The 71,358-nt window shown below is 39.3% G+C and overlaps 5 protein-coding genes and 1 pseudogene across 12 annotated transcripts; 5 read left to right on the forward strand and 1 right to left on the reverse strand.

Moving 5' to 3' along the window:
- Positions 1-17,700: 17,700 nt before the first annotated feature.
- Positions 17,701-19,657, forward strand: LOC121974515 (pentatricopeptide repeat-containing protein At5g66520-like). The gene has a single exon (XM_042525616.1). It carries the CDS (start codon positions 17,727-17,729, stop codon positions 19,314-19,316), a length of 1,590 nt encoding a protein of 529 aa, XP_042381550.1. The 5' UTR covers positions 17,701-17,726; the 3' UTR covers positions 19,317-19,657.
- Positions 19,658-20,695: 1,038 nt separating this feature from the next.
- LOC121974516 lies at positions 20,696-26,413 on the forward strand. 6 transcript variants are annotated; one of them, XM_042525620.1, is made up of 13 exons: positions 20,696-21,636; positions 21,720-21,769; positions 21,966-22,236; positions 22,305-22,379; positions 22,483-22,553; positions 22,621-22,753; positions 23,134-23,230; positions 23,353-23,419; positions 24,390-24,488; positions 24,646-24,735; positions 25,335-25,489; positions 25,803-25,904; positions 26,124-26,413. In XM_042525620.1, the coding sequence occupies exons 3-13, from the start codon at positions 21,981-21,983 to the stop codon at positions 26,251-26,253; spliced, it is 1,275 nt and encodes a 424-aa protein (XP_042381554.1). In that variant the 5' UTR covers positions 20,696-21,636; positions 21,720-21,769; positions 21,966-21,980; the 3' UTR covers positions 26,254-26,413. The 6 variants fall into 6 exon arrangements, with proteins under 6 accessions (XP_042381554.1, XP_042381553.1, XP_042381555.1 ...); XM_042525619.1 differs by having other exon boundaries at positions 20,696-21,769; XM_042525621.1 differs by lacking the exon at positions 21,720-21,769 and having other exon boundaries at positions 20,696-21,082.
- Positions 26,414-27,940: 1,527 nt separating this feature from the next.
- LOC121977266 lies at positions 27,941-37,578 on the forward strand (annotated as a pseudogene).
- Positions 37,579-47,206: 9,628 nt separating this feature from the next.
- LOC121974518 lies at positions 47,207-48,789 on the forward strand. The gene is made up of 3 exons (XM_042525627.1): positions 47,207-47,353; positions 47,483-47,544; positions 48,429-48,789. The coding sequence occupies exons 1-3, from the start codon at positions 47,296-47,298 to the stop codon at positions 48,546-48,548; spliced, it is 240 nt and encodes a 79-aa protein (XP_042381561.1). The 5' UTR covers positions 47,207-47,295; the 3' UTR covers positions 48,549-48,789.
- A 121-nt stretch (positions 48,790-48,910) lies between these two features.
- LOC121974517 (tRNA-specific adenosine deaminase TAD1-like) lies at positions 48,911-53,581 on the reverse strand. 3 transcript variants are annotated; one of them, XM_042525626.1, is made up of 10 exons: positions 53,361-53,581; positions 53,160-53,280; positions 52,893-53,068; positions 52,742-52,795; positions 52,254-52,367; positions 50,237-50,397; positions 50,083-50,156; positions 49,843-49,962; positions 49,598-49,685; positions 48,911-49,242 (listed from the first exon to the last, which is right to left on the reverse strand). In XM_042525626.1, exons 1-10 carry the CDS (start codon positions 53,536-53,538, stop codon positions 49,114-49,116), a joined length of 1,215 nt encoding a protein of 404 aa, XP_042381560.1. In that variant the 5' UTR covers positions 53,539-53,581; the 3' UTR covers positions 48,911-49,113. The 3 variants fall into 3 exon arrangements, with proteins under 3 accessions (XP_042381560.1, XP_042381559.1, XP_042381558.1); XM_042525625.1 differs by having other exon boundaries at positions 49,598-49,682; positions 52,254-52,433; XM_042525624.1 differs by having other exon boundaries at positions 52,254-52,433.
- A 1,427-nt stretch (positions 53,582-55,008) lies between these two features.
- LOC121977330 (ethylene-response factor C3-like) lies at positions 55,009-55,949 on the forward strand. The gene has a single exon (XM_042529913.1). The coding sequence runs from the start codon at positions 55,086-55,088 to the stop codon at positions 55,746-55,748; it is 663 nt and encodes a 220-aa protein (XP_042385847.1). The 5' UTR covers positions 55,009-55,085; the 3' UTR covers positions 55,749-55,949.
- The last annotated feature ends 15,409 nt before the right edge of the window (positions 55,950-71,358 follow it).

Raw genomic sequence — 71,358 nt, forward strand, 5'->3', positions numbered from 1 at the left:
CTCGGCGATAGTAACCTTCAATCAGCTACCGGGGTATAGCCCCTCCCCCTCTTCTCTCTCCTATTTGAAGTTTTTAACCTGTTCACGTTTGCTAGCAAAACTGGGTGGAGCAGATCGCCATTAGCGATCGGTTGGCCGAGCTGGAGGAGAAGCAGCGGGGGAGGATCGACGGCCGCTCTGGAGAAGGCCAAAAAACTACTAGATGCCGAACGAAAAAGTCCGATCTGGCGAGCAAGGTCGTTCGGCTTGAAACAATGATTAAACAACGAGACAAGGAGATCCAGACGGCGACCACTCGGAAGCAACAGGCCATCAACGATATGGACCACATGAAGGTGGAGATCCGGGGGCTGGAGCAACGCATCAAGGACCTGGATGTTCTGCTGGCCACCGAAAAAGAGAGTCGCTCGGCTGATCTCCAAAGATTCGATGGAGACTTGAAGGATCTCCAAGCTGCTAGCGACGCTGCCTATGCCGCGCTCAAGGAATATCAAGAGGGGGAGTCGGCCCGCTCGGACGAAGTGAGGAAGGCGTTCCTCCGCTCGGAAGACTTCGGAGAGAAGTTTACCGACAAGATATCCCTTACGTTCGAGGAGGCAATCAAGGCGGCGGTGGGCTATCTGAAGACCAAAGGTCACCTGTCTACCGAGCTGACCATCCCCCCCGAGGATCTAGCGAGCGTGATGGACACCATCCCCGACGTTCTTTTTTATTTTGATGTGTGAGGAGCGTTTCTGTAAACTTTCTTGAATTCCCGCCGTTCGGCCCCGCTTATCTATGTAATGACTTTTTTGGCTTGCATATTAGATAATCTTCTGTTCCTTTCTATTTTAGCAAGAAATTTTTCCCTTGTCCCAACTTTAAGTGTTTTTGTTTTTTTTTTTTTAAAACTCTTCCGCTCGGCACCACGCTATGCCAGATAAGCGAATTGTCTTTAATGTCTTTCATCATGCGCCTGAGCAGCCGCTCGGCGAACGGATGGCGCTCGTTCACTTGTTCGCATTTTTAATTCCGATTAACCATCTTTTGCTTCGCGCCTCGCCTCAAAGGGGTTTTTGCTGGATTTTCGCAAGGCCTCCCGCTCGGACGTTTATAGACGCCGGCTCGTCTCTCGATATTTATCGTCGGAGCTCGACGGCGCGGATATTTATAGCCGGTCGGCGCGGCTCACGATTTTTAACGACGGGGCTCGTCGGTTCGTCCGCTCGGATTATTTATAGACGTCGGCTCGTCTCTCGATATTTATCGTCGAAGCTCGACGGCGCGGATATTTATAGCCGGTCAGCTCTCGATTTTTAACGCAGGGCTCGTCGGTTCGTCCCTCGGATTATTTATAGACGGCTCGTCTCGATATTTATCGTCGGAGCTCGGCGCGGATATTTATAGCCGGTGGCGCGGCTCTCGATTTTTAACGACGGGGCTCGTCGGACGTTTATAAAAGCCGGCTCGTCTCTCGATATTTATCGTCGGAGCTCGGCAGCGGATATTTATAGCCGGTCGGTGCGGCTCTCGATTTTAACGCAGGGCTCGTCGGTTCGTCGCTCGGATTATTTATAGACGCCAGCTCGTCTCTCGATATTTATCGTCGGAGCTCGATGGCGCGAATATTTACAGCCGGTCGGCGCGGCTCTCGATTTTAAACGGGGCTCGTCGGTTCGTCCGTTCGGTTTATAGAAGCCGGCTCGTCTCTCGATATTTATCGTCGGAGCTCGACGGCGCGGATATTTATAGCCGGTCGGCGCGGCTCTCGATTTTTAACGACGGGGCTCGTCGGTTCGTCCGCTCGGATTATTTATAGGCGCCGGCTCGTCTCTCGATATTTATCGTCGGAGCTCGACGGCGCGGATATTTATAGCCGGTCGGCGCGGCTCTCGATTTTTAACGACGGGGCTCGTCGGTTCGTCCGCTCGGATTATTTATAGACGCCGGCTCGTCTCTCGATATTTATCGTCGGAGCTCGACGGCGCGGATATTTATAGCCGGTCGGCGCGGCTCTCGATTTTTAACGACGGGGCTCGTCGGTTCCAAGTGAGACTACACACCCGGCCGAACGGCTCGGGCCTTCGTCGTCGAGCGCTTGGCTCGGAAAACCATATACCCGGCCGACCGGCTCGAGCCTTCACATCGAGCGCTTGGCTCGTATATAATCCTCTCCGAGGTAGTCTCGGCTAAAATGTACCTGGCCGAGCGGCTCAGGCCTTCGCTCCCTGAGGTAGTACTCAGCTATAATGTACCTGGCCGAGCGGCTCAGGCCTTCGCTCCCAGGCAATAACCTCCCTCTATCATCCTGAACAGCGCAGGGTTTTGGTTTCCCATCCTGCCATAATAGTATGCAGCCCGGCCGAACAGCTCGGGGTCTTCGATTTCGAACGCTGCTTATATTCTATACGCAGCCCGGCCGAGCGGCCTGGGGTCTTCGGGTTCGAGCTCCTGGCTCGGATATAAACCGTATGCCCCGGCCGAACGGTGAACCGTTCAGCGGAGAATACTCAATGTGTTTTTATCTTTTTGCTTCCTGCATCGCAAGCATATAGGCGACCAAAAAGTACATAAATTTATATTTAGCGCACCTCTCACCCAACGAGGAGAACGTACTCCTGGCCGAACGGCTCAGGGTCTGCTTCGTCGAGCATTTTGGCTCAGATAATTTACCTCCGTCCGAACGGTACGGGGCCTTCGATTCTTGTTGACAATGCCTTATATTTGTTCTCTTGATTCTTCATTTCTTTCACCCCGCCTGGTAAGGCTGGAGGTGGTTCGGGCTCCACGGTCTATCTAGCTGCCGACCGTCTTCGTCTTCCAAATAATACGCGCCCGAGCGGAGCTTTTCGATGATTTTGAAGGGACCTGCCCACGGAGCTTCAAGCTTGCCGACGTCGCCGACCGGCTTGACTTTCTTCCAGACAAGATCGCCGACCTGGAATGATCTGGGAATGACGCGCCGGTTGTAGTTTTGCTTCATCCGCTGACGGTATGCCATCAGCCGAACGGACGCCTTTGCCCTCTCCTCTTCTACCAAATCCAGCTCCATGTTCCTCCTTTCGGCGTTGTCATCATCGTAGCTCTGGATCCGGGCGGACTCGACGCCGACTTCAACCGGAATGACGGCCTCACCGCCGTATACCAAATGGAACGGTGTGACTCCTGTCCCTTCTTTTGGAGTCGTTCGGATGGCCCACAAGACGCTCGGCATTTCATCCGGCCAACTCCCCCCCAAATGGTCGAGCCGAGCGCGCAGAATACGAAGAATTTCCCGGTTGGCGACTTCAGCTTGACCGTTGCTCTGAGGATAGGCCACGGACGTGAAATGTTGCTCAATGCCGTAGCTTTTGCACCAATCCTCTAACATCTTCCCTGTGAACTGCCGCCCGTTGTCGGACACTAGTCGACCGACAAATGATGTGTTGCCGATGAATTTTTAACCATTTGTTCAGTGATCTTTGCCAGTGGCTCCACCTCCACCCACTTGGAGAAATAGTCTACCGCCACTAGTAAGAATTTCCTCTGCCCGGCAATGGACCCACAATATCCATTCCCCATTGATCGAACGGACATGAGACGATTGATGCCTTCATCTCCTCTGCCGGTCGATGGGAGAAGTTGTGATACTTCATGGAAGGCAGGTGGATACTGTCCGAGCGGCATCTGTTTGTAAAGTTGGCCAAAAGTATCCGCCAAGAGGATCTTCTTGGCCACGCCCGGATGACCCCGCATGATCCTTGATGTACTTCACGGAGGATGTAGGCTGAGTCCTCCGACACATTTTCAAAGATGGGCGAAAGCTTTCTTGTAGAGCTGATCTCCGATGAGTGTAAACCGACCGGCTCTTGAGCCGGGCTGCATATTCATCGGAGGGTGTGGTGCCCGAACGGAGAAATTCTATAATAGGTGTCCTCCGATCGCTTGGAAGCGTGAGGCCTTGCATCCGATCGACATGCGCCACCAGTGACACTTTTTTTGGTTCTTTGAATGGCAATGGTGTTATTGAACTCATGAGTTTGGCTAACTTCGTCTCTGGTTCTCGTTCGGGGATCTTACGTATAAGAACCTCTCGGAAAGTAGCTTTGAGTTTTCAAAGGCCTCAACGTAGAGTTTAAGCGAACACTATTGATTTCAAAGGTGCGAGAAAGTTGTTGAGCGGCTGTGAATCCGAATAGAGAGTCACCCGACCGGCTGAAGCCTGCAATCCGGCTATGAGGGCCTCATACTCGCTTCGTTGTTGGTAGCTTTGTAATCCAGTAGGACGGATAGGTGCATCTTCTCTTCTTGAGGTGAGAGCAGCAATATTCCAATCCCACCGAGTGGAGGACCCATCCACATATATTCTCCACATAGCTTGCGGCTCTTTGCACTTCGATCACAAAATCAGCCAAGGATTGGGCTTTGATCGCCGGCGGGGCTGATATTGGATGTCAAATTCACTTAATTATGTCGTCCACTTGATAAGCCGTCCGGACGCTTCGGATTTAACAGACTCTTCCGAGTGGACTGTTCGTCCGGACAATGATGGTGTGAGCCAAGAAATACGCCGAGCGGCTAGAACTAAAGCAAAGGCCAACTTCTCGAGCCCGGTGTAACGAGATTCAGCATTTTTAAAATGTGGCTTAGAAAATACATTGCTGCTCTTCGCCGCTTGCCCTCACAAGTGCTGAAGTTGACGACAGATACATATAAAGTGACTCACCCCGATCGGCTTGGCAAGACAAGCAGAGAATTTAGATATGTTTTCAACTCTTCAAATGCTCGGTCACACTCTTCGTCCCACTGGAACTTAGTAGCCTTGGCAGGATCTTGAAGAATGGCAGGCTCCGATCGGCGATTTTGGAGATGAATCTGGACAAGCGGTTATCCGACCGGTCAACCGTTGCACTTCCCTTGTGTTTCGGGAGGAAGCATGTCTTGCGAGCTCTCACCTTCTGGGGTTGGCTTCGATTCCCGCTCGGTCACTATATATCCCAAGAAACACCCTCCTTTTGCTCGAACAGGCACTTGGGATTTAGCTTGACCCCATATTTCCGGTCGGAAGGTTTCTTCCATGTCCTTGAAGAGATCTGCCGCTCGGACGGATTTAATAAGAATGTCGTCTACATAAACTTCCAGATTCCGCCCGATCTGCTCCCGGAATACTTTGTTCATCAAGCGTTGATAGGTGGCCCCGGCATTCTTCAATCCGAACGGCATCACGTTGTAGCAATAAGTGCCGTCGGCCGTTACGAAGCTTACTTTTTCTTGATCTTCCCGGGCGAGTGGCACTTGATGATATCCTTGGTAGGCGTCAAGCATGCAAATTAATTCGCAGCCGGCCGTAGAGTCCACCAGCTGATCTATCCGGGGCAGGGGATAAAAATCCTTGGGGCATGCTTTGTTTAAGTCCCGAAAGTCGATGCAGACTCTCCACTTGCCGCCCGGCTTGGAGACCAATACCACGTTGGCCAGCCAGCTTGGGAACTGCACCTCGCGTATGTGGCCGGCCTCCATAAGCTTTTCTACTTCCGCCCGGATTATGGCATTCTGCTCGGCACTGAAATCTCTTTTTCTTTGCTTCACTGGCCGAGCGTCCGGTCGGACATGCAACTCATGCTGCGCTAGGCTCGGCGAAATTCCGGGCAACTCATGTGTCGACCAGACGAAGACATCATGATTTCGTTGGAGGCATTGGATCAGCTTCTCCTTCTGTTCTTCCTCCAGATCAGAGGCGATAAAAGTCGTGCCCTCCGATCGGGTCGGATGGATTTGAACTTCCTCCTTTTCATCATAAATTAAAGCAGGAGGTTTCTCAGTTATGGCGTGTACCTCGATTCGGGGCGCCTTCTGAGCGGAACAAGCTTCTGCTCGGATCATCTCTATATAGCACCGCCGAGCTGCTAGCTGATCTCCACGCACTTCTCCTACTTTGTCCTCCACGGGGAACTTTATCTTCTGGTGGAAGGTTGAGACAACCGCTCGGAATTCGCCGAGCGTCGGTCGTCCCAAAATGACGTTGTAGGACGATGGAGAGTCGACCACCACGAAGTTTATTGTCCTGGTCCTCCTGAGCGGCTCCTCTCCCAGCGAGGTGGCCAGCCGGATCTGTCCGACCGGCTGAACTTCGTTGCCCGTAAACCCGTAGAGCGGGGTCGTCATGGGCAGCAGCTCGGCTCGATCAATTTGCAGCTGATCGAACGCCTTCTTGAATATGATGTTGACCGAGCTCCCTGTGTCAACAAATATGCGGTGAATGGTGTAATTTGCTATTACCGCTTTAATGAGCAGCGCGTCGTCGTGGGGCACTTCTACTCCTTCTAAGTTTCCGGGCCCGAAAGTGATTTCCGGTCCACTTGCCCGCTCTTGGCTACAGCCGACCGCGTGGATCTGCAGCTGCCGGACGCCCGCCTTTCTGGCTCGGTTGGAGTCTCCTCCGGTCGGCCCACCAGCAATAACGTTGATCTCGCCCCGGGAAGTATTGCTCCTGTTTTCTTCCTCCTGAATGGACGGTCGGGACCGTTCTCTAGACGCCCGGCGATTCTCCTGTCTTGGGGATCGGTGCCGATCGGGCGTCTGGTGATGTCGCCTCTCGGTGCGGGTCCGGTCAGCTTCATGGGTCCTTTGTCTCCTGTCGATGGGAGGAGACCGTCGTTCGGCTTTCCTGGGAACGGGATTAGCCACGAAGGGAAGACTTCGACAATCCCTCGTGTTGTGCGTATCCGTCTGGTGGAAGGAGCAGAACATAGGGGTCCACCTCTTCTTCGGCTTGGGCCGAGCGGCAGCCACTTCTTGTACGTGCGATCTGGCGTGGGGGGATCGGATTGCTTCGGCCCTCGGTCCTTTGGGCGGCTGCTGAGCGGCATGTTGTTTCCGTTCGGCATGAATAGGTGCCCGCTCGGTTGGAGCTTCCTTTTTCCGGGCGGCTTGCGCTTCTTCCACGTTTATGTATTCGTTGGCCCGATGTAGCATGTGATCATAATCTCGGGGCGGCTTTCGGATGAGCGACCGGAAGAAGTCCCCATCCACAAGGCCTTGCGTGAAGGCGTTCATCATCGTCTCCGATGTGGCCGTTGGGATGTCCATCGCCACTTGGTTGAATCGTTGGATGTAAGCTCGAAGCAATTCTTTTGGCTCTTGCTTGATGGCGAACAAGCTGACACTTGTCTTCTGATAACGCCGACTGCTAGCGAAGTGGTGGAGGAAGGCCGTTCGGAAGTCCTTGAAGCTCGTGATGGATCCGTCCGGCAGCCTCCGGAACCACCGTTGAGCCGATCCCGAGAGAGTGGTAAGAAAGACTCGGCACTTCACTCCATCGGTGTATTGATGGAGCGTGGTCAAATACACTCATCAAAAATTATCTTATCCGGTTCTATTTCTACACCCCATAAAATTCCTATATTAGCCTTTCTAAAAATCCTAAAAACTCGACAAAACCTTAGCATCATCTTTCCGCCTGAGATTTTCATCGTCTCGCCTTGGCCATTTTCGCCATCTCTCCCTCTCATCTCTCCACTTGGGGAACTCAATGCCAACTGAATCGGACGGTGGTAGGTGCTCGCAGATGTTGCTTGTTGCTCCGGCCGTTCGGCCGCTGCTTTCTGTTTTTGTTCCACAAGTTTGGCGGCCCTTATCTCGACCAGAGCGTCGAGTTCTTCCCTCGAAAGCATCACCGTGTGTTGTCGTCCAGCCTCGTCCATTGTTTCCGATCGGATGCAGGAGCGTTCCCACAGACGGCGCCAATTTGATCCTGTCCGAATCGTTGAACCAAAGGACGCTGGGCACGCGGCACACTCCTAGTCGAGGGAGTGAATCTCCGGCTGGTCGAACGAAGCTCCGGCGATCCTGCACAAAAGTCTAGCCGGGAAGGGGTTCCCGGCGACGACCCTCCGACGCTCAAGTCAGGTAAGTGGTGGAGAAAGTGGCTGCCAAGCTTGTATCATGCGTACCTTTGGCGAAGTAATAGCCTCTTTATATAGGACTGAGAAGGAACTAATGCACGCCCACCGAGAGGCATACGTGTCAGCAACCCATACCCCGGTATGCACTTGTCAGAGAGCTTACCTGACACCATACTGCTACAGTCCGAGCATGTTCTTCGATGGGACGGCAGGACCCCCCGTTGTCAGACTAGAAGTATGGCATAGCCATATGACTTGACGGCTGTCAGAAGACGTCCCCGTCTTTTACCTACCGCCTGACTGGGGCGCCCGGCCTGCCGGGCGGGCGAAGAACGTCGTCCGGATGGCCTTGATTCTTTGCGCCGTCCGGGCGGCACATCCTTCCGCTCGGTCACTATGCACTGCTTCATTTGAGCGTCGGAACCCTGGTCCTTACCAGGGTGCCTTTTACTATCAGATTTCCCTTTCTTCCGAGTCCGGTCGGCTCGTCCTTTTCCGACGAGCCACTGGACCCTTTGACCTCCCCCCAGCGTTGACTCCTTCTTATGGGGTTCCGAATTTTTACCGCCGGATCAACTAGCAATTCGAAATATAGATTACAAGTTAAGTATAATATTGCTAATAAGGAAAAATTACCGACAATAAAAAGACTTAGAAAGGAAAAGCTTGTTGGAGATCGCAGCGCAGCAGGAGCACAAGGAAGCAGATTCTTCGTTCTGAGAGTTGTGTCCTTGAAGCTTGCTCACCCCCTCCTTTTATAGCCCTTTGGAGGGGTCTCCAGAGCTTATCAGATCTCAAAAATTCGGATTAGATGAGGAGAGTTCGAATCTGGCTGATCCGAGTCGTCTCCAATTACTTGTTTGACACAGTCATCTTCCGAAGGTCATAACTTTTGACTCCGAACTCGGAATCAAGCTTTGTCAATTGCTACGCGTGCAAAATTTGAAGCTCTACATTTGTATCTACAAAATAGAGTTAGAAAAATATATGTATAGACATTTTATATAGATTTATGAGTTAGGTCCTGTCTTCCCGAGACCAGAACCTAGTCAGGGTCTCAATTTATAGATCCAAAATTGACCTAAACTGGACCAACGCCTACTGTCCCTTAACTAGGATGCGTCCTCACAGTCACTCTCCTCCAGTGACTTACCTTTACTTACCTTCCAGACGTTCGGTCAGCCCTTCGACCTGTCTAGACTTTGTGCCAGCTATCCGGTCAGCCCGTCGACCTAGCTGGACTTCGTGCCAAGCATCCGGTCAGCCCGTCGACCCGCTTGGACTTCATGCCAGCTATCTGGTCAGCCCGTCGACCTAGTTGGACTTCTCACCAAACGTCCGATCAGCCCGTTGACTCGCTTGGACTTTGTGCCAGACATCCGATCAGCCCGTCGACCTGTCTGGACTTAGCCTGCATACTCGATCAAAGCATTAGATAACGACAAACCTAACTTAACCTATTTGTCATTCATCAAAACCTGGGTTAAATCGTTAGTGCTAACCGCACCAACAATCTCCCCCTTTTTGATGGAATGACAACCTGGTTAAGTTAGTGAAAACATATGCAAGAAAAAACAAGTAACAACATGTATTTATATGGTTTTTAAGTTAGTTTGTATTTTTAGTTTGGCAACTTAACCATCTAACCCTCCCCCTTTGGCATTCATCAAAAGTAAGCATGGAGTAAGCATAAACACAGACCTCAGACAAAATAAGAAATAATGTCAAGTTAATCTGGGGGAGTTTAAAACATAGATTATTTTGCTTTTATTTCTTAAATCTTTGAAAAAAAAATCTATGACTTGAAAGATAGATAATTTATAACTTTGTAATTTTGAAAGATAGCTAATTTTTTAAGTATAGTTTTTAAGGTCAAAGTTAAAAATTCAAGTTTTCAAAATCAAAATTCCAAAACTAAGTTTGAAAAATCTATTTTTCAAAACTGATTGAAATTTATTTTTCAACACTAAATTTGTAAAAGATTTAATTTTCAAAATTAAGGAAAATGATTTTGAGAAGCTTAGTTTGTAAACTTAAGTTTTGAAAAATCTAATTTCCACAATTTTCAATAACAAAGCAATTTCTAAAACTAATTTTTGTAAAATTTAACTTTCAAATCAAATTGTCAAAATTAAGTAAAATCAAATTTTAAGAACTAGATTTTTAAATTCAATTTTCAAAACTAAGTTAAATCTAATTTTCAAAATCAATTTTCAATAAAAAGTAAAACCCAATTCTTAAAAACAACTTAGTTTTATAAGAGTTAGTTTTCAAAAATAGGTTTAAGAAATTTTTAAGAAAAGATTTTTCAAACACAAATTTTAAAATATTTTAAATAAAGGAAAAAATTTAATTAATTCCCCCCCCCCCCCCCCCCCCCCCCGAACCTGACATAAAATTTTGAAAATATTTGGTAAAAATATTCAAAGTAGAATTTTTTTTAAAAAAAATTGAGGTAGAATTTTCTAGAGAGATTTTAAAGAGAAGATTAAAAAATAACACTTAAGGAGATAATTAAAAAAATAAACCTCCCCCTGAATTTGATACTCCTTTAATTTATTAATCCTCCTTATTTATTACTTCCCCTTAATATAATGCTAAGGTTTGAGTATGTTAAATTTTAAGCCCTAACACATTTGTCTACCTAAGTGTTCTAGGGGATTTGGTAACACTTATATTATTTACATATTTATCTCTGTATCCTTGATATAATTGTTTATTTGAGTTTGATTAATCAATAATTAATATTAGATTCAGGTGCTTAAGCTTTAGTTTAAGGTTTAATAAGATAAATTTAATTAAATCAAAAACAGTTGGCCATTATCAATAATTTATTGATTAATTTTTACTTGATTTAATACTTAATAAAATAATTTAAATTTCATATTAATTGATTGAGTTGGTCAATGAAAGTGTTAATTATAATTATTTTTTTATTTATTTCCTTTTAAGTGGGATTAATTTAGTTTGAAGTTAGCATGAAGTTAAAATTAATAGACACAGTTAAGTAAGGTTTAATTCAAGTCAATTTTAGTTCTTAAATGAAGTTAAACTTAAACAGTTAAGTTCTACTTATTAATTAAATAATTAAGTTTAAAGTTAAAGTTAACGGAATTTAAGTTTTTAAGTTAGGTGTCTAAGTTTTAAATGAATTTAAAAGAATTATTATTATTATATTTTTTAAGGGATTTCTAACCGGATTTCTAAAATAGTGTTTAAAAGGATTTTAAAATGATTTTTATAATTATTTAATGGCAATTAACATACGTTCAATTCAGTTTTGATTTTTTTTTAAAGAAAATAATTTCTTTTAAGTTAATTTTTTTTAACTAATTTTTTATTAAAATAATTTTTAAAATAATTTTAATTTTAATTTTAACTTAATTTTAATTTTACTTTAATTTTAAATTAATTGTAATTTTAATTTTAATTTAATTTTCTCTAATTTTAATTTAATTTTAAGTCCTTAGTCATCTCACCCGATCTAAATTATCAATCAGGGAATCCTATTATTTTGTGAGATGAATTAGATTCTATTTTAGGGTTTAGTTTAACTTTGTGTTAGATTCAGGTTTAGCTTTGGATCTAACAAATAAACATTCTTTGGGTAAACTTCTGGGCTATGGTGAGTCACTTGGACATCATTAGAGTAACCATGCCTTCGAGGTTTTCCAAATAGTCCTATCCACTGGACTTAGTACAAAACCTTGGTCTAACTGGTTAGGATCCATAAAGGGTAGCTTCGGTCAGTTTTACTTAGCCAAATGCACCAGGTCGAAACTATATCTTCCTAGACATGCATATATAGACTAAGCTTCCCTAACGTACTATCATCCATGACTTCACCAGTACCGTTGGTCAAGCTAAACTATTATCCCTTTTGAATTAGTCCTAATTACCCTGCCAGGTACATTAGTTATTGGTTACCCTGTCGGGTAAGTTAGTTTTGGAGGTGCCAGCTATTCTGGAGCCTCCCCCTAAATTATTAATTTTCCTTTTAAGATTTTTTTGTTTTAGTTTTAATTTGTAATTTAGATTTAAGTTTTTAATTTTGAATTAATTAAATTGGTCAAATTATCCTTCTTTAAAAGAGTGTATTTAATATTTAAATTTTCATTCAATTTTAATTTTATTAAGTTAATTGAATTGTCTTTATTTAATGGATTATCATTAACGATTGAATTTTTATTAATTTTTAAATTTGACACCCAATAAAACCACAAACTAAATTTCATTGTGGGAGAGGAAGCTAGTGGAGAGGGATGGAGAGAAGGGGTTACTTTATATGAAAAATATTTATCGTCAATCTACTCTATAAGTTTATAAGTGGGGAGAAGGGTTATCAGTTAAAAGTGTTGGATCGTGAAACGTCGATAGAGGGGGGTGAATATCGATTTGAAAAATAACGAGTATAAACGCAGCGGAATAAGAAAATTGAACACAGTGGATTTACTTCGTTCGGAGCCTGTGACGACTCCTACTCGAAGGCCCGTACTCCGTGAGTACTTTCGTTGGGCAATTCACTAGAAATTCGAAATATAGATTACAAGTTAAGTACAATATTGATAATAAGGAAAAATTACCGACAATAAAAAGACTTATAACAGAAAGGAAAAGTTTGTCGGAGATCGCAACGCAGCAGGAGCACAAGGAAGCAGATTCTTCGTTCTGAGAGTTGTGTCCTTGAAGCTTGCTCACCCCCTCCTTTTATAGCCCTTTGGAGGGGTCTCCAGAGCTTATCAAATCCCCAAAATTTGGATCAGATGAGGAGAGTTCGAATCTGGCTGATCCGAGTCGTCTCCAACTACTTGTTTGACACAGTCATCTTCCGAAGGTATAACTTTTGACTCCGAACTCGGAATCAAGCTTTGTCAGTTGCTACGCGTGTAGAATTTGAAGCTCTACATTTGTATCTACAAAATAGAGTTAGAAAAATATATGCATAGACATTTTATATAGATTTATGAGTTAGGTCATGTCTTCCTGAGACCAGAACCTAGTCAAGGTCTCAATTTAGGGATCCAAAATGGACCTAAACTGGACCGACGCCTACTGTCCCTTAACTGGGATGCGTCCTCACAGTCACTTTCCTCCAGTGACTTTCCTTTACTTACCTGCCAGACGTTCGGTCAGCCCTTCGACCCGTCTGGACTTTGTGCCAGCTATCCGGTCAGCCCGTCGACCTAGCTGGACTTTGTGCCAAGCGTCCGGTCAGTCCGTCGACCCGCTTGGACTTCGTGCCATCTATCTGGTCAGCCCGTCGACCTAGCTGGACTTCTCGCCAAGCGTCCGGTCAGCCCGTTGACCCGCTTGGACTTCGTGCCAGACATCCGGTCAGCCCGTCGACCTGTCTGGATTTAGCCTGCATACTCGATCAAAGCATTAGATAACGACAAACCTAACTTAACCTATTTGTCATTCATCAAAACCTGGGTTAAATCGTTAGTGCTAACCGCACCAACAAAAAGTACAAGTAAAGAAGTGTCATAGCCTAAATAAACTAGAAATACTTTAATATAATGGCAATATTTCCACAAGAATCATATGTGCTTCATTCAAGTTATTTTTATTACTTGGACAATCTGTAAATGGACAAAAGGTTGGTCACTTGGCAAGATACCTTAAAAGACTACATGTTTTAAAGTTATATAAGACTATGCCAGATAAAAACTGTATCAAGTAGAAAATGGCACTAAAACTTTGTTCCTGGTGATCGCTACAGTGAGGTCTGCAAGCGAAAGAGAATGTTAGTCTCATAAATGAACAATCAGTTTTCATTGAATTATTTACAACAATGCAACCATGATGACAAATCATTTTACTTTCAACTATTTTGAATTGTCTATACAGATTATACGAGGGGTGAGAATTTGATTAATTCGATTTATAAATTAATTGAATTAATCGAAAATTAATTTAATATTGACTAACCGAATGTCAATGTTTTATTAAAACTGAATTAACCGAATTAAATTAAAAGTCGATTATTTTGATTAACTGAATTTGTTTAAAAAATAATAAAAAGAATTTATATAAAATTAATACCGAATTAATCGAATACTTACCCTAATTTCTGACATCTTTAATTAGCTCGAATTAACTAACTATAAAATCTACAACAATCTTTTAACATGTTTACATCTTCTTAACATACTAAGATGTTATAAAAATTTCCAAGATGCATGCAATAATCACACACATTAATGCAAATGTGCCTCCATTTCAACCACCTACTATTTCTAAAAATATCTTAATCAATATCTTCTTCCAATTTAATAATAGCTCTAAGATATCTAAACTCCTAGTAACAAGTACTTCAAATTCATCCAACTTAAATTTTCTGTCATTTTTCTCTTATCATTAAACTACATTGGGTATATTCAAGTTTTGTTCTCCTTCAATTTAAGCGGTCAATGTGGACCTCAAGCCCTAATAGAAAAAGGGGTCTATTGGGCCTTAACAACTATCCGAAAAAATACACGAACTTCATGAATATGTATCATAACTGTACCTTAATTATGTTTTAATTAACCAATTCCAAAGACTTCATATTATCATATCTAGGGATTTTTATAAATAATTCCCAACATTGCCCCATCATTATCTAGTTCCCTCGTACCTTTTTATGCATGTATGTACAAGCAGAATAGATATAAAATATACCTTGCTTTTATCGATCTCACTAGCTTTCGATGACCAACTTATGCAGTATTCCTTCATGGCTCTCCATTTCACAGTGTTGTTTAACTTGTGTAATAGTTATATTTTCTTTGCTGCCTAGGGAAATGCCTTCATCAAAAGCCAAAATGAGCTCAAAAGCCATCTTACATATATCCTCTTCACATAAATGGGTCATCCGAGATGATATGGGGCGAAAGTTGTTGCAATGAAGCCGTCGGGTCGAAACTCAGTAACAACAGAGGAATAAATCCTCTATCCTTGTATCCCACCCGGTCCATTCTATGTTAACTCGGGTGCTACGATTTACCTTTCTCACAATGATCATGGATTCATGGGTCCGGTCGGTGGGGGTCCGGGGGCGAGGATTTCGCCATTTTACTGCAACTGAATATTCAGGCACCTGTGCAAATTTATGGAAACAAATTTTAAAGTAATTTTGGCGTTCAATAACTAAGAAGTTTCATTTAAGAAAACGAATAGTATGCAACACCAAAATACTGAACAAGTATGAAGACAAACAAGTCTTTGGTTGTAGAAAGGATACCAGTGGTGCGTCTTGTGCGTCACCCGTCCTTGCGATTGAGCGAAGAAGAAAAGTCAAAGTGCTGGCGACCTCCATTTATTTCTTTAATGGATTTGGGAATGGTCAAAATATTTTAACAGATTTTTTTTTATACCTTGAATCTTCTACTTCTACTTCTTCTTTTAAAAAAAAAGAAAGAATAAGAATCTTCAGTGTGTTCAAAAGGGAACTTTCTTAGTTTGTGATGGGAAAAGGAATTCTCATCGAGAGTTTTAAAGAGTTTTCATTTGCTTGAATGTGTCTCCTTCATCGTTAGATTACTAGAGATTTTCATCTCTCCTTATTGCCCCAAAATGAGAAAATGGTTTCTCAATTCGGTACTTTTTTTATTTCCTAAAATTTGAAAAGAGAACCCATAAGGGACTGACAAGATTCATACTCATTTATGATTGACTTAAAGTTTCAAAGGTAAGTAGTTAGCCTAACATCTTTACAAAAAAAAATTAGAGAGGTTGGAATTGGAAATTAAGAGAAATGAAATCTCTTATATTTCAATTTTATTGGGTTCTGAATTAGGGAAGCTAATTCTATCTCCCTTGAGTCTATATCATTCTTATAGATACTTGGCTGGGATGGTTTGAGAAAAAAAGGTTCAAACTTCATAATGTATCAATCAAGTTTTTATGTTGTGTATGTCAAGAAGTGACATGATTGCCATTACAAAGTTAATGCACTTGAAACGTTAAGAACTACAAAATTTTAATATCTAAGGATGACAATGGGATGAGATGGGGTGAGTTTGTCATTCTCATTCTCGTCCTGTTCTCATTTTTTTTGGATTTGGAGATTCTCCGAATCCGAACCCACGGGGATCAAATCCCCATCCCCGTCCCATTCCCAAATTTAATTTATATTATTATTATTATTTAATAATTATTATTAATGATAATATTAATATTAATATCAATATTAATAATAATATTATTATTAATATTTTTAAAAATTTTAATATTAATATTAACACTATTATTAATATTTTTTTATAAAATATATTATTATTTATTAATATTAATAATAATAATATTCGGAACATGTTCGGAGATGGGGATAATATTCCTATACCAGCCCCATCCTCAAAAAATCGAAGATCTCCATTCCCATTTCAAATTTTTTTCACGAGACCCCAAATCCACACGGAAAATTATCATCCCTATCAGTCGGGTACAATTCTTCACAATTATTCCTAGTCAACCAGTCTTTCTCTTATTTATGATTATCTTTTTATTGGCTTCTTGGTGAATCCTTCTAATACATTATCCAGCAGAAGTAGAACATACCATATGGATAAAGTGTCCGACACAGTTGTGGATATAGAAAGTCTTGGACAACCACCTGATTTATGTTGCTCTCAAAGTCCAATGATTCCGGTGAGTGGAATTCTCGATGTCATTGTTTTGATTTTGCACGAATAACATAGTATACAAATTACTTTCATTTATAGCCAAGGTAAAGATTTGAGTTAAATATGTGCCCACAGCAGGCTCTTTCTCGCAATAGTTCAATGCGCCCGGATAGAGATAATGGTAAGGAGCTAGAAGCAGATGAATCATTAAAAAGGTTTCTTGTGAAAGGCATGAAGTATATTTTTTGCTATTAACTATTAATTCATTTATTAATGTGAGAAAAAAAAATCTTGTAGAATGATAAAATTGTTTTGAAATGCTGACATGACCTTCTGTCAAGTTTATATTCTTATATTTCTGCTGTTTTAGATAGTTAATTCTCTTATAATTTGATTTCATTTCTCCTATGATGTTTCTATTTGCCTTTGTTTCTTTTTCTTTGGGGTACCTTCTTCTCTAGTGGAGCAATTGAGGCAAGAAAAATGATATGCACATGAAAGAATCTCAGGAAAATGTTTAAGATAGACATAGAAAATGATGAGGTCTATAAAAAAATAAAATGATGGATGATAAATTTATGTGTCTATTTCTGAATATTTTCTTAAGATTTTTTTCTGTACATATTATTGCTCTCGAGGTAAATGGTGCAATTTTTACCTAATAGTCATGTTTTCCCAGATTATGTGGAATGAAAGAACAAAAGATTAAATAGCTTAAACTTCATCCATCCTCTGAAGATTCTTCTATTCTTTGCAACCTTGTAAATGCTCTGAAAATTTCTCATGATACAATCTTCAATATGAAAGTCACTAGAGTAGTAAATTCTCATGAATTCAAGTGAAAGCAGGAATTAGATTTTTTTTTTCTTTTTTCACAGGCATGGTGAGTTAACATGCTTGTGTTGATGTGAAAAAAGAACGTTAAATTATGCAATTTAAATTAATATTTAATTTATTTAAAAGATAAATTAGGCGGTATAAAATGAGGAAGTGAAAATAAAATATAATTTTATTAATAATAATAAAGTAAAATAAAATTTATTTAAATATAAATAATAATATAATAGAGGAGGGAGTTGAATGAGGTAAACAATAGAAATGATAAGCTAAAATGTATTAAATATTTCTATTTTATTAGCATTCAAGATTTTTTTTTAAAAAAAATGTTTAATTTGCCCATTATAATCTACCCGGTATTAACGTCATTTTTTATTTATAAAAAGTTGGGAAAAAAAAAAATCAAAATGGACGGAACGGAATGGCCGCCGTAGGATTCGTCTCGCGAAAACTGGAGCTCCTCCACCACCCCGATCTCTCCCGATGCCTCGCCGCCTTCCCCGCCCCTTCCGAGCTCAGGCGCGTCCATGCGCTCGTAGTCACCTCCGGTCTCTCCTCCGATGCCTTCACCGTCGCTCGGCTCCTCGCCAGCTGCGCTGTTCCTTCCTCCGGCGACCTCCACCATGCCCGTGCCCTCTTTGCCAGTATCGAACGCCCCACTCCCTTCATGTACAACACCATGTTCCGTGCGCTTTCCCGCAGTCCTCGCCCGGTTGACTCCATCCACCTCTACTCCCGCATGCTTCGCTCTGGCATCTGGCCGGACCGGCTCACCTTCCCCTTCCTGATCCGTTCGTGCTCGGTGCTTGGGTCCAGGGGCCTTGGTCAGGGAGTCCACTGCCACGCGGTGAAGCACGGGCTCGACTCCGACGTGTTCGTCGTCAACAATGCTATCACCATGTACTCGGATTGGGGCGACATGGTCTCCGCCCGGAAGCTGTTCGACGAGCATGTTGACGTAGCGGATGTTGTATCGTGGACCGCACTGGTTACTGGGTACTCGAATTGCCGGCAGTTGGATTGTGCGCGGTGGTTGTTCGATCAAATGCCTGAAAGAAATCCCATTTCATGGAATGCTATGGTTGCAGGGTATGCAAAGGAAGGGAATACCATGGAAGCACTGCAGCTTTTTGACAAAATGCCTGACAGAAATCTGGCTTCATGGAGCTCGATTATTTCAGGTTTTGCGCAATCAGGACGTTGCAAGGAGGCGTTGACAGTGTTCAGAGAAATGGTCGTAAGGAATGTCACCCCAAATGAATCAGCATTGGTCAGCGCAGTGTCTGCTTGTGCACAGTTAAGGGATTTGAATCAAGGGGAGTGGCTACATAAGTACATCATGGAGCATATGGTCGAGATGAGCATCATCCTAGGCACAGCTTTGGTGGACATGTATGGCAAATGCGGGAGCGTAACAAAGGCCATTGCTGTCTTCAATGTGATGCCTGAGAAGAACGTGTATACATGGAACTCATTGATCGCCGGCATGGCCATGAATGGCTCTGAAATGCCAGCACTGGCTCTCTTCTGGAAGATGCAGTTGACTGGTTTGGAGCCAAATGCAATAACCTTCATTGGACTGCTGAGTGCCTGTAGCCACGCGGGGTTGATCTCTGAAGGCCAGCAATTCTTCGATACGATGACTCGAGTTTACAGGATTAGACCCCTTGAAGAGCACTATGGTTGCATGGTTGATTTGCTCGGTAGGGCAGGGCTATTCAAAGAAGCTCTTGAGTTTGTGGAGACTATGCCGGTGGAACCCCATCCAGGACTGTGGGGAGCCCTTGCTGGTGCCTGTAGGATTCATGGAAATGTGGAATTGGGCGAGAAAGTAGGGAAGCAGTTGATTGATTTGGAGCCGCATCACGGTGGGAGATATGTCTTGTTGGCAAACTTATATGGTGCTGCAAGGAGATGGGACGACATGTCCATGGTGAGGAAATTGCTGAAACAGCGGAAGGCTGCAAAATTCCCCGGGAAAAGCCAAGTTGAGCCAGTTCAAGCCAACTGATCACTGGTCTCTTCCTTGAAGACAAATCAGAGATTCATATGTAAACTGAGAAAATATCTCTCAAAATTTTGGTGTCAATGTAGTTTTTATTGGGTTTTCGCTGTAGATAGTATTATATTATTCAGCAGCTACTGCAAGCCCCTTAGAGCCTTACTTTGAATAATTGGAAGTGAATTTACTTCCCACCAGCATGAAAGCTAAAAAATTGTAAATGGTGACCATCTTTTCTTTGGTTCGTCATTTTTGCATTTGAAGAATCAGATAATTGTGATAATCATTTCAGAAATTCAAGTGCAAGTTTCTCAGTGATTGAAATAAGATGAACTTGTTTGATTTGGAGGCCAGAGCTATCCAAGAAAGTGATTACCTTGCCCTTTACTTATAGATTCTAACTGATATACAACTCATTTTGATCTATACTATTTGTTCTTTGATTAGCTGCATAAGGGAGAAAAAGATTCACTCTATAATAAGAATTTTGTTTCACAAGTTGTATTTTTCAAAGACAATGATTATATAAACTGTATATGAAGACATTTTTTTTTTTAATGTAAAATACTATTATCATACTAATTAATAATCAGAGAGTTAAGCATATTCCATGAAAACAGACTAACAATCATTAAACAAGAGATCTCTGCATGCTAATCAGTCTAGGAGTAATTAGATAAGTAGTATCAAAGATGAAAAGTTTAGTCCCACTGTATTCCGAAGGTCTCTAGATTTATTCCGTTGACGAATTAAGAGAGAACATCGTTTATCTTCAGAATTAGTTGGATGAAATTTAAACACAAGAATTACTAAAAATAAAATAAAATATAAAAAATATTCAAAATATCAATTAACCAAACTCCATAAACATCTTAACACAAGTTAAAGCTAAACTCCAACAGATTGATCCAACTCATTTAACTATTAATTATTGTTTCAGGTGATGAAAATGATTCATTTATTTCTAACGTCTTTGTCAATCCGTCCTTAGACCAACACAGAGGAGGTAAATCATGGATGACTACTAATCATTAGTACATTTAGTTAAGATATAGATAAAAACTTATTCAGACATGTTGAATTTTGATCTTAAAATTTCATATGATAAAACCTCATATTTTATTTATTGTATCATGTCACAGCACTAAAGGGGACAACTATTAACTATTCTTTAGAAGAATAGGTGGATCGACTCAATGGCCAGATCAAGAACAATATTATTGAATATGAAAAATAATAATAAAATTTTTTCGCCCACATCATCCAAATGACTTATGGAAATAAAAAAAAAATCATGGCTACACTTTTACTCACGATGGTTCCACGAACTCCGTGAACTATTTATTCATTTGCGTTCCGTAATCTTTAGTCGTGTCTTGGTTCGTGAGTTAGGTTTGACTGTGATCGGTCTCCCTTCTCGGCTTGTATACAGCGAATCTTTTCCTCCGGATCCAAACCAAGGCCGCCCGTCGGTGCCGCGCGTAGAATTCCTCTCATCGACCGCCCTATCCTGCCTTTTTCGGTTCCTCTTAACCGTTCGGTTCCCTTGTCCATATTCCTGCCAAAATTTCTCCTGAATTCTAGGTTTCTTCCCTTTCGGTGAGGCTGAAAGGAGTGAGAAGAGAGTGTGCTGTTCTCGAGGGGGATCTCCTATTCCCACAAATCCATGGTCGCACACTAGTTGATCTCGCAGCGCTGATTCGCACCTCGATCTTATTCCCCTCTTCCACTGAGGCGCAGTAGAGCGACGAGATTTGAAACCCCGTGACTGCAAAGTAACATTTTTTAGTCATTTGCTTCCTCTTCTCGTGGTGTTTCAGTTGTTGCTTCGGAAAAGTATTTGTTATAGCTCGAATTGCCTCCAAGTTGGAGTTTTCCCTTCTTTATTGGATAATTTCCACGAGGTTTTTGAGTGCACTGTTCATTTGCGTGCTTGAATTTATAGTTTGGAAAGCCTTTACTCGAGCTATTACTCTTTCGATGAAGTCATCTGTATGAATTTCTTTTCTCCCCGGCAAAAGCTCTTCTTTGCTTTGACGTTTGTTTCGTGGCTTTATTCAAGCGGAAACGTGAGGCTCTCATAGCGGGACAAGCTAAAAGGAATCTCCTTTCATTGCTGGTTTAGCTTGCCTGTACTCTTCTCTTTCTTCTATGTCTTTGCGGGCTGGCGTGCGATTTGTCACGTAGAGATCAAGAAACGGGCCAACTAATTTCTGGTTGGCAACGAATGGTCGAAAGAAGAACCGACCGACCTATTTGATTGCTCGGTTGTAGATGGACTTGTGAGATTGGACCGAGTATGAAGTGTCAGAGTAATGATTCAATACCCGTGAGCTACTGTCCCTTTTTAGTTGGCATTTATTAATATTTTCCGAGCTTCGTTGACTGCTAGCTTTCGGTGCCACGTTTCAGCGCTTCCTTGTGGAATCTTCCATCTTCATGCATGAGAATTTATTCATCTGGTATGTTCCGGGAAGTCGCTGACAAATTATTTCATTGATTTGTCGGGTAGTCCCCGAGGATCGAGGGAAAAGTTTCCTGCTCCGTCAGTTTCCTTGTTGTCCTAAGAGTGACTTGGTTATCTTCCAAAAAAATAGGATCGATTCAGTCTTTAGGGACTTCTCGGAGCTGATAGTTGGTCCATTTTGTATTTGTTAGAACTAAGACTCGAATATGGGATGCCTGCTTTCTAAAGAAAAGGATTCGGATATCGGAAACAGAAAACGGCCAGGGAATGTGGGGGAGGTGGCAGTTTTTGTACCCGGGTTGCGAGTCCCAAAAAGCGTGGACTTGTTTCAGTCACTTGGTGATAGCCTGCCGAGGAGTTTGATCGAACGCCTGTCAGCCTTGAGGACCAGAATTGTAGTTATGGCTGCTCAAGAGGCCCCTACTGTGGCGAAGCCCAGGAGGAAAACGGCAACTCAGCATGGTTTGCCTAGACTTTATCCTGTTTGTGTAAATTGAGTAGACAAAGTACCAATCCTTTTGTGCATGCAGGAGGTTCTAGTTTGGCTGATCTTCGGCAGGCTCTTGAAGACTACTTACCAGTCCTTCTTGGTTTGGTAAAAGATGGTAATATGCTTCACTTCTGTCCTGTTATCTTCTCTGTTTTCAGTGTTTACATCATATTTGTTCAATTTGTTTCCAACTTTTGACAGTAGTGTGGAATTTACAGGAAGTCAGCTAGTAGACAGCGTTCACTTTGTATGGACTAACCAGGAGGATGATGCTGAGGTGGTTCTATATGTCAGTTACACCTTTATTAGTACCATAGGGTTAGAAGAAGCAGGAATGATGGCTGATTCTATTGCAGGAAAAGAAAATTGCAAATGCTTGGTACGAGGTGCTCTCAATTCTGCACTTGATGGCCATGCTGTGCTTTTCTGAAGCCAACTCCTTGCTTCTTCCTAAAACATCTAGTGATACCAATTTAAAAATTTCTGAAGGTATATGTCTAGATTTGATTTATGGAACTGATAGAGAATATCTTCTATGCAGTCAAAATTATCCTTGATCAAGATGGTTCTTTAGATATTTTCTGTTAGATGTTAATTTCCTTTATTGCAAACTTAGTGGTGTCATAACAATGAACATGATTCAAAAAGTGGAAGTTTCAATGCATTTATGGTGTAGCTTTCAATTGTTTTTTTAACTATCAATACTACTTGTATAATCAAACTCTTATTTCACTCTGAGTTTTTCTCTCCAAAAGAATTTCTCCCAGATTAACTCTATTTACCTTTTTCATGTCAAATTTACTATTTCAGTCTGTAAATCTAAATTTTATAACCGAATTGCCATTCTTCTTTTTGCTGCTCCTTTACAGAGAGTAGGAGGACTGCAATTGATCTATTCTTAAAAGCAGCTGGTTATTTGGATTGTGCTATTCAACATGTTCTTCCTCAACTTCCTCCTGATCTAAGGTCAGCATTCCATATATTTTTTGTCCATAAAGCTTAGATATTGACTTGCATTACTTGCCATGTTAACTTCAGACAATATTGAAATTTACATGTTGTGACCTTTTCATTTTCACTATTGGTAGGATGGATCTTCCTGTCGATCTCGCTGAAGGAGTGCTCCACTCTCTTCTTATGCAAGCATTGGGTCAGGTATTGAAAGTTCACTCCACTATTGAATATTTTTTTCCCCATTATGTACCTTTGCTTTTAAGCTTGACCATGCTTCTTTCCTCTGAAATCCTTTTCTTGATCTCCCTTTGTGTAACATTATCTCAGTACTGACTGCTTTGTTGCAATACTACATTTTTCTATTAGTCCTCTTCCATGCAATCCAGCAATGCAATCAAGTACAATAGAATTTTACAGAGAAAGATGTATTGACAGGTTAAGTTTAAACTTCAAAGGTGCATAGAATCAAACTATTTCTGTTATATAAATTGGGGTTTGAGCAGACTTATTACTTATAGAACATAGAACACAGGAAAGGTAGCATTTAGATTATAGAATGAAATGCCTGGATTCTATTTGATTATCATATCATGAAAAGTAACATTGATGTAGAAAAAGAATCTAATTTGAGAATATTTAAATTTTAAATCTCGACATGTGGGGTTTGGTAATAATATGAGACATTTGGTAATTTGTCTATTTGGTTTTTCATCTTTCAATTTCAACATCAATTAACGAGGATAATATTATTTCCCAATTTGCTTATTTGTTTCCCTATTTTTATTAGGATTGTGTTCATAAAAGTCCCACTTTAAACTTTCGATTGCAAAATTTTTCATTTTCAAACTTCTGTGTGTGGCTTAGTTTCATTCTTGTGGAACTAAAATTAGAGCCAAACCTAGTTCGATCAGATACTTCACAATTAAAAGCAGCTGGTTTAATGTTTGTAAGAATTTTGTATCAGATATTATACAAATTCACGTAACACTAAGGGAACTTATATAAGCATTGTAAGATCATGTTCTTCTCAATATTAATTTCAAAAGTACCTTTTTTACCTGTCTAAGATGGATTAGCATAGGATTTCACTTCAGCATCACTACTGTACTATTGAATTGGATATTTAGTTTTTCACTCACTAATTAGGTCTCCATTCCCATTGTCGGTATAGAGCGTGGATATTCAACTAGGAATGGCGATGGATAGTCCCAAGGCTACACTGGCTGTCAAGAGGAGGCTAGCATGTGAGATGCTTAAGTGCTGGCATCAGGTATTGTAACATTCTAATCGTCTTACGCTTGTTAGGCAAATTGGACTTCTGCCTATTACTTTGCTTTACGAACTCTCTATTTCTTTATTATATTTTAAATAAAAAGTTGAAACTCATGTACATAGTTGGAGTTAATAATTTTTTGGTCTCCCTTCAGGCAGAGGACAGCATCACAAAGTATCCCTTAGCTGAAGGTTGGAGAGGAAAACATCAACTATTTATCAAGTGGAAGTATGTTGAAGCAAAGGTCAGTCTTTTGGTTCTCATAATTACTTTCTAGGTATGGAAATTTACAGGCTCGAGTTCTAAATTTGCTATCATGTATTGACACTATGAAATAAAATTCTTAATATACATACAAAACTAAGATTGTCAGTGTCTAATCAGAGAAAAAAATACTAGAGAATTGTTAGGGCTTATGTGGCTGGACTAGAATGACTTGCCAATGCTAAGTGGGTAAAATTCCTTCAAGAATATACCTTTGTCTAAAACAGACAATAAGCCCGCTAATGCATTAAGTCATGCAATAGCTACGTTACACCAAATGAACATGACAGTAGCTGACTTCGAGATGATTTTTGAGATATTAGCAATGAGGACTATTATGATTTGGTTGACTTTGTTATCGAAGATCGTTACCTAATTAGGGGTACTCATTTATGCATTCTTAGGACATCGCTTAAAGACTTGCTTATTAGGCAAGGAAATTAGTGAGGCTTTAAATTTGTGATATTCATCTCTAGCAGAAGTCAACAATTCACAGAAACCATTGACTTCAAGACACAGAAATCATTTGTCAAGCATATTTCTTTTCTCTGGCTTAATATCATGTTCTTGCAACAACAGGCTGCTGCTTATTATTATCATGGTGTTATTCTTGATGAGGGTAACACTGAGAAATCCCATAGGATGGCAGTCGCTGCTCTCCAAACTGCTGAAGAGTTTCTTAAACAAAGCAAAAAGGCATCTGATGCATTCAATGCAATGCCTCCTACATCGAGGTGATTCTCCTAATATTTATTTACAACTATTTAGGTTCCTTTTCTATGATAAAGCAAGCTTTTCTATCTTTCCTTCTGAAAAGTATCTCTGTTTTACTATTCAAACAACAGCTGCATGACCTACTAAGAGAAAACAACTTGATCTGAATGGTGAAATTTGCATGAATCTAAAGATTTACTTCTGCAAGTAGCTTTTACATCTAGTCTGTCTTAAGCAACCAAGGCCAATGTTTGGCATCGGAGCACATTTTCCTCCTGGAACACCCAAAGTGAATGACTTCTTACATGCAGTACTTTGTTTCTTTTATTGTAGGAATCCTCCTTCCTGGGGTTCTATGAAATATCTATACGAGAAAATCCCGAAAGATGCGGCGAACAAGGTTCGCATAAATCAGGACCTCTACAGTCAAGACAGGTGCCTACATCTACATGTGTCAATCAAATCTAGTGCAATTCATTCATTCTATTATGATTTGTCTTTAATTGATTTAGATCTCAGAAAATGTCTATCGCTTTGTATCCTACACAAGATATCTTCTTGTGCATCTCAAACTGACTTTAAAAATCCAAAGACAAACTGCATTCTCTTGATAGAGGTTGTGTTCCACACGAATTGACATATCCTCCATTTCAGGATCCTTGAGAGAGCGCCGACGTTACCAGATTTTGCGGTGGCTCTTAAACCAGACAATTATCGACTTCCAGAGGTGGACCATGCTTGGAATCAAGAAAGCATCAACAATTTGAACAAGCTGGCTGGATGATCTCATAATGATATTCCTTGCATATATTGTAATCTTTGACAGTTAAAAAATTATAGTTTTTTTGGTGGTTTTTTGAAATAATATACTTGAAAGTACAGTAAAATCGATTCCCTGGTGATATACTTCTGATAGAAACTAAAAAATGTTGCAGATTTTTGTTTTTTTTGGTTTAAAAATAGTTTTCAATTTAATTTCAGTAGAGGGAGGAAAACTTAGGTAATGCAATGCAATGAGTTACTTGGTTAGTATTAAATTAAGATTGAACAAAATGAATCTTTTTGAACTAACTGAATCAATCAAATTTTTTTAATAACAATTAAATCAACTAAATTAATAGAATATTGATTAATTTTATTAAAATTTGAATTAACGGAATTTTTCTAATTAAAATCAAAAAATTGATGTTGCTTTTAGAAATCAACACCATTGTCATTGACGTTAAAAAATTTTTATCAATTTTTTTTATTTCTATTTATTAAATTTAATCTAATAAGAAATCAAACTTCAACATATATAATCGATTTTTTTTTAGGAAAAACTTAAAATTCTGAATTTTTTTTAATTCAGTTAGTTATGTCGATTATTCAATTTATCCTAATGTCAATATTGAAAATATAATTTTATATAGATTAAAATGGTAAAATGTTATTAATTTTTGAAATCAAATGCAAAATACGTATTAGTTGTATGGACGTAGTCTTCTTTTAATTTTTAATATTCATATGTATTATGAAAATGAAATACTTCGATTTTTTATAAGAGATTATTAATCATGTTAATTATCATCATTTATCACAATTTAAAATAATTATATTTTTAGTTAAACTAATTTTAGTTAAAACCTCAAATACAATTAACAAACTTTTATTTATCACATTAAAAATAATAATTATTATCATCTATTTTAGTCTAAAAAATAAATTTAATTTTTCTTTGGATAGGGAGGTTAGACACTATTATGAGGCATTACCACTCTTCTTACACAGGATGAATTTTCTCTCCAAGTAAACAAAGATTTCGTTCGAGTTCAGCTGGACCATCCAGTCCAATTCAAAACCCTTACTGGCCTTGATCGTGCTCGTAGCTCATTGGCATTAATCCTCAACTTGCCTTGAAAACCTCCCTTCATCGAACATGACGGAACGAGCCAAATGGAACAACAGATAATTTGTTTCTTCTTTCCACACGCTCTCATCCACTCCTAGACTCCTAGACTTAGGATGAGTAAAAGTTTAATTAAATCGAATTAACTGACCGAACCGACCGAAGTTAAAAGTTGATTTCAGTTAATTCAATTTTTTTTTTAAATATCGGTTTAATCGGTTTGATTTTGATTTTGAAAACTAAAATTCAGTTAAATCGATTAAACCGAAATTTTAAGTTGAATCAAAACTAAACTGAAATTAAATCAAACCAAATCGAACCAAGACTTATTGTTCTGGCAGAGGATCAATACCCGGCTCTGAATGATTTTTTAAATCTAGGAAAAAGTTATCTATTTCTTCCATTTCCATAAATTTTTTATTTCTTTAGGAGGAAATGGAATTCATTTTTTTCTGAAAAATTGTCCCAGTTGCTATATATAACTTTTTAATTATTTTATTTTCAGAGAATAAAATATGAAAAAATTAAATACTTACTATTTAACTTTATACCATCTCTACTTGTATTTTTGGTTGGCAACAATATGACACTTGACATTGATGTTCACATAAATCCTTTGCATCCAGTCCATGTATTTTTAACTGTTACTAAGCTACTTTTATAATCTTGCATTTATACTCTTTACAGGTACTCTCACCTCCAAATGTGACAGGTGCTCTTCATATAGGTCATGGTCTTACTGCTGCAATACAAGTGAGTACATCTTAATCCTTCCTTTTGTGGTCTCATCTTTCTCCTATCTTGTTTATCTTTCTCTGTCCCTTTAGTTCTTTACAATGTTTGACATTTTTATGGCTTCTTGCACCATCTAAGGATACAATTATCCGTTGGAGGAGAATGTCAAGCTATAATGTTCTGTGGGTGCCAGGAATGGACCATGCTAGTATAGCAACCCAGGTGGTATTTCTTTCCATACAGTTCATTAAAATGTTTCTAAGCTTGTTTATTTTTTCATCTTCTCTAAGCTGATTATTTACTTCCTAGCTATGCAACTTCAAGAATGACCATTGAGGAATTTGTTCCACGGAATTGAAAAGAGAATGATTTTGTTACTTAAATCTTAAATAGCTTGCAAGGTGCAGAGTTTGTCAATCAATCATTTTGAGTTTGTGCAAAACAACCACTTATGTTCAGTGTTGAGCTATATTTATTCAATATAGCTATTTCTATTTGTTCAACTGGTTTTTGAATGTTAGACTTAGTAATTAATCATTTACTATCTCCTTAGTACCATATGCAAGGAGTTTCTATGTTTTTTCACAGATCTGGCAACTTGGTGAGGAATGATTGCTAATCTAGGATTGAAAAAGTATTCACATGTATATCACACTAAATTTAGCCGGCTCCACCAAGTGGGATAAAACTTAGTTGTTGTTATATGTATATCACTAAATTATGAAGGATACTGATGCTACTTTTTATCAGGTGGTTGTAGAGAAGAAGCTGATGCGTGAAAGGAATTTGACCAGGCATGATATTGGACGTGAAAGATTTGTGTCTGAGGTGAGCTCTTAGTTAACAATATTTTATTTTAGTCTCAACCTTTTGCACCTTGAAAAAAGAAAAAACTGATTTCTCTTCAGCATGCGACACTTTGTGGTGTTGATGGGAATTCTCATTGCTCCATATTGATATTCACATAGCGGTAAGTCAATTAATGTTCTATGTTTTCTGTTTGTGTTTGGTAGGTTTGGGAATGGAAAAATAACTATGGAGGCACCATACTAAACCAAGAATGTCGGTTAGGAGCTTCACTTGACTAGTCTCGTGAGGTCAGTTTTAGGAGACACTAAAAGGGGGAGCTTACTCTATTGCTTTAGAAAATTAGGCTTCTTATCTCTTGCACATCTTTCTTAGAACAGTGTTTTACCATGGATGATGCAAGATCGATGGCGATCACTGAAGCATTTGTCAGACTTTATAAACAACGTTTAATTTATAGGTTAGCTGCCTTGATTAATCTTATTCTTTTAATTGCAAAATTTGCGGATATTCTAGAAATCCTTCATCTCTGATGATGAAATAATGAAATTTTCTAGCAATATTATCATTCAATCTTATCAATCCTAAGTGTTTTTGGTAACATTGTCACATTGTACCTGGTTCTATTTTCAGGAATCATCGACTTGTCAATTGGGATTGCGCATTGCGGACAGCAATATCTGACATTGAGGTATTGGTGAATCAAATATTAAAAATAATTTTAAATGTTGTATTATGTTTGAACCCACAGATTGTTTTAATTCTATTTATCTACTACTTTTAGGTTGATTTGATCATGAGGAAATCAAAGAAGAAACTTTCAGAAAGGTCCCTGGGCATGAGTGTGAAGTTTAGTTTGGTGTTTTGACTTTCTTTGCTTATCCACTTGAGGGAAGCTTGGGTGAGATTGTAGTAGCCACAACGAGGGTGGAGACAATGCTTGGTGGCACTGCAATTGCTGTTCATTCCAAGGATAAACGCTATTCTCATCTACATGGAAAAAGTGCAGTCGTCCATCCATTCATTGGGAGGAAGCTACCAGTAATATGTGATGATATCCTAGTTGATCCTGAATTTGGAACGGGGGCTGTCAAAGTAATCTTATTGCACTACTATAATAGTTCTGTGAAGATCACTATGTCTGCCTTTCATTGTGTTAAATACTCTTCTTCTTGATATTATATTGCAGATCACACCAGCTCATGATCCCAATGACTTTGAAGTTGGAAAGCGCCATAATCTTGCCTTTATCAACATTTTTACTGATGAAGGGAAGATTAATAGTAATGGTGGTGTTTAGGGGTAGGCATAATTTAGTTAAAACCGGAAAACCCGATCGAACCGAAAAATATCGATTTTTTTTAGTTCGATTTTTTCAGTATTTCGGCTGGTTTCGGTTTAATTTGTTTGTAATTTGGTTATTCGATTCGGTTTATGATTTTGGTTCCCAAAAACCGAGTAAACCGAACCAGCCGGTTTTGGGCCTTTTTTATCAATGGGTCACTGGCCAGTGGTATAGTAGACTACTTAATTAAGATAGGGTATTAGGGTTTTATGAAACTCAACTCAGTTTGTTTGCCGAGTTGTCGTCCGTCGCCCTTCGCTTTCTTCCTTATTCCTTACCAGTAGACGTCGCTCGTCGCTTTCTTCCTTAGCAGTAGGCGTCGTCCGTTGCTTTCTTCCTTACCACTTACCAGTAGGCAGCTTGATTTCTTTCGTTAGATGAGAGTTCTCCGCTTCTTCATTCTCTGCTTGACTGATTCATTGCCACATCTGTCTAGGTATTTCAAATTTCAATAAGTTGCACTTTGTTTCTTTCGTTGTTGACTTTTGTTTTGTTTTATTCTATTGTTTTATTTTTTTTCTTTTGATTTATACCAAAAAAAACTCTTAATTTTTAATAGATGGTAGAAAAAGGAGGGCAGATCCTCTGGACCGCAAAAAGCGGTCCAGGGGATGGTCCCTTGATTTGGATTGGTTCAGGGGATGGTCCCCATTCATAAAATAGATGGGGACCATTCATCCCCACCAATCCAGATCAAGGGACCATCCCCTGGACCGCTTTTTGCGGTCCAGAGGATCTGGGCTCTAGAAAAAGAGGGTATGATTGATGAAAGCAAGGGGTTCAAATGATAACACACTTAATTCTTCGTCTGCGGATTCGATTGTTGTTGGGAAAAAATGAAAATCTATAAGAACTAGATCTTCAGTCTGGGAACATTTTGAGAAATTTGATGATTCTAATGGGCCACCTAGTGCAAAATGTAATTATTGTGGTGCAAGTTATGCTGCTGATTCCAATTTAAATGGTACTTCGTCTTTGGGTGCTCATTTGAAAAGGTGTAAAAAATATCTGTGTAATGTGGAAACTAAATAAGGTAAAATAGCCTTTCAAAACATTTCAAAAGATCAAATAGCAATCAATACTTGGAGATTTGATCAAGAAGCTAGCAGGAAAGCTTTGGCCAAGATGATAATTGTTGATGAGTTACCTTTTAGGTTTGTGGAAATGGAAGGGTTTAGACACTTTATAAATGTGACACAACCATTTTTAGAATTCCATTTCGTAGGACAATTACGAGATATTACTTTGAACTTTTTTTTGAAAGAAAAGAAACATCTTAGGCTTTTCTTCAAGGAGACATGTCAAAGAGTTTGTCTCACAACAGACACATGGACTTCAATACAGAGAATTAATTATGTGTCTTACTGCTCATTTTACTGACAAAAATTGGAATTTGCAAAAGAGAATATTGAATTTTTCTCCAATACACAACCATAAAGGTGATGATATGGCAATTATGATCACTAAATGTTTGTTTGATTGGGGTTTGGATAAAATATTCACTATCACAGTCGATAATGCTAGTTCTAATGATAACATTGAAAGAGATGTCAAAGCAATTTAGTAAATGGGGAACTAATTTGATGGATGGTCAACACCTTCATATGAGGTGTATGGCTCATATAATCAATCTCATTGTTCAAGATGGCTTGAAAGAAGTTGGAGATTCTGTGAGACGAGTTAGATAAGCTATAAGATATATTAGACAATCTCCTGCAAGGCTTAAAAAATTCAACGACGGTTGTGAAATTGAAAAGATAACAAGTAAAAAGTCTTTGTGTTTGGATGTTGTTACTAGGTGGAATTCTATCTACTTGATGTTGAGAACTGCTTTGGAATTTGAAAATGCTTTTGTAAGTTATGGTATTCATGATCCTGGATTGTTGGATCATCGTCTTACCCATGTTTGTGAAGATGGAAAGGATGTAGGTGCATTGACAAGTGGTGATTGGGAAAATGTGAAAAAAATGGAGAAGTTTCTTGAAGCTTTTTATAATCTTACCTTGAGAGTTTAAGGTTCACTATATGTCACTTCAAATATCCACTTTCATGAAATAGGTGAGTTTGCTTGTGTTTTAAAGTTGTTGCGCGTGTGCTTGATCCTCGTTTCAAATTTGATTATGTGGCTTTTGTGCTTTTGAGGATGTATGGACAAGAGAAAGGAGAGAAAATAAGAGATGAAGTAAAGTTGTATATGACTACTTTATTTGAAGAATATAAGAAGGTCACTTCAAAAATGTCTCAAGGTTCATCCACTAGCAGAGTTGAGCCATCAGTTATAAGCATTAAAAGTCTTCACAAAAAAACACTAATACAACAAGAATACTTAAGGCATAAGGCTGAAAGTGGAAATATGGATGCTAAGACTGAGTTAGATAGATATCTTGGTGAAGATGTTGAGGTTGCAAATGAACATTTTGATATTTTGCTTTGGTGGAAAGTTAACTCTACCAAATTTCCTACTTTAGCTGAGATGGCTCATGATGTGTTAGCGATTCCTATTTCTACTGTGGCATTAGAAAGTGCTTTTAGCACAGGAGGGCGTGTTCTTGATTCATTTAGAAGTTCATTAACTCCTCGATTAGTGCAAGCTCTCATTTGTCTTCAGGATTGGTTTCGAAAAGAAACTTCGCCCATTAAAATAGAAGAAGACTTAGATCATATTGAACAGATTGAATCTGGTAAGAATTTTGGGTAGTTGTAAACTTGTAATGGATTTATTGTTTTTCTTCAATAGGATTTTTGAAGATGAGGATGAGAAAGATATTATCAATTAGTTACAGTAAGTTTACATATTTAATTTATTATATTCATAATTACTTTTTAATTGTAATGTATTTAAATTTTTTTTTTTTTGCCAAACAGGATTTTGGAGTTGAAAACTTTCAAGTTTCAACTAATTTTGAAGTTTAGAAATGTGTATAATTGTACATTGAAAGATTATCAGGATTGTATTGACTGAGTAAAAATCAAAACTTGAGGTTTGCAATTTCTAATGCTAATTTGATATTTGTTGTGGTGACATGGATTTATTGGATTGGATCGTTCACAAATAACAAGTTCATGTTGTAGATTGTAAAATTTGGCTTATGTTTCTTGCTTAATTGCTTGTGGCTGCTGGTTATCAATCGGATTGATAATCAATCAAATAATTATTTTAATAAATTAATATTTTTTCTTTGTCTCTAAACTAATATTCATAGTCCTACAAAATCAATTTAATTCATTATATAAACCGTATATAACCGACCGTACAAATTGAACCGTATTACACCAAAAACCGGACCAAACCGTAATAAAATGGTTTGATTTTTGGATTATAGATTTTTAAAACCGAAACCGAAAAAACTAAACCGTAGTAAAGTAAAACCGGACCAAACCGGCCGATGCCCACCCCTAGTGGTGTTGATTTTGGTGGGATGCCGCGGTTTGCAGCTCGTGTAGTTGTTATAGCCGCATTAAAGGCAAAGGTGTTAAGTGAATTTTCTGTTGTATCCATCCATTAGAATTTCAGTTTTTTCTTAAATTTTATTGTTTATCAATACTAATAAGTATAATTTTTCTTTGTAAAGGGACTATAAAGAGGAACTCAGAAAAATGAAATGAAACTTGGCATTTGTTCAAGAAGTAATGATGTGGTAGAACCCATGATAAAGCCTCAGTGGTTTGTTGATTGCAAAAGCATGGCAAAACTAGCTCTTGATGGCTGATGCAGTCATGAGTGATAATGATAAGAAGATTGAGATTATACCACATCAGTATGAGCAAGAATGGAAAAGGTAATTCAAACTTTTGGCTAGCTGATACTAAGATTTTGTATATATTTTTTAGTCCTGTACCATGATCTGGATACCTAAAGTTTATTGTTTTTATTTATCATGTATATTTTTAAGTGCAGATGGTTAGAGAATATACAGGACTGGTGCATTTCAAGGCAGCTTTGGTGGGGCCATCAAGTTCCTGCCTGGTATGTGATACTAGAAGACGATCAGCTTAAAGATGTGGGTTCTTACAATGACCATTGGGTCGTTGGAAGAAATGAGCAGGAGGCACTCATGGAGGCAAACAAGCTGTTCTCTGGGAAGAAGTTTGAGATTACTCAAGATCCGGATGTGCTAGATACATGGTTCTCAGCTGGTCTTTTTCCACTATCTGTTCTTGGCTGGCCAGATGTTACTCCTGATTTTAAGGCATTTTATCCTACTTCATTGCTTGAAACAAGACATGATATCATTTTTTTCTGGGTTGCACGGATGGTTATGCTAGGGATGCAACTTGGAGGTGATGTGCCCTTTAGAAAGGTAATAAATCTGACAGTTTTTATAACGAGGGATTATCTAGCAACTTAAAATGCTGGAAACACTTCTTATGGTTTAAATTTGAGGACTTAAAAAACGACACTTGTACAAGGTAACTTCTAAAAAACATTTGAGTTATCCTACCCATAAAACTTGGGGTTTGAACAACAGAGTTGTTTGAATTAGCATATAATAAAAAAATCAAATTGGTTTGCAAGTTTCAACTGGGCCACACACTTGGTGTTATGATGTTTTGACCAACCCAAATACACTGCCTACGTTTTAGTGGGAATCAAATTGACCTACAATGTCTGAGTATTGGTGTCTCTATAATCAATCAGGATAGTGATTATTCAGAATTGTAAATTGGGTGAGACATGTCATTATGATTAATTTTACCAAATTGGGCACTACCTAGTTCTTGGTGAAAATCAAATTGGCTTAAATGGGTTTTGCTATCTATTTACTTGGGTCAATGTTGAAAGAGAAAAGAAAAACAGAAACAAATAGTGACAAGCATTTGTAGAGACATAAGATTAAAAGAATAGGAAAGAGAAGGTAAAATAAGATTGTGACTGCACCTTGCTGCAGTATCCTCTTCTTCCCTGGTATTCTTTTCTTACTCAAAAGTTTGGTACTGGTACTTGTATGATCTGCTGCCAGATTGAGTATTGAACCCTTGGTTAAGGAAAGCCTTATTGGCCAATTCTGCAAATGGCATTCTACTGTGTAATAAATGAATGTTTTCTTTAATCTTTCAAGGCAACTCAGCTGAAATTGAAATCAATATGATATATTACCACCAAAGAAATGTCCTTTCGGCTTCAATCTCACAATGCATGAGATGGCTCGGCATCTAGTTTTGAATTTGGAGTGATTGTATCTCTCGAATGTGTTTAATTATGGAAGTATTTGTTACAACCTGTTGGTGACAACCTACTGTTCTCAAATGGTATTCCTGAGTGTGGTACTGATGCCCTCCGCTTGGCTCTTGTTTCATATACAGCCCAGGTTCTCCACTGCACATATCTAATTTGCAATTCATTGCTTGCCTTGTTAAACTAACATAAGTTTCTTGTATAGTCGGACAAGATCAATCTGGATATCTTGAGAGTTATTGGCTATCGGCAATGGTGTAATAAGTTGTGGAATGCCATACAGTTTGCCATGTTGAAACTTGGAGATGGCTATGTTCCTCCCCAAAAGATTGATGTAAAATCCATGCCACCTGTTTGCCAGTGGATACTTTCTGTCCTAAACAATGCTGTGGCCAGAACTATATCTTCCTTTGAATCGTACAAGTTCTCAGATGCAACTACAGTGGTATACTCATGGTGGCAATTCCAGCTTACTTTACTGATTCTAAGTTTGAGTCTTCAAAAGCAGCCTCAAGACATTCTTTATGGATTTGTCTAGACATTGGTTTGCGTTTGCTACACCCCTTCATGCCATTTGTTACTGAGGAATTATGGCAGCGTCTTCGTCAAGCAGAAGGAAGCTCCAGGAAAGAATCAATTATGATATCAGAATACCCTTCAGTGGTGGAAGTAAGCATGCCCTGTTCTTTTGATTTTTTTTTTTTTTTGGTCAAGTTTTGAAACACAATTTCTGACATCATTCTGTAGGCCTGGTCAAATGCCAAAATTGAGAATGATATGGATATAGTCAATGGTGCTGTAAGGAATCTTCGATCCCTGCGACCACAAAGTGGCAAGAATGAAAGGGTTTTTAGATAGGCTTTCTATCAAGACAAGTTTTTATTCCTCATCGATTGGAGTCTTTTTAATGACACGGCTCTAGATCTGCATGATGCATTCCATTATATTGCACTATCCATCGGGAAATGCTATTTTAGTGGGTATATATCATTGCCAAACTATACTAGTCTTACTACTGGGATTGGCTGCATGCATCTTGTATGTCTGTTAACTTTAGGCAACAACTATATTATGAAGTATGAACAATATATGCTTATGACCTTTAGTTACATTTATTTGAAATATATATAAAATACTGGTTCAGTTTGCCTATTGAGCTTCAATGCAATATCATGCTAGCTGAAAAGTATCTTCCTGAATATCCATGATAATAATAGTTCATTTTTCAATGGTCAAAAACTTAATTACTTTCTGTCTATACCTTCATTTGCAGATATCCAGCTTTTGCACTTTGTCGCGGACATGATATCACCGACATCATGAGATCCTATGAGTTTGAGATTGTAACACTTGCTGCTATCTCATCGTTGAAGGTTATATGCTCTGTATACTACTTATTGGGATATCCAATGATGCATCTTTGTTCTATTATTGCAAAATAGAATTTCTCCATGTTAATCACTCATCCATTTGAATTTCCAACTTCATGATGTTAATTGCGTGGCTAATGCAATGCTACTTTTTATATCTATTGTCTATACTATTTGTTATGTGATTTTAATGCAATGATCTTCTTTGGTCAAATATTGTTTCTGGCTTTTTAATATCTAACAAGCAAATAAGCTAGCAAGCCTTTAAATCCATCTTTGAACTTTCTGTCTATGTGTCATCTTCATTTAGTTCGACTCTAAATCTTCTTACTTGAATACTAAATAGATGATTGTCTATTTTTGCAGGTTTTGAATGAGAATGACATGAATCCAGCTGGATGTGCAGTTGATGTTGTCAATGAAAATCTTTCTGTATATCTCCAACTCCAAGGAACACTTGAAGCAGAGGCTGAACAGGAGAAGTTGACAAAAAGGAGGGAAGATACAAAAGTAATTTTTACCACTTGCATTTTTTTTCTAATACTATTTATCTTCTTTCTAGCTTTCAGTTAATTAACTTGCTACTTTTTGCTTCTCCCATTCACAATGGCAATTGCAGGAAGCATGATCTTTTGGCACAGGAGATGAATAGCTCAGGTTACAAGGAAAAAGCTCCTCTGAGTATCGAAGAAGAACAGATGATGAGACTGAATGCTTATCTGGAAGAACTTAAGATTATTGATGAAGGTGAACATGATTTGGAGAGGACGATACACGAACAAAAGTAATTGTGATCTCCAAAGCGGCAAAGCGCATTAGATACATTTGTAATCTTATTTTTGAAACATGTTTAAGTTATTGGTCGTTTATACGAATAATTGTTTACTTTTCTTCCTTATGTTTGATCAAGTTACCGCCTTGTAAAGATTGTGTTCTTAGTTTTTTTTAACAAGGTTTTGATTGTGTATTTACATGTATTAATTGTGATTATGCTGCACAAATAGCCTTTTAATCTCATGAGAATAAATAATTGAGTAAGAGGTGGCCAATTAAGTCTAAAATTAACAACATAGAACATATTCTGATTCTTACTTACTGATGTAAACGATTTTATAATTCAAGTTTCACACTCTTCATTTTCTCCTTTAGTTAATTATTCTTGATAATTCAAAGAATAAGATATATATATATATATATCAGAAATATATTTCATAAGGTGTAAACTTAAATGCCACCAACAATATTTACATTAGGCCGAATAAAAGGATTTAATATTTGAATTTCAGCTACTATATATTGTAAGAAATTTTCTCTCTAATAAAAAATGGGCCTAATAACGATGATTGTTTGAATGAGTTTTCATGAATATTTCTTGATTTATTTTGATGACCGATGAAAAATTTCTATGAGGTTGAATCAGTCATTCTATGATTAATCGGTTCGAAGAATTGAATAGATGATGTCAACAAAAAAAAATAATATTTACATTAGAGTTTAATTTAAAAAATACAAAATACTGATTCAAAGAATTGAATAGCTGATGTCAACAAAAAAAAAAAAAAATATTTACATTAGAGTTTACATTAAAAAACACAAAACACAATTAAATCAGTATATAAGACAATTTTGTTCACCTAAATAGGGACACTTCACTAATATCTAAAAGTAAATGGACCCATCCACCTAATTATATTCTCTCTCAAATATCTTAGTTAATAATTGGCTAATTTACTAAAACACACCCTTTAAAATTTAAATTTATCATAAAGCGCTTTATAATATATATATATTTTTTTATGAAAAATGTAGAATTGTTTTACAAAACAATTTACAAATTGTAAACTACTTTATTTAGATTATTTTGAGAACTATAATGATCAAAATCTTTCATATTTTGTAGCTGTGTTTTGATAAATTCTCAATTCTAACTATTTCATAAAATAATTTACAGTAAAAATTTTCAACAATATATATATCGATATAGATATAAAAAAGTAATTCTACCTGTTATATTTATATACTTAATGGTCAAAATCCTTCCAAACTTTAATTTGAAGGTGTAAATTAATTCATAAATTAGTTTACAATTCGAAAAAATAATTTAAAAATGGTCACAAGGTAATTTGTAAAATAGTTCGAGATGGTAATTTTCATTAAAATGAATATTTTTAGAAAAAAAATGAGGTATCATAAATCCAATACTTTAAAACTTAAAATAATAAAAAAAAATTAATTTTGAAGGCACTAATAAAATCATATAGTAACGTTGCACAAAAACTCTCCTTTAAATTTAATTGTTAATGGATAATTAGATGATAAACTAATTTATGCATATGCACAATATATATATTTTATTTTTTAAATTTTTAAAAATTAAAAATTTCTTAAAACATCCTAAATATATTTTATATCCCGTGAACACCTAAAATATTTTATCTTGAAAATTATAACCCAAAAAATAAACTTGAATTCTAGAGAAAAAAAATCTTATTAGCTTAAAGTCATTATAACCTAACGTCTAAATTCTAAAATCTTAAACCTTAAATATATATAATATACCATATGAACATCTAAAATTTTTAATTTTAAATACTATAACCCTAGAGGAAAAGTTTTATTGGCTCAAACTCATTATAACTCAACTTCTCAATCCTAAAATTTTGAACTTTAAATACATATAATATACTCCTAAAAAAGAAATTAAGAGGAGAATCTAGGCATCTAGATTCATTCCAACCGCCTAGACTAGTTCACACATAGATATCTGAATCAATTCCAAATGCTCCGAATTTAGTCATCCGCTCTCAGGATATCAAAGTGTACATAGTAGTTATTTAGATAGAAATACTCTCTCTATTTATATTATTACATTTAATTCAAGTTAAATTATTATTATAGTCCATTTCCAATAGCAAACAATTTAGTATTATGGAATTTATATTGTCCATGTGTAGGGAGGTGTTATTAAAGTTTTTAATTTTGATTGTTAAGAGAAGTACACATAGAATAATATAAATGTATGATGTCATAATGAGAAGAAAAAAAACTGATTCAGTCATTTAATTATATTGTCAGTTTCAACTTGATATGCATGATTAACCTAACTTCTAGTATTGTCAATTTATAACATTAGACATAAATGTAATTAACATTTTCATTATATTGAAATTATTAAAAGAATCTTTAAAAATCTGTAAGTCATTGCAATTTAATAATTAGTTTTGATATATTAATTAAAAACAATATATTATATATAGTAGGACGTACGTTATTTTCTTGGGAGGTAGAAGGACTCATATTTATTTATTTTTGGTAATTTAGTAATACAATTCTTCGCATTAATTAATATGATAGATTTTTTTATCAGTCATTGGAATAAATTGGACAAATGCCTAACAGTCTCGCTATCAAAGTAGTTGGTTGGTGGCCACTTCTTTCACTGCCAATTTACAATTAATCACAATTTCTCTTCCTCTCCTTTTCCTAATTAAAATTAATTAATGACAATTAATTAAACATACTGTCCATCAACACCCTGTTAGAGAATTAATTAATTAAGATCCTAGCTACTTAATTAATGTGTCGTCTCCATATCTGGTAAAGGTTCAGAGACTTTATATTCTCAAATTTCATTACACACTTAGTAATAATAATGCATGGTTTGAAAGGAGTCCAAGTAACTGTAAAGAATATATATATCAAGAGGAATTTTATCATGCCCACCCTTATCCTGGATACTCCTGAGTGATTGAGTGTAAACTCGGATGCCCAAAAATTCGTCCGGATATCCAAAAGTCCGTCCGGATGCCCCGATTTATATTTAAGGATCGGGACATCCGGATGGGCTTCTGGGCACTCTCGGATTTACAGTCAATCACCCATGAATGTACAAGCTAAGGTAAGGTTATGCAAGGTATCAAATTATATATATATATATATGTATATCTATCTATCTAGAAGATGTATCCTTTTCTCACCTTACCACAAGTTTAATTACTTATGGCACCAAGTTGTTCCTGCTGAACCTGTGCTCTTATAAGCAGTATAAGAGAAGGGGAGAAGAACAAAGAGTGAGTGGTGCTAGAGGAGTCGACCGAGCATGAGCAGCCGAAGGAGAATTCCAAAGGGATCGCATTGATCTCTCTAGCACGAATGAGTTGTTGTTTTGCGAGATCATGCGATTCCCTTGGAATTTTCCGTCTGTTGCTATATTTTCAATTGCCTTTGCTCCATCCAGGTATAACTGCTTCTTCTTCTAAGCTCTTATCTGATACTGCATTTAGATCCCGAAAGCGATCTAAATCTTCTCTTAGAGTTCTACAATCAAACATTGATTTCAGAGAAGAATCAAACATTGCTCAAATAAGATGCTTCTGATTTTTCTTTTTCTCTAGCTATCATCTTCAAAGGTTATAATTATGGATCATAATTTAGCTAATTAATCTATCTTTGAATTATATATATATATATATATATATATATATATATATATATATATATATATAATAGAAACTAATTGAGAACCTCTTGCAAATGTGATCAATAACTTAATTCAAGAAATTTTAAAGTTAATATATAAAAAAAAACAACATCCACATCAAGAAGATGATAAGGTGATCATGAATGTGCACACAATCTAAACTTAATTCAGAAACAACATCCCAGAAAAAAGTTTTGCAGCAAATTGAACGAGAAAGGAGTGAGAAAAATAAAAACAAGGAACCAAAATGGAAAACGAAAAATCTGTTGGACCCCGTGGTTGTTTTGATGTGATCAACCAAATTAGGTTGGGTCCTGTTTGGTTTTGATCCCTGTGTCTAAGTGTGCAGGAACTTAGGAGCACAGGAAGTCGAGCGGAAAACGCAGCTAGCGAGAAGGATGGTACGGGAAGGGAGCCGACGTGCTCGGTGCATCCAAAGGACGAAAGGGCTGCGGAAGAGTATACCGATGGATGAGAAGAACGTACGCGACGTTCGAGGGACGAGAAGCCAGACCGGAAGCCTGCTCGAGGAGAAGGCCGGAAATTGGATTCGGGTGAACCCTATTCCGGTGGCCGAAATCACCCAGGAAATCACAGCAGCAAAGGAGCGAAATGAAGCTGTAAGTGCTGCTGGAGGCGCCTTCAAAGGCTGTTAAAGGCACCTCTCCACCTTCTGTGGAAGGCGCCTTCCATGGCTGGAAGGCGCCTTCGATGAACAGTGCGAAGGTGCCTTCGGCCAGTCAAACTAATTGTTGGCAGCGGATAAAGTCTTATCCACTGTTGCCTTACTGGAGGCACCCTCCATCCACCTTGGAGGCGCCCTCAAGCTTAGGATAGGATTTCTAGGAGCTATAATTAAACCCTTGAAGATAGGAAATACAACAACTTGAGAACAGCTACTGTAATGATTTCCTAGTCTTTTTTAAGCTTTTCAAAGAGTATAAGAGGCTTCTCTGCCTACAGAGAAAGAGATTTTTCTAGTAGAGCTTTGCAATCGCCTTGGATTAACAACCACCTAGGTTGTAACCAAGTTAAATTTGTTTGTTTCTTCTTTTTTTAGTTGTTCATTTTTTAGATTAGAATTATTGTGATAGTGCTACTAATCTTAGTTGGAAAAATAGAGAAAATTTTTTGTTTTATTTACAGACGCTGCGTCCTTTTATCGGTCACCCTTATCCTGATAAAGGATCCATTGTACGCAACTTTATCCTGTTTTTTGCAGAAGGCTGTTTTCAGAAATTGAACCCGCGATCTTTAGATCATAAAATAACAACTTTATCGTTGTGCCAAAGCTTCCCTTCAAAATAAAAAATATGATAGAACATTTTGAAATAAAAAAGGTTAAATATAAATATTGTTCCTAAAAAAAAGACAAGGAAAAGACAAGCAATTCAAAGAGAGCAAGAGGTGCAACAAAATTGCAGGCCCCATATGTATATAACAGGGCAAGACCAATCACATGTTGTTTCTATTGACTTTGAACTCTTAACAAGTAACTTGAAATTCCTCAAGAATGATAGTTCACCTCATACCGAATAATTGAAGGTCATCTACAAATTTTTCCATTCATATTTTATATATTTTTGATCTATTCAATTAGCGATAAACATTCGGTTAATTTAGTATTAATTTTGTATAGATTATTTTTATTATTATTTTTAAATAAATTCGGTTAATTCGGTGTTAACCGAAATAACTGATTTTAAATTTGATTTGATTAATTTAGTTTTAGCAAAACTTTGATTCAATTCGATTAGCCAATATTAAATTGATTTTAGATTAATTCGATTAATTTATGTAATTTATGGAGCAAATTAACCTAATGCTCACCCTTACATTCAATGTATCCTTTTATCTTTAAAATGCATTAAATATACATAAAAAGATTGTCAATGCAAGGGATTAGATTTTTAGATGAACTAATGGTTAAGATCAGTTATATTAATAGATTGCAGAGAGTCTCTTGTCGTGACTCCTGAGCTGAAATTATCCGCATTGCATGAGTTGATATCGAAAGTATACCTGAATAGAACATGAGGCAATGGGCAAAGAGAAATGTCTTGTTTGTAAAAGGACAAGCAGTGGCAGGGATTATGACCCGTAAGCAGGACCGAGCCGGATTGTAGTATGGTCCTCTTTGCTTCAATAATGGAAAGGTGGAGTTGGGTTGCCTTGGAAACCATGGAGGACCATTTCTGTTCAAGGGTCACTTGCCCGGTAGCTAGACCTGACCACGGTTCGGAACCGACGGTTCGACGGTTCGGAACCGCCGGTTCGACGGTTCCAGGCAGGTCGACCCTTAACCTTAACCGCCCAAGACGGTTACGGTTCACGGTTCAGAACCGCCGGTTCACGGTTCGGTTCACGGTTCGTCACGGTTCGTCACGGTTCAAGATTAATATGTTAATAAAAATTAAAAATTAAAAATTAAAAATTAAAAATTAAACATTAAACATTAAAAATTAGAAATTAAAATTTATTAAAAAAAGGGCTTGCACTTATTTAAGTTGCCTACGTATCCCTTTAGGGGAATCAAAGCCCACGTAGTTCTTTTACATTTTTATCCTTTTACATTTTCATTCACTTCCATTTCCTGTTCCTGTCGTATTATCAAAATCTTCAACTTCGTCATCTGAAAGTTGCATTCCTTGGATTCTTTTCTCCGCTCTGGTCCAATCGTCCAGTAATGTTTGGGCTTCCAATGAGTCGGGAGACAAAGTTGATCGTCGTTCATCTAATATGTTGCCGCCGGCACTGAACGTCTGCTCCACAACAACAGTTGACACTGGACAAGCTAAAATTTCTTTTGCGATCACGGAGAGAACGGGAAAACTTTGAGCCTTCTGTGACCACCACTTTAAGATATCAAAGTTTTCTCTATCTGCTTCATTAAAATCAAAAGAAGTCATAAAATAATTCTCAAGTTCCTGTGTGGAACTTGAGGATCCTCGTGGACGTTTTGTTTGTTCTTTTAATAAGAGTTGTGCTTTTGTAAGTTTTAAATTACTACTAGTAGTTTGTTGAATTTCAGAAATATTAATTTGTGTTCCATATTTTGCATAATATTGATTATAAATATCATATAAATAAATTCTAACATTATATATAATATTAACTGGATCAGGGAAAGAAGAATCTTTAATTGGAATTAAAGCGTCATAATATAAAGTTAACATTTCTTGTAAAACTTCTAATTTAAATCTAGGATCTAAAGCAAATGCAATTAAATAAATTTCAGGAATTAAATAAAAATATTTTTCCCATTTAGTTTTCATAGCTAAGATGCAAGGAGATAAAGATTCATTATTAATATGTTCATTTAAAACTAATACTATATTAGAAAAATTTTCTAAAACTAATTGAGCAGTGGGATAATAAACACCGGAAAGTTGTTCGGTTGCATCATTAAATACTTTTAAAATTTCACAAATACTACTACAAATATTCCATTGTTGTGAAAATAAATATATATTAGCATTAGTGTTTTGTGCAAAAATGAACATAATAATTCTTTATATTGAAATGAATCTTGTAATAATTGGTATGTTGAATTCAACGTGTTGGTACATCACGTGGAAATTTTTAGGTCTCATTCCATTAATTTTACAAAACCTACCCCATTGTTTCATTATAGATGGATGAGACCATAAATAAGAAATTGCAATTCTAATTGGTTTAATATAACTTTCTAAAATTTTTAAACCATCTTGAACACATAAATTTAAAACATGGCATACACAACGAATATGATAAAATAAACCTCCAATAATAGGTTGACAAACAAATTTTAGATCATCTATACAAGCGGTATTAGAACTAGCATTATCTAATGATATTGAAAATATTTTATGAGTTAAACCATATTCTTCTAAAATTAAACATAATAATTGTGCGATATTATGAGCATTATGTGATTCATCAAAAACTCTATAAGCTAATAATCTTTTTTGGAGATTCCAAGAGTTATCGATCCAATGGCAAGTCACACCCATATACGAATGTGTTTGCCAATGATCACTCCAAATATCGGAACATAAAGAAACTTTATTATCTAATTTACTAAATTCATCAATTAAATTCTTTTTTCCTTGTTTTACTAATTTTTTAATTGTACGAGTAAGTGTAGTCCTAGGAACACGTTTAACACATGGATTAAGAGATTCTTTACAAAAATCTTCAAATGTGCATTTAGATCCAAAACTAAAAGAAAGATGTTCTACGGAAACAAATTTAGCTAATGATTCTCTTAATTTATTATCCGAATATAAAAATAAACCGGAATCGGTACTACCGCTAGTTGAAGAAAATCTTGATAATTGTGTTTGAGAACGGTCGAGTCCATATTCCATCGGGTGCTTCGTTTCTACATGTCGTTTCAACGACCCATAGCCGCTGCCGGCTTGGAATTTGTAGGAAGCATTGCAGTGCTTACATTTTGCACGTATTTCTCCCGACGGAAGAGTGACCTTCTCAAAATGTTTAGTAAAAATAGAAGACTTTAGAGGAGGAAGTTCCCGAACCTTAGAAGTAATTGCATCGGTACTTCCTTGTGTGTCGGGTGCCGGATTCGGAAGATGCTCGATCTCATCATCGGTGGTTTGAATGTTGGGGTCCTCCTCCATTGATTTGCTTTTCCGAGCTCGAGATGATGCACCTCCGCGGCCTCCTTCCATTGTAATTGAAAACGAAAGCGTGTAGAGATTAGAGAATACGAAAATGAGATTAAGAGTAGAGAAGATGTGTGTGAAAAATGATGAAATAAGCTCTCTATTTATAGAGTTTTGATAGTAACGGACACTAAATCATAGCCATTGATCAAAAAACGGTCAAATGATCCTAACCGTTGAAAAAAAATACCTAAAAAACCCTCCCAACGGCTACGAACCGCCGGTTAACCGGCGGTTCCAACGGCTATGAACCGCCGGTTAACCGGCGGTTCAAGCCGTTTAAAAAAAAAAAAATTCTGCGGCTGAACCGCCGGTTCAACCCGCCGGTTAACCGGCGGTTCGCCGGTTTTACATCCAATGAACCGGAACCGGCCCGGCAACTTGCCGGGCCGGTTCCGGTTCGACCCGGCGAACCGGGTCAACGGGCAACCGGCCCGTTGACCCGGTTACGGGCCCGGGCCGGGTCCGGGCCAGACCCGGCCCGGGGTCGGGTCTACCGGTAGCGATGAGGGAGATAATGCAGAGTCATGATCAGCCATGATAAGCGCAAATTTACAGAAGCAGCCATGTTAAGCTTCATCAAGCAATCCCTGTATAGAAAGAAGATTGTTTACCAAAATGTATTAAATACATCATCACACTGATCTCTATCACTGTGAGTTGATCTCTTCTCACCTCTACCTCTAATTTTAAAAAGTCGGCTACTCCCTTTGGAATGAGAGTTCACCTCAATGGAGATAGGCATTCATTTTGTTCATTGACTCGCATGGAAAACTCCATCGTTATATTCAAACTAAAGAAGAATTTGCATGTTTATGTATTGCATGGTTAATGGCCGAGCTCATGTATGCTCAATGAAACTTCCCAATTTGGCAGCTTTGTGATCATGGCATATGATGCTAAGTTAGTGTGGTGTGGAGGATGGATATGGCGGAGTGGATACCAGAACTGGCGAGGTGGCGGAATTCTGAGGGAATTTTGGGGTGGAGCTTGTTGGCAGCGAGGGCGAAGGCGGCAGTGGAGGTGGAGAAATGAGGGGCGCTAGGGAACGAGGCGGAGGAAGGATGCGGTGCGACGGCAGGTGTGGAGGCGGAGGCGAAGTTGACGGATGGTGGCGGGATCGGGCGAGGTCAGGTTGGTGTTGGCGGCGGCGGAGAGGTCGCGGCGTGCACGGAGATGAGACGAGGAGAAGGGTTTGGGGTTTTCCGGCCACTGGCTCACTATTTATAGTCAGTAACGACTTCAGTCACGACTTAAGAAGCGACTTACTGGCACCCTATTTAAATCGCGCCCCTTAGCGTTTTTGTTTTTCGATTGCTAGGGTTTTTAACTTACGGAGAACGGAAGAGGCGGCAGATATGTCGAAGAAGAACAACTTGTCGAAGCGGAAGAAACAGCACGAATTCGATCTCAAAAGTGAGATTTTTTTTTTCTGCCTTGCTTATTTTTCTCGAATCTCTCTCGTTCCTTTTATCTCTTCGTCTTTTTCCATGTTCGTTATATTTTCATTGGCTTGTGCTCTGTGCTTTCTGTGCTTACGATCAGGAGAAAAGGAAGAAAGGGAGAAGAAAGAGAAGAAACTGCACGCTAAAAAGAACAAAATGAAGGTATGCTCATCAATACTCCCCTCAAAATGTTCATCCTTTCACTATTTCTCTCTTTTTAAGCATCGCCTTCGAGTGTATTCATTTTAATCATTGAATGCCTTTTCTTTTGGACGATAACTTGAAGCTCATACCATTTTGATATTTTGGTGCCGACGTCAGATTTGAATCGAAACAAGAATTAACTGAACTGAAATACTAATAATAAAATCAGTTTGAGAGCCGACAGAAGTTTACTGCAAAACCTTTCTTTGAAGATTGTTTTGTGGCCTCTCAACTCCAATCCTAGAGCTAAATCAGGCTTACTGATTCTATTTGGATTCCTTATTTTATACAAGGTCAGAACTTGTAGATTATTTACTCTATGCTTGATGAAGCATTCTTAAGCAGCTCTCTTGCTATACCCATAAGTATATCAGAGGAAATAGCTTAAGGTATTGCATAACTAGCATATCTGTGTGTCTATTTCTTCATCAAGAGATGTGTAAGAAGAAATTATGTTGATATTAATCATGTTATTACCTAGTGCAAGCCTTTTTCTGATTTAGGGAACTATATCATGGTTCAAAGGGGAAGGAAGTGCTAATAGCAAGTTTCCCAACAAAATGAAAAATGATAATTTGACTTTTAGTTTTAGGTGCTATAATCCAATTACAATTTACACTGACTACATTAGTTTTGAACCACTCGTAATTTTTATAAAATAAAAAATCATAAGCTGCTTTGGCCATGTGTGCGTTACCAGCTATCATGCCGGCTTTCATGTTCCAACCCCGGAACTTGTATTCTTTTGGCAATTTCTAGTATGGAATGTGCTTATAAGAAATTTCATCTCTAATCTTTCTGAGGGAGTGCATCTGTTGTTTGCCTTCATCCAACTGATACAGGTTGATGGATCAGCCGTGAAAAGGAGGAACAATGGAAAATTTAGAGTTGGGAAGGTGAAAACCAAATTGTCAAAATTGGCCAAGGCTAAAGCAGCCCAAGCAATGGAACTCGACAAATAAACAACCATTTGAAAATAGAGTTCTGATTACATGAGCGGATCCTGGCAAGTTGATACATGCACTATGCAAGTTTAGCTCAAACTTTAGCTGCTAAACTCATTTGCTCGTACAACTATGTAATCAAATTTTGCTATGTTATTAACACTTGAGCATGAAATGTGAATCTATGCATGTAGTGGTTGTTGTGACTTGCTCGTATTTATTGTTATCCAAATTAGTATTGTGAGTTTTGCTGATTCAAGTGTTTGTAAATATTTATCTTTGTTTTGTGCCGTTATATAACATACCCACCAATGGTCTGTTTCATATTCTGTGAAAAAGGTCTTTTGATGGTAGCCGTGTTGATGATATGGACTTGATACTTCAAGAAACTAGAGGAAGCCAAAGTAAAGATGAATCCTCCAGATAAATTAAATACTCGATACAACACTAATTCATGTATGGCAATCATTTGTATAACTTACATGAATCTTTCTACCAGCTACACGAATATCTAATGAACCTAAATCACCCTACTGCGCTATAAAACGCAAGAAAACAAGGGTAGAAAAAGAATAAATGAAGTTCACTCTGAACTCACTGATAACTGTGCGATGGAGAACATCTCGAGGTCGGCAGGTTTTCGATGCCAAGAGTCAAATGCAGGGCTTTCTCTAAGCATTCTGAGACAGGATTGGTATTCATGAGCCATAGCCTGCAAGTTAGTTTGTTTAAGTACACATCGATCGGAAGCTGTAAAACAAACAAATGAATAACAGCAAGGACGATACGAGCACAAAATGCACAAAATAATCTCCCTATGATATTATGTGAATCAATCATCAACTGACCGTACCACAAAAATAGGGAGGATTCTTCTCTAATTTGGTGTGTTACTAAAGATAATTTACCATAAAGCAAAGTATGCTTGAAACATATTTTCATTGTTTCTTTTAATTGACATATTTTCCAGTTACTTTGAGACCAAAAACACTTTCTGGATCTGCCTATTTCTTGTTTGGAAAGAAGACAATTAGTGTTGTTAATTGAAGTATTAAAGTAAAACATACCTTTAGCTCAGAGTACGAAATTTCTGCAGATTGCAGCAGTAAAGAGGATGAACATCTCAAAGACACAAAAACTTCCAGTAACCTCCTTCTGGTGTCAAAAATTGCTTAACTTCAAAAATTTGTTGAAGATGGCAAGTTTAACAACAAAAAAATAAAGAACTACTAAGACTAATGTTTTTGTCTCTATATATACTATTAATCAATAGCTAAATAAAAGCAGCTTGAACATTAAAGAATAGACCTACTTGCATAGAGATGACTCGGTGGAACGCAAGAGTGCTCCTTTTGAAGAGGTGCCTTGTTTCCTACCAGTTGTTCCCAAGACAACTTCATGCAAACCAGACTTGTTCCAACAGATAGAATACCTAAAAAAACGAGGCATATTGATGCATTATTGTTATTTTGTGTTGTAGAACTAAAAGCGAGAAAGGTTAGAAGCTAATCAAAGATGTTTGTTCAACAAGGAAAAGCAAGCCATATACTACCCGCAAGTTAAATTAGCATCAAAAGTATGAAACTCAAGGAACTTCATTGCAGGAGGACCCTCAAATACAACAGGCTGTACAACAAAACAATACTTTTAATACTGGGTTAGTCATCCTCATATCAAGGGTCCACCATAAATTGGAGGAAACATACCCTGTTAACATGAAAAGAGGCTGATAGATTGGAATGCATGTGAGCTGTGCGATTGAAGATAGCACTTTCAAGAGAATTTGCCTGCGAAGGATCAAAAGGAAACATGCCTACAGTTATGGTAGACAAATACACTGGTCGCAAAATATGAGAAAGCAGAGCCCCTGCAATTAAAAGGAAAGGCATATATATTATAGATTTCAATATGCCATAATAACAAGATATAACACTTTGGTCTAAAATGCATTATGTAAACATCTTCATAAAGTCAAAGGGCATTATTCAGGGAAAAAAAATCAAAGCACATTATACGAGCTGTGAGACTGACTCTGAGCAGTTTGGGGATGGCTAGATGGTTGTTGTCCTGCCTCTGAAATCTATAAAATAGACTATTTTGCTAGTCTAATGTCTAAATCATCTAAATTATGGTAATATTCTTCTGTAACTTATGTCATCCTATTCGTTGTGGTTCCTCGACCCTACTAGCTCCTCAACATTCCCTCTTTAGGTATGTGAGGGGCAACAATGAATTAATAATATAATTCCATTGTGATTTCTCATTATATGAATTATTTTCATGTTTCTGTTCTTCATCTAAATACTAAGAAAATTAGGATATTGGAATAAGTTGCATTTTCCATGATTTTGCCATGTCACAACTCTCATACAAATACAATTGATCCGAAATGGACATGTTAAATGTTCTATTAGGGAGCCCAGACTAGACTCTTTTGTGTTCCTCACTAGGATTCAAGGTTATAACACAATTGCATTGAATCTACAGGATCCATTGCTAAATAAATGCCTTCCGCAGTCAATCCTTCTTCTTGACTGTTTTGCAGTAGCATCTAATGTGCAAATGCCATGGAATGGAGTCAGACACAAATTAAAGGCAAACTTTTGTACATGAACTAGAACTTTCCTTAATCTCAATATCCAAATACCTTAATCTCTAATAAATCCAAGTAGTCAAAATATAGTCTTGATCAATGATCATCTATATTATTTTCCAGATAATGTTTGTATATGTAACTAATTGTGGAGTAAATTTCTGATTTTATACTTTAGTAACCTCATAGATTCATCTTGTCATTCTCATTTCTATTACATGACCTTATTGTACTCAATAGTATATCCCCCAAAGTACGGTTGGCTGTGTGATAGACATAAGGCTTTCTTCAAATCTAAGAGCATCCATATCAGATACCCTATTTAAAAATTTTACCTTAAATTTTGGATAGGGTAGCTAAAAAATCTTTACATCAGCTACCTTATCGATTCCCTAAATTATGCATTTATGAACAATACTTCTCTAAATTTAGGGAATGAATTTCATTCCCTAAATATTATAGAGGAGAGAGAAGAAATAGGGAAGTTGATATATGATGTATTGAAAAGTGAATATCCAAATTTAATAAAATAACTTTTTTACCCTAAATTATACATTTTGGATAGGGAAGCTGGTGTGGATGGTCTAAGGGGTGCACTATGATTGCACATGATGTCAGTTGCCAGAATTCAAAGCACATTATCCATGTTATAACCTTGAACCCAAGAAAGCGAACTGTAATAACTTTGTCGACCTAAATAGAAATTCAAAATGTTACATGCAAGAAACCTTCATTTTACATTCCTTAAATATTCTAAAAGAGTCCTAAAGAAGTCTTGGTAATTTGGCACAGGCCTTTTAATTTTGCTAATCTAGAGAAAAACTAATATGAAAAAAAAACCAAAACAGCCAAAAGAAAACTTTTTGAAAAAGAGTTTTGGATAAGTCTACCAGCATGGGATTATTTCCTTAACAAAAAAATCATTCATAAGTTCTATTAGACACCTTGCTGATAACAGAACTTAAGTGTAATCAGATATAATAATGATTTAAAGACTTAACTCATTCTAAGCTAAAACATGCTCCAGATTACATGTCAAAAGACAAAAATAGATGGAAATGTTTTTATTGAAGTGGCAAAAAGACAGCAAGTAAGAGTGGACTCCTCAAAGATGAAATGTAAAAAAGAACCTTGGACTCCAACAACACTCCAATGGGTTATCTTATCAAAGCAGCTCATGGAGAGAGTTGCATCACCACGTCCTGGCTTCTTTTGGACAACTGTTGACATCTGAGGATGTTCACCTGCGAAATGGTCTATCCCATTTGTTTGATAATTTCCATTTGAACATCTAATTGATAATTCACCTCCTGAAATAGAGGAAGGCTAAGAGATGCCAATTATGATTGCCAAAGTAAAATGACCTAAACAGAAGAATTAGAATGTTAGGGAAATTCATAATTCGTTGGGGCCTCAGGTTTCATATACAGGTCTAACTTGAACTAGTTTTAGTTTAAGAAATAACTCTACAATAATTTGTCTCCCTAAACAATAATTAAATTTGCCTAGCTTTCAATATCTACCAAAACAAACTCCTAACCCATAAAACTTCCTAATAATTCAAAACATCTATAATTTGAACAGGTCAAGAATGTAATACAATATATTGCAGTTTAACCTCGAGTTTTTGTAGGTACATCTGCTTGAATTGAAGGATAAGAGAAAACTCCACCTGATCGAGAAAAACAATGTAAACAAATATTAAAGCTTTCTATTCAATAAGAAATATCAGTAGAAGAGGAAGAAGAAAAAAAATTAGGAAAACGCACAAGGGAATTGGGTGATATACATATGCAATCCCCAACCAGGTTTCATCTTGTACTTGGTCTGGCCAAGGCAACTATCATCCAGATCAAAACACGAACTGGATGCATCATCTAAACCTAAACGGTCTCTGCCATCTTTCTGGATGCGATCAAGGCGTTCAATTTCCGCATAGAAGTACCTATTCTCTTTCCAAGTTAAAATTTTGAAATAAGAGGAACCAAACTGTAGCAGCTACTGCTCGCGTGAACATATTTAGGACAAGCAGTTACCTCACCAGGGACCGGCGCGCGATGACCTCAGCGTGGGAGTCATTGACGACATCTCCTCCAGGGCACAAGAAGGAGCGCCCAATGCATTTGGTGCCAGTGCCCAGAGCCACGACCTCGAGAACTGAAACAAGAATGGGCGCGGGCGCCTATGATTGAAAGATCGAGGCGAAGAGAAGCGCTGAGGCAGGAATACCGTCGTACCGTCGGAAGGCGAGGAAAGGAGGAAAGCGGCGAGGACAGTGGTCTCCTTGCCCTGAGGCTTCCCCTTCTTCGGAAGAGAGCGGTAGAGCCCGAGAACGACTTCGGAGACGCTTTCTCCCCAGCGGCTCTTCTCTGCCTCCTCCCACCGCGGCCGCGAGGGCAAAGGCGACGAATACATGGCAGGCAGCGCCGTACCCCTCTCTCCTCGTTCTTCTCTTTACTACTTTAATAAATTTATTAAATACATTTTAAAAATAAATTCCTTTTCTTAAAAAAAATGAAAATTTATTATATACCATTAAATTCATAAAATATTTGAATAATTCTTCTGTAATTATGGCTACTTCCCTTACTGAATTGATCGAGTGAAATTTAGAAGATGAAAACTATTTTTTTGAAAGAAAAATAATTCGTATAAAATGCAAGTTTAGTTGGACTTCCACTGGTTCACCTCTAAATCATAAGATGGTAGTTGGAATCCTTCACCCAACGGTTCTATATGGTCGGACTTACTCTCATCGAGAAATAAATTAAAAATTATAATTAACTAATAAAAAAATTATTTTTTTTCTAATTTTTATCGAGATTCAAATCTTTATCCTATAATTAGCCAACCCAATCTTACCCGGGTACGTGTGAATCACAGGATGAACTTGGCCTAAATTAAAGTTTTAAAGAAAGTTCTAGACTTAACTTTTATCTCTTAATCCAATTAACTTTTGGAACTTTGACCGGCTTGTTTGCCCTGACTTCACTCATAAGTTGAATGGGTCAAGGTCAAACTTTGACTCCTTATAAGAGTTGAATAACTTTACTATTTCCTCTTAATTACTTTATAACGATCGAACCACACGTGCATGCTTGGATAGCGATGGCCTCTGTATATTGTCAAATTATTTATGATATCGAATTCATTGTTATTTTAGCATTATAAGCCAACTACTTGAATAGTGAACAAGTTTGTGCTCCTTAATTAATGATTTGTATGCCAATGATATGAGATAATGGTAAACCTACAGGTTCCATTCGAGCAAACATAGACACTTAAATTATAGTTATTCAACTTTATCGATAATGCAATATTCTTTAAGGTGATTAAAATAATAATAATAATAATTTTGGAGCCAGCCAAATAGATAGTTCGGAAGAGGGTAAGTTCTCTGTATCTGATCTCATGTCATACTTTCTAGAATTATTAGCCATCTCTTTTAAATAAATAAGATGAAATAAATATACCAAAGTGATTAAGTTCAATGAATCCATGTCCATGTTGTCCCACCATGCAAATTCTTCAACTAACGATCGAAAATTCATATAAATAAGATGAAATAGGGAAAAAAAAAAAAGCAAAGATTAATCAATAAGGCAGGATCAATTCATTCGTTAATTTTTATTTTTTTATTTTTTCTTCTAAATTCATGTTCGTTGACGCAAATGGCCGCGTCAGCAAACGCCCTATTTATTACCACTCAAGAACGACACGTGTCGAAGGGACGGCCATCTTTCTTGGAGTTTGACCCAGCCGCCATACGTCATTAGACACGTGCTATATTAATGCACGGGTCCCGTGCTACTTTGGCCAATGGGAAACATCCACCCACGTCACTTGTTTGTCTGTTCTTCGTCCTCGCATATAAAAGACCGGAGTTCAACGTTCAAATACCGAACACAAAACAGAGCAAAAACAGAGTAAGAGCAGCTTCGATCTCTTCTCTTCCGATCTCAATGAGTTCTCTCAATTTTCTCCATTGTATAGTCTCTCAATCCTCTTCGGAATCGGAGTCGAGCCCAATGGATCCTTTTCGATGTGCTGTCGCTGGAGGAGGAGGTTCCCCGCTTCCCTTCGACATGAACGACGCTGAAGAGATGCTCTTGCTCGACATGCTCATGGAGACCCCGAGCATGTCTTCCTCGTCGGAGACAATGACTAGCAGAGGAGGAAGCCAAGAGATAGAGTCTCCGAACGCTGAACCGGAGGCTGTGGCCGTGCTGGAGAAGAGCTACCGGGGGGTGCGGAAGCGGCCGTGGGGGAAGTTCGCGGCGGAGATCCGGGACTCGACCCGGCAGGGGGTGCGGGTGTGGTTGGGGACCTTCGACAGCGCGGAGGCCGCCGCGCTAGCTTATGACCAGGCCGCATTGGCGCTGCGTGGGGCCGCGGCGGTGCTCAACTTCCCGGCCGAGAGCGTCCGGGAGTCGCTGCAGGGGATGGGGATCGAGCCGACGGGATCACCGGTGCTAGCCCTCAAGAAGAGGCATCGCATCAGGCGGCGGCCGGCGGGGAAGAGGTGCAAAACGGAGTCCAACCCCGCCTGCGAAACAGTGGTGGAGTTGGAGGACTTGGGAGCAGAGTACTTGGAGGAGCTCTTGAGACTATCAGAGCTTGCATGACGTCATCATATCTATCTATCTAACGATAGATACTTAATTAGATATCAAATATCAATTGACTTGAGAAAGGAGATGTTGTTAAATTCCATGGCGTCATTATGCTTGTAGTGTGGCTGTGTGGGGATAAAAGGAGAAGGGGCATGTAAATACTTTAATCTCAGATCCATTGAACCTTTGCTAAGCTAACGCTCGAACACTCCAGCAATGTTTACATTCAGTGTTTGGCTTCTGGAAGGGGCAATCTAATTGAGATGTGTTTAGATTTTTGTACATTTCCTCAAGCTCAAGTAGACCAAACTGAGTGAGGGAGGAGGTTCAGTGAGTCTGTTAAATCAGTGAGTCTCACCAGTTCAGTTGAGTCATAAAGCCATATTCGATCTACTGCATTCTCAAAAACGACTAGTGAGAACAACATAATTACACGGCCAATCGTGTTTAGCTCAGAGCAAAAATAATAATAATAACTGAATATCAAAGCTTCGATCTTTTATCTCTATCTTGTAGCTTCTCTGGCACTCGTCGACGGTCCCAGCGACGACGCGCCATTTGCAGTCGCAGCTCCATTGGCGAAGCGCTGCAGCTGCAGCATTCGGGCGTAGCTCCCGTCGGGATGGTGTTTGAGCAGGTGCGAGTGCGTTCCTTGCTCCACCACCTTCCCATCTTCGATCACTGCGATCACGTGAGCGTTCCTTATCGACGCAAGGCGGTGCGCCACCGCGATGGTGGTTCGTTCCGTCCCCGACCGCTCGAGTGCATCCTGCACGCTCCTCTCGGACTCTGCGTCCAGTGCGCTCGTTGCCTCGTCCAGTAGCAGTATCGGCGCCTTCTTCACTAGTGCCCGTGCCACGGCTACTCTCTGCCTCTGTTCGCCCGATAGCTGCACCCCACGTTCCCCGAGCCATGTCCTGTACCCATCGGGCAATGCCAATATGAACTTGTGCGCGTTGGCCAGCGTCGCAACCTCCACCACTTCTGCCTCCGTCGCTGCCTCCCTCCCGTACGCGATGTTCTCAAAGATGGTTGATGCAAACAAGCATGGCTCCGATTGCAGATCACACATTGTGAGCATCCGATGTCAGCCTACGTGCAATCCTAGCACTGGCGTTCTCCTCTCTGTCGAACCATGCGATCTCGTTTTGGAGGCGAAGCATTCGTCCCTAAAACTCATAACTAGCGTTCTTTTCTGTTGTACATGACTTATACATTAGTTTTTCTAATAATTGAAAAACACATAACTATATGTTTTGATGAACCTAAAACTCAAAAGAATGCACTAAATCAACATCTTGAGTTTCGTTCATCGTTCTAACATTTCACTCGTATCTAATGTGCATTAAAATACATACAAGTCACCTTATAGGTCTGTGTGAGATGTATAGTTTGATTTTGCCCTAAACTAGGGATCATGTATTTCTATCTAGACACTTTAAGAATTTTGAACATCCACCAAGGATGTTACTTGTTAATAAATGTCATTAATCTTTAATTGCAAAGGATTAAAAGTGATGCATGATTTGTTATGGTATATGATCCCGTCCGGAAACTGAGTCAGACGGACCGTCGGGTGAGGTAGATTGAATGTTGACCGAGTCGCGGTGTCCCGGAGGGGGGTGTGTTGAGACGACTTCCGTGTTGACCAAGTTTTCAGAAGTCCTCTGGTCAACGCTACCTGCGGCCAGCGACCGGATCCCTCCGGTCCCTGGTACCCCGAAGTTCGAGACGGATCCAACGAACATATGAGTAACAGGCTAATAATGTAATATAATAATGAAATAAATAAGGGGTGAATACGGAGAACATACCCTGGCCGAGGGGGCGCCCTCGGATGGGATGCGACTTGAGCTGTCGTGACCCGGAAGAATAGATGACTCTGATCAGGCTGGAGAAAGGGATTTGACGACGCGTAGCAGGATGCGGCACGGAGTCGGAAGACGAGCTGCAGGTCGGGAGATAATAGCGGCACGCGGGTCGGGCTAAGACACCGACACACAGGCTGGGATAAGACACCGGTACGCAGACCGGGATATGAGATCGGCACGTAGACCGAGACATGAAATCGGCGCGCAAGCTGAGATATGATTCCAGCACGCAGGTCGGGAAATGATTCCGGCACGCAGCCCGGGAAATAATAACACCAAGGAGGCTAAACACGAATCATAATCTGAGACACAACCGCGGCTCGCAGGTCGGGATACGACGAGGCACACCCAAATAGGACCACGATGTGAGGATCGGAATATAGCCTCAACTCAAGGACCGGAACACAACACAGATGGAGCATAATCAGATCAGAGCCTATTGGCGGCGAGGGCCCGAAGGTCCAACTCACATCGAAAACCTACAACCAGGCGTCCGATCCGGAGGTGGCCTACGACGAGGCGATAAGGGAGGCAGCGCTACGTCGTCCTGGAGGAGACCACTGGCGAGGCTGTGTTTGGCGGTTCGGCGGTCTAAAGGGCGGCGGTCGGAGGCTATGGGTGTTGGCTACTTGCGTTGCCGGCTGTAGTGGGAGAGGAAACAACGATGTCAAGGGGGGAGGAGGGCAGTGTCGCGAGGCTGTTCGGTGGCGTGTTGCAGGGAGGAGGAGAGCAGGGGTCGGTCTCTCCGGCGACGGCGTCACAAGGAGGAAGAAGATGGTGTTGTCGCCGTCGCTGTGGGAAGGAAGAGGAGGGGCTGTCGTTGTGCTCGCGTGAGGGTGGCATCGAGTCCGTCCGCCTGCGTGCCGGAATCATATCCCGACCTGCGTGCCGGAATCATATCCCGCCCTGCGCGCCGATTTCATGTCCCGGTCTGTGTGCCGATCTCGTCTCCTGGTCTGCGTACCGGTGTCTTATCCCAACCTGTGTGTCGGTGTCTTAGCCCGGCCTGCGTGCTGCTATTATCTCCCGATCTGCAGCTCGTCTTCCGGCTCCGTGCCGCATCCTGCTTCGCATCGTCAGATCCCTCTCTTCAGCCTGATCAGAGTCATCTGCTCTTCCAGGTCACGACAACTCAAGCCGCGTCTCATCCGAGGGCGCCCCCTGGGCCATGGTATGTTCTCCGTATTCACCCCTTATTTATTTCATTATTATATTACATTATTAGTTTGTTACTCATATGTTCGTTGGATCCGCCTCGAGCTTCGGCGTACCAGGGACCGGGGGACCCGGTCGTTGGCTGCAGGTAGCGTTGGCCAGAGGACTTCTGAAGACTTGGTCAACACGGAAGACGTCTCAGCACACCCCCCCTCCGGGACACTGCGACTCAGTCAACATTCAATCCACCTCACCCGACGAGTCGTCTGACTCAGCTTCCGGGCGGGATCAACATACATCAAAAATAAATGATTTTTCAAAAGAAAATTTGTTATAACTACATGATATATGTATGGCATGACATGATATTTTTATGTTTTTCATAATAAAGCGTGAATGCAAAAATGATGTTATGGCATGTGATGGGCAAGCAAAGTGATACGGTGCATGATAGTGGGGTCGGACATCGGACGTGGTCGGAAGTCAAGCCCTCGGGGTGGTCAGAAGTCAAGCACACGAGGCAGTCAAAAGTCAAGCTCACGTGGCGGTCAGAAGTCAAGCCTACGTAATAGTTAAAAGTTCGCCTACGTGACAGTCAAAAGTCCCTCTTATGTGGAGGTCAAAGGTTCAGATTACAAGAGGATCCAGGGGGGACATAAGCGACATTCAGGGGTCGGGTCTTCATGGCAAGTAAGAGTTCGGACTGATCGGGATGCACCGGTCGGAAAAGATGGACAAAAGCGTGCAGGTCGGGATGTGCCAACCAAGGATGCAGGTCAGGACTTATAGCCTTGCGACACAGGAAACATGGACTATGGCGTACAGGTCAGGATGTGCCAACCAAGGATACAGGTCAGGATTTATAGCCTTGCGGCACAGGAGACATGGACCAGGGCGTACAGGTCGAGATGTGCCAACCAAGGATACATGTCAGGACTTATAGCCTCGCGGCACAGGAGACAAGGACCGGGGCGTACAGGTCGGGATGTGTCAACCAAGCATACAAGTCAAGACTTATAGCCTTGCGGCACAGAAGACATGGACCAGGCGTACATGTCGGGATATGCCAACCAAGAATACAGGTCAGGAGTTATAGCCTTGCGGCACAGGAGACATGGACCAGGGCGTACAGGTCGGGATATGTCAACCAAAGATATAGGTCAGGACTTATAGTCTTGCGGCACAGAGACATGGACCAGGGCGTACAGGTCGGGATGTGCCAACCAAGGATACAGGTAAGGACTTATAGCCTTGCGGCACAGGAGACATAGATCGGGGCGTACATGTCAGGATGTGCCAACCAAAAATACATGTCAGGACTTATAACCTTGCGACATAAGAGACATGGACCAGGGCGTACAGGTCGGGATGTGCCAACCAAGGATACAGGTCAAGACTTATAGTCTTGCGGCACAGGAGACATGGACCAGGGCGTACAGGTCGGGATGTGTCAACCAAGGATACAGGTCAGGACTTATAGCCTTGCGGCACAGGAGACATAGACTAGGGCGTACAGGTCAGAATGTGACAACCAAGGATACAGGTAAGGACTTATAGCCTTGTGGCAACGGAGACATGAACCAGGGCGTACGGTCGGGATGTGCCAACCAAGGATACAGGTCAGGACTGATAGCCTTGCGTTATAGGAGACATAGGCAAAAGCGTACAGGTCGGGATGTGTCAATCAAGGATACAGGTTAGGACTTATAGCCTTACGACACAAGACATATGAACCAAGGAGCACAGGTCGGGACAGACGGAATTAAACCAGGGCGTACAGGTCGAGATATACAAATTGGAACGTACAAATGGATATATGAGTCACAACGTACAAGTCAGGAAACACAGACCAAAGCGTACGGGTCCGGATAAGCGGAAGTAGACTAAGGCGTACAGGTCGAGATAAGCGGAGCAGACTAAGGCGTACATGTTGGGATAAGCGAAATTAGACTAAGGTGGGTAGGTCGAGACAGACGGAGTCGGACTAAGGCATACATGTCGAGACAGGCGGAGTCGGACTAAGGTGTACAGGTCGGGACAGATGGAATTAGACTAAGGCGTACAGGTCGGGACAGATGGAATCAAACTAAGGCGTACAGGTCGGGACATACAGAATCGGGCTAAGGAGTACAGGTCGGGACAGACGGAATCGGAAGGAGGCATACAGGTCGGGATGCAGGTTAAGTAGAACCAAACTAAAGCATATAGGTCACGATACAAGGTAAGACGGGTCAAGAGTTCACAAGATAGGACATTCAGGACAGGGCTGGATATACAGATCTGGATTTGTGAAACGACAAACGCAAGTTAGGAAATATAGGTCTACACCCCACAGATCGAGGGCGGTAGGTATAGGGACTCAGTCCAGTGTTAGCAGATCGGGGCAAGCATGCACTACAAGACAAGCAAGCCAGGGAATCATAACTACCTGTCAGGAAATAATTACTACCTGTCAGAGAATATTCTAATGGTCTGGTGCTCACTGCCCGCTGATTCCCTCCTAGACCTATGGGAGGACGCCACTGTTGGAACCCCAAGGTTGTTTTGGTGTGATCAACAAGTTAAGTTAGGTCATGTGTGTTTCTAACCTTGTGTCTAAGTGTGCAGGATCTTAGGAGCATAGGTAGTCGAGCGGAAGACGCAGCTAACGAAAAGGACGGGACGCGGTACGTCCGAGGGACGAGGCGCTGCGGAAGAGTACACCAGCGGACGAGAAGGAAGCATACGGTGGTTCCGAGGGACGAAAGCCGGAGCAGAAGAGTGCTCGGGGAGCAAGAGACACAACTAGCGAGAAGGTCGGCATGGGGTGCGACCGAGGGACGAAGACTGCGGATGAGTACGCTGGTGAACGAGAAGGAAGCACGCAGCGATTCTGAGGGACGAAAGCCGGAGCGGAAGCCTGCTCGAGAAGACCGGAAGTTGGGTTCGGGTGAGCCCTTTTTCGGATGTCCGAGATCACCCAAGCAAGCGGATCCGGAGTTGAAGACCCGGACCGAGACGACAAGAGCCGGAGCAGAGGACCCAGACTGAAAAAGACAACCAGAGTTGACTTTTGGGTCCGGGGCGCCCGGAGTTGACCGGGGCCCGTCCGGGTTACTTCAAGAGATTTTTCGATTGACTGTGTTTTTGATAATTTAAAGTCTCCGGTTCCTCTCGAGAAGGCTCGTCCGGGTTACTTCAAGAGATTTCCTGATCGACTGTGTTTTTGATAGTTTAAAGTCTTCGGTTCCTCTCGAGAAGGCCCGTCTAGGTTACTTCACGAGATTTCCCGATCAACTGTGTTCTTGATAGTTTAAAGTCTCCGGTTCCTCCCGAGAAGGCTCGTTCGGGTTACTTCACGAGATTTCTCGATCGACTGTGTTTTTGATAGTTTAAAGTCTTCGGTTCTTCTCGAGAAGGCCCGTCCGGGTTACTTCACGAGATTTCCCGATCGACTGTGTTTTTGATAGTTTAAAGTCTCCGGTTCCTCTCGAGAATGCTCGTCCGGGTTACTTCAAGAGATTTCCCGATCGACTGTGTTTTTGATAGTTTAAAGTCTCCGGTTCCTCTCGAGAATGCTCGTCCGGGTTACTTCAAGAGATTTCTCGATCGACTGCGTTTTTGATAGTTTAAAGTCTTCGGTTCTTCTCGAGAAGGCCCGTCCGAGTTATTTCAAGAGATTTCCTGATCGACTGTGTTTTTGATAGTTTAAAGTCTCCAGTTCCTCTCGAGAAGGCCCGTCCGGGTTACTTCAAGAGATTTCCTGATCGATTGTGTTTTTGATAGTTTAAAGTCTCCGGTTCCTCTCGAGAAGGCCCGTCCGGGTTACTTCAAGAGATTTCTCGATCGACTGTGTTTTTGATAATTTAAAGTCTCCGATTCCTCTCGAGAAGGCCCGTCCGAGTTACTTCAAGAGATTTCCCGATCGATTGTGTTTTTGATATTAGTGAGAGCCCTAGAGCCAATCATGTGATGATTGTTGTATGGACTTAATGTATTTTATTCCTATATATTTATAAAGACATTTCTTTATGGTTATTATACTTACTTGTATTGATGTCAAATAACTAATTATAATAACGTCCTTGAGTAGAAGGTTTTTATCTATATCAATCGATTGGTTGAATTGATAATGAGATGATATAGAGAACACTACTCTTAATCATTCCTAGTCAAATATTAACATTCAGGAACAATGTTAATGCAATGAGACTAACATGTAGGTCAACTCGATGAATTGATCTCACAAGTCATGGATATAGAGATATCAAGTTGACACATTAGTATGCATTGGAGAATGTATACTGAATGATCCGCCATGAGAAAGTATCATGGATCGTTATATGAGTGTCATATACTTTCTCATGTGATTATTAGTATGACTATCAGTCATTGGACCTGAAGTTACCATGGTTCCCTACATAAGGAGTTGCATACTTTGACTTCGTCAAACGTCACCCGTAAATGTGTGGACTATAAAGGCGATTACTGGGTATGTAACAAATTATGCGGAGGGATGTAAGTGATGTAGATGTGATCTATCCCTCCTATATGATGGGAGTGACATCATGATTCTTGATAGAGTGAGACCACTAAGTGCATGGTCATGCCCAAATGAGTCAATATGAGGTATTGAACCATTTGATTAGAGTGAGTCTACTTGGAGTTCAAGATATAGATTGATTAGAGGATGACACGGTCTATGCCTCAATTGATCAATCTAGATGTCAAGAATAGAAGGACATTGTCACATATTGTGAAAGTAACAATTAGTAGTCACAAAGGTGATGTTGGATCTCAACATTCTTGTAACTTGGGTAGTAATGATGTGTTGCTAGATACCGCTCATTACTTATGCTTCTAAATGAGTTTAGGAGAATTGCCAACGTTACAAGAACCTATAGGGTCACACACAAAGGGCAATTAGATGGAGATTAGGTTCATATGATGAACCAAGAGGATTAGGTTCATGTGATGAACCAAATTGGATTAAGAGTAATCCAAATTAAACTAATTGAGTTGGACTCAATTCGATTCATGTGTCAAATAAGTCTAATTTAGACTTGGATTCATTGAGTCAATTTAATTCAATGAATAGAGATTCATTAAATTAAATTGACTTGAATCAAATGTTAGATTTGATCAACCATGAGAGATAAGAGGTCAAGTTTGACTTGACTTGAGAGGGAAGATGAAGGGTCAAGTTTGACTTGACCAAATGTCACATCATTTGTGACTTGGCATGGGCCGGCCAATGAAGATGTTCCATATCATCAAGGCTATATCAAGTGTGTGCCACCTCATGAGGAAGACCAAGAGTCATGGCTCTTGGTATTCCATGAGTGACCGACCACTTAAAAAGGGAATAAGTGCAAGTGTGTGCTAACTTTAATTCTCTCTTCTTCTTCCTCTCTACTCCTCTCTCCCTCTCCTCCATTACTGTGACCATCCAAGAGTGCTAGCACACTCTAAGTGGTTTTTCTCCATCTCTTGTTCGTGTGGATACGTGTAGAGGAGTGTATGCTTGACACTCTACGAGATTCAGCTACCGTTTGGACGAGCGGGATAAGCGAAGGGCATCACTACAAAGGTATAGCTTCTATCATGTAGATCTAGTGTAGATCTAGGAGAAAACTATGTATATGTAATTTTTATCTTCGCACGGATCCGTGGCAAGAACTTCAAGGTTTTCCACAACGCAAAAAGCGGTTTTTGCGGCTCGAAAGTTCTAACATTTGATAGTTTAAAGTCTCCGATTCCTCTTGAGAAGGTCCGTCCGGGTTACTTCACGAGATTTCCCGATCGATTGTGTTTTTGATAGTTTAAAGTCTCAGGAAGGCCCGTTCGGGTTACTTCAAGAGATTTCCCGATCGACTGCGTTTTTGAGTGAAACTAAAAATACTTACCCTAACTTTGTGATGATTTAACGTCCTCGATATTTCTTAAGGAAGCCTGGTCGGTCATTCCTTCAAGCCCCCAATTAATAGCCACCTGAGCTGAATAAGAATGTCTGCACGGCAATCACCACATTGTTTAAACTGTGCCTATCTTTCGAACGATATTTGGCCTGCATTGTATTCACAAAATTGACTAAAGTACATAAATTGCAATCATACTTATTATCTTTTCACTGGGTCGGGTGACGGGGACTTTGCTTAAAGTAAACTTGATTTGTTCCCTTGGGCGTGCCAAGCTTGAATGATTGGAATATACTAAGGAGGAATTAGTCCGCTCGTTCAGGGATATGTATATTCCTCGAGCGATATAAACTTGTTAAGTTCGGTAGGGCTGTAAATGATTTGCACTTATTGGATGCTTAAGAATTCTTCCTTCTGCGCTCTGGAGATAATATTAGCCCGATGCAAGTTTCTCCACCACCTTGTATGGTCCTTCCTATTGTGGTGCCAATTTGTTAACATCCCCAGCGAGCTTGACACGTTTCCATACTAGATCTCCCACTTGAAAGAATCTCGGGATGACTCAAGTTGTAATTTTTCCTCATTCGTTGTCGGCATGATGTAAGACGAGTTGCAGCTTTATCTCGAATTTCTTCTATTAGATCTAGTTCCATAAGTCGCCTCCCCACATTGTCATCGTCATATAGTTGCCTTCTATCGGATTCTACTCCCACCTCGATGGAAATTACAGCTTCTCCTCCATAAACCAATTGGAAAGGCGTGATCCCTGTAGCTTCTCGGGGTGTAGTATGATATGCCTAAAGAACACTGGACAACTCATCTACCCAGCTGCCACCAACATGATCCAATTTAGTTTTTAGGCCTCTTATAATCACTCTATTAGTTACTTCCGCTTGACCGTTACTCTGTGGATATGCCACAAAGGTGAATGCTTGAGTAATACTGTAACTTTTACACCAGTTTAAGATTCTATCTCCTTGAAATTGCTTTCCATTATCAGAAACTAGTTTATGAGGAATACCGAATCTGTAGACAATATTTTTCCATAAGAATTTGATAATTGCATCTTCAGTAATTTGAGCAAGTGGTTCAGCCTCTACCCATTTAGAGAAATATTCCACTGCTACTAATAAAAATCTTCTTTGTGCAGTTGCCATAGGAAATAGACCCACTATATCCATGCCCCATTGGTCAAAGGGGCGAGAAACTAAAGAAGTTCTTAATAATTGCGTAGGATGATGTGAAATATTCTGATGTTTCTGACAAGAAATGCAAGTTCTTACAAATTTGGCAGCATCTTCATATAGAGTAGGCCAAAAATATCCTGCTAGTAAAATTCTGCGAGCTAAGGATCTTCCCCCTATGTGATTGCCACATGAGCCCTGATGAACCTCTTGCAAGATAAACTATATATCTTCTGTTCCAATATATTTAAATAAAGGTCTAGAGAAAACCCTTTTATATAACTACTCCCCTATCATGGTGTATTGAGAAACTTTCTTCTTAAATATCCTTGCTTGTTCTGCATCAATTGGAAGAATACCCTGCTGCAGATATAATATGATTTGTGTGTTAGGATGTATACTAAAAGCCTAGCTTTTGGTATAAACATTTATCTAGAAATAAGAATCACATTGGTCAAATATCTACATTTATGATAAATGTAGTTGTTCAATTAATTTATATTGTAGATAACATGGTGTGTGGTGTCACACACAGAAGATCATGTTATCAGTATCTTATAAATTATAAACAGTAGCTCACGACCATGATGGAAAGGAACAAACCATTGGAAGGTCGTAGTGTAATTAGGTATTAGTTTATCTTAACTATATAATTACACTAGTACACTTAGAATGTATTGAGTAGGACCATTAGAGGTCGTTTCTTTTATACTGACTTTATAAAGGAACAAAGACCTTAGTTATTATGGAAGTGTGTGCTCTTAATCCTAATATAATAACAAGCACATATATTTGATATTTATTTCTTTAATTTATCAATGGGTAAGATTTAGTTTGATAAATCAATAAGCCCGATAAGTTGGGAAATGATATCACTTATAGTGTGTGTTGTTGATTATAGAAGGAAACTGTGTCCTAGTGATCTAGGTTGAGAATGTCCCCAAGAGGAGCTCATAAGGATTGTCATGTTAAACCCTGCAGGTGGACTTAGTCCGACATGACGATGAAGTTGAGTGGTACTACTCTTGGAGCTAGATATTAATTAAGTGAGTTGTCAGTACCTTACTTAATTAGTGGACATTTGTTATCTTAAATACAGGGAGACTAACACACTCATAATAAGAAGGAGCCCAAAAATATAATTTGGGATTGGTGCGGTAGTTCAATAATAATTCTTTAGTGGAATGAATTATTATTGATGAAATTAAGTTGTGTGTTCGGGGCGAACACGGGATGCTTAATTTCATCGGGAGACCAAAACCAATTCCTCCTCTCGGTCCCTATCGTAGCCTCTTAATTATAGAGTACTATACCCACCTATACCCACTTTCTTACCCATCCTAAAGGGGCCGGCCAAGCTAGCTTGGAGACCAAGCTAGGGCTGGCCATGGTTTGGTTCATGGGTGAATTCATGTGGCCGGCCCTAGCTTGAACTCAAGCTTAGGTGGCCGACCCTATTAAAATAAAAGGTAATTTTTATTTTAAAAATTTTTCTTATGTGGATAACATGATTTAAAAGAAAGTTTAAAAATTTAAATCTTTCCTTTTATAAGATTCTATAAAAGATTAAGAGAAGAGTTAAAATCTCTTTCCTTATTTGTAGATTAAAAGGTTGATTTTAATTTTGGTAAAAACTTTCCTTTTAATCATGTACATGATTTAAAAGAAAGTTTAAAAATTAAAAATTCTCTTTTATTAGTTTCTACAAAAGATTAAGAAAAGATTTAATATCTTTCCTTATTTGTAGATTGAAAGGAGATTTTAATTTTTAGAGATAACTTTCCTTTTTGGAAATTATCCACATGTTTAAAAGAAAGATTTTAATTTATAAAATTTCTTTTTATTACCCAATCATGAAGGGATTAAAATTATTGGAGAAACTTTTATAAATTTCTAGAAACAAATTAGGAAGTTTTAATTTTTGTTTTAATTAAAACTCTCCTTGTTTTGGGGAAAGAGGTGGCCGGCCAAATAAATTGGAGAAGAGAAAATTATTTTTAACTAAATAAATTTTCCTTTTCATGGCAAAAGAATTAAGGAAGTTTTTATTTAAATTTCCTTATTTGCCAAGACCAAGAATTATAAAAGAGGGGGTAGAGGAGGCTTCATGGAGAACGACTTTATTCTTTTTCTTCCTCTCTTTTCTTCCTTGGTGTGGCCGACCCCTAGAGGTTCCCCTTCTTCTTCTCTCTTCTCCTTTTTGTGGTCGAGACTTCATTATCTCTTGGAGGCATAGAAGTGGCCGGATCTAGCTTGGAGATAAGGAGAAAAAGGAGGCTTGTTTCTTGCATCCCTTGGAGCTTGGTTGGTGAAAAAAAATCTTCATCTTTTGGAAGCATTGTGCTTGGCCGAAACTTGAAGAAAGGAGAAGAAGGTGCTTTGGTGGTTTCTCATCTCGGAAGATCGTTGCCCACACAACGTCCGAGGTTAGAAGAGGAATACAGTAGAAGACCTAGAGGTTTTTGCTTGCAAAAGAAAAGGTATACTAGTATTTAATTTTCGCATCATACTAGTTTTATCTTCATGTAAAAAATACCAAATACAAGAGGCATGCGATTCTAGTATTTCGAATTTGTTTTCGATGTTGTGTTCTTTTGTTTTTTCTTTTCCTTGTGATTTGATTGTTCTTTTTGGTTGACCTAAAGTTATTTAAGGAAATTAAATATTAGCTTTCCTTAAAAGGCTTTGTCTAGGCAGTGGTGGTTGTTCCCATATCCAAGAAGGCTATGTGCCTCACCATGCAGTCCTGGAAGCCAATTTTAGAAATTAATATTTAATGGAATTAATAACCTAGGTGATTTGGATCGAAAGTGTTAAGTTCCGCAGGAGATCCAAGTCTAAACCTAAAAGAACAAATAAATTAAACTTTGGATCAAATGTGTTAAGTTCCGCAGGCGATCCAAGTTTAATTTAAAAGAACACATGGTAGCTAGGAAAAGGTTCAGACCTTTGTACAAAATTTTGTACAGTGGAACCATTAGGCTTTCCGAGTAGCAACCAACATTGTGCTCTCCAATCACCTTGTATCTCTATATCAGCTTGTCTTTCAATACAAGATACTAACAATGTCTGCTCAACTAGCCGATCCAAGCTCCATGGTGTTATAGCAGAGGCCAACTTAGCTAATTCATCCGCTACTTGATTCTCAGATCGAGGAATTTTTTGTATATTTACTTCTTGAAACTGAGCCTTCAATTTATCAAATATCTCAGCATATAACCTGAGTCTATCATTATTAATTTCAAAATTGTCTGATAATTGTTGGGCTGCTAACTGAGAGTCAGAAGAGATATAAACCCGGGCTGCTCCCACATGCCGAGCGGCTTGTAACCCTGCTATCAGTGCTTCATATTCTGCTTCATTATTAGTGACCCTATAATTCAACCTGACGGAAAGTTGAAGCTTATCTTCCCTTGGGGATGTAAGGAGAATACCAATTCCACTACCTTGTCTGGTTGAAGATCCATCCACATATATTTTCCAAGTACCCTCTTCTTCAGGACCTTGAACCTCTATGATAAAATTTGCCAGGGCTTGTGCTTTGATGGCCGAGCGAGGTTGGTACTGTATATCATATTCACTGAGTTCGGTCGTCCATTTGATCAACCAACCATATGCCTCTGGGTTAAGCAATACCCGCCTGAGAGTACTGTTGGTTAAGACAATAATTGCATGTGCTAAAAAATATGAACGCAACCTCCGGGCAGTTAACACTAATGCATAGGCCAACTTTTTGAGTGTGGTATATCGACACTCGGTTCCCTTTAATAAATAACTAGAAAAATATACTAGTTGTTGTTCTTTCCCTTCTTGTCTAATTAACACAGAGCCTACAACATTTTCATTAGCTAACAAATACACTCATAGGGTTTCTCCTACTACAGGCTTAGCCAACACAGGAAGGGTGGACAAGTAGTCTTTTAATTCCTGGAAGGCTTTGTCACATTCTTCATCCTACCGAAATTTGTTAGTCTTCCAGAGTATTTTGAAGAAATGGAAGCTACGATCGGCCGACCTTGAAATGAATCTAGACAAGGCGGTGATCTTGACCTCTATTCCCCGCTCTGACACCATATAACCCAGGAACTTTCCACCTTTTGCTCCAAACAAACATTTGCTCGGGTTCAACTTGAGGCCATACTACCTTAATGTTTTGCAAGTTTCTTCTACATCCCTGTAGAGATCAGTAGCCTGAAGAGACTTAATTAAGATATCATCAACATATACTTCCATATTTCTCCCTATCTGTCTTCGAAATACCTTATTTATAAGTCTTTGATAAGTTGCTCTTGCATTTTTTAGTCCAAACGACATAACATTATAACAGTAAGTACCTTCAGATGTTATAAAACTAACCTTCTCTTGATCCTCCTTAACGAGAGGGACCTGATGATAGCCCTGATAAGCGTCCAGCATAGAAATATATTCACACTCAGCCGTAGAATCCACTAATTGATCAATCCGGGGCAATGGATAATAATCCTTTGGACAAGCCTTATTAAGATCATGGAAATCAATACATACCCTCCATTTGTTTCCCGGTTTAGAGACCAGGACAACATTAGCCAACCAGCTGGGGAATTGCACTTCCCTGATGTAGCCGGCTTCTATCAGTTTAGCCACTTCTTCCTTAATGATTTGATTTTGTTCTTCATTGAAATTCCTATTTCTTTGCATGACAGACCGAGCATCTAGGAAGACATGTAAAGAATGCTTCATTACTGAAGGAGAAATGCCCGTAACTTCTTTGGTCATCCAAGCAAAGACATAATTATTTGTCTTCAAGCATTGAACCAGCTCTGCTTTCAGGGCAGGATCAAGGTTGACCGCTACATATGTGATGGCTTCAGGTCAACCGGTCTGTATCTGGACCTCTTTCTTCTCCTCATAAACCAGGACAGGTGACTTCTCTTGTATGGTACTGACCTCCATTCTTTGCATCTTCCGAGTGGCATTGGCTTCAGTTCTAATGATCTCCATATAACACTTACGAGTCATCTTCTGATCACCACTTATTTCCCCAACCTAGTCATCAATAGGAAATTTAATTTTCTGACAAAAAGTAGAAATAACCGCCCTAAACTCATTTAAGGTCGGTCGACCCAGTATCACATTGTAAGCGGATGGGGCATCCACCACCATGAAGTGAGATCTTCTTGTCCTCATTATGGGCTCCTCCCCTAAAGATATGGCCAACTTTATTTGACCGAGCAGTTGTACCTCATTACCAGTGAACCCATATAGAGGAGTCACCATCTGCTGAAGTTCACTTGGGTCAATCTATAGTTGATCAAAAGCTTTTTTGAAAATAATATTTACAGAACTACTAGCGTCTATAAAGGTACAGGAAATAGTGTAATTGGCTATCACAACCTTAATTATTAACGCATCATCAAGGGGTATTTCTACCCCTTCAAGATCTTTGGGCCCAAAACTGATTTCCGGTCCTGCTGCTTTTTCCATGCTACACCCTACAGCATGGATCTCCAGTCTTTGCGCATGTGCCTTTCTGGCC

This window comes from Zingiber officinale, chromosome 4B, assembly GCF_018446385.1.
Source record: "Zingiber officinale cultivar Zhangliang chromosome 4B, Zo_v1.1, whole genome shotgun sequence".
NCBI lineage: Eukaryota > Viridiplantae > Streptophyta > Magnoliopsida > Zingiberales > Zingiberaceae > Zingiber > Zingiber officinale.

Bases quoted from the DNA above. Each gene is read 5' to 3' on its own strand.
- LOC121974515 (XM_042525616.1), top strand. From the start codon at position 17,727: ATGGCCGCCGTAGGATTCGTCTCGCGAAAACTGGAGCTCCTCCACCAC.
- LOC121974516 (XM_042525619.1), top strand. From the start codon at position 21,981: ATGGGATGCCTGCTTTCTAAAGAAAAGGATTCGGATATCGGAAACAGA. The intron at 22,554-22,620 runs GTCAGTTACACC...ATTCTATTGCAG, and splicing joins ATGCTGAGGTGGTTCTATAT to GAAAAGAAAATTGCAAATGC. The intron at 22,754-23,133 runs GTATATGTCTAG...GCTCCTTTACAG, and splicing joins CAATTTAAAAATTTCTGAAG to AGAGTAGGAGGACTGCAATT.
- LOC121974518 (XM_042525627.1), top strand. From the start codon at position 47,296: ATGTCGAAGAAGAACAACTTGTCGAAGCGGAAGAAACAGCACGAATTC. The intron at 47,354-47,482 runs GTGAGATTTTTT...GCTTACGATCAG, and splicing joins GCACGAATTCGATCTCAAAA to GAGAAAAGGAAGAAAGGGAG. The intron at 47,545-48,428 runs GTATGCTCATCA...CAACTGATACAG, and splicing joins CTAAAAAGAACAAAATGAAG to GTTGATGGATCAGCCGTGAA.
- LOC121974517 (XM_042525624.1), bottom strand. From the start codon at position 53,538: ATGTATTCGTCGCCTTTGCCCTCGCGGCCGCGGTGGGAGGAGGCAGAG. The intron at 53,069-53,159 runs GTAACTGCTTGT...GAAAGAGAATAG, and splicing joins GCGCGCCGGTCCCTGGTGAG to GTACTTCTATGCGGAAATTG. The intron at 50,157-50,236 runs GTATGTTTCCTC...TTTGTTGTACAG, and splicing joins CCTCTTTTCATGTTAACAGG to CCTGTTGTATTTGAGGGTCC.
- LOC121977330 (XM_042529913.1), top strand. From the start codon at position 55,086: ATGAGTTCTCTCAATTTTCTCCATTGTATAGTCTCTCAATCCTCTTCG.